The sequence below is a fragment of the Pollicipes pollicipes genome, unplaced genomic scaffold, assembly GCF_011947565.3.
Source record: "Pollicipes pollicipes isolate AB1234 unplaced genomic scaffold, Ppol_2.1 Scaffold_4295;HRSCAF=5057_pilon_pilon_pilon, whole genome shotgun sequence".
Taxonomy (NCBI): Eukaryota; Metazoa; Arthropoda; class Thecostraca; order Pollicipedomorpha; family Pollicipedidae; genus Pollicipes; species Pollicipes pollicipes.
This window is the reverse complement of record NW_023596461.1, coordinates 41,528,952-41,594,375: the sequence shown is the minus strand read 5'-3', so window position 1 is coordinate 41,594,375 and position 65,424 is coordinate 41,528,952. Positions and strand designations below refer to the sequence as shown.

At 52.9% G+C, this 65,424-nt stretch overlaps 2 protein-coding genes across 2 annotated transcripts; both read right to left on the bottom strand.

Annotated features, from left to right (window-relative positions):
- Positions 1-9,768: 9,768 nt before the first annotated feature.
- Positions 9,769-15,394, bottom strand: LOC119097554 (MFS-type transporter SLC18B1-like). The gene is made up of 3 exons (XM_037220587.1): positions 15,385-15,394; positions 15,109-15,217; positions 9,769-10,999 (listed from the first exon to the last, which is right to left on the bottom strand). The coding sequence occupies exons 1-3, from the start codon at positions 15,392-15,394 to the stop codon at positions 9,769-9,771; spliced, it is 1,350 nt and encodes a 449-aa protein (XP_037076482.1).
- A 6,535-nt stretch (positions 15,395-21,929) lies between these two features.
- On the bottom strand, positions 21,930-46,433 carry LOC119096607 (adhesion G protein-coupled receptor L4). The gene is made up of 16 exons (XM_037219508.1): positions 46,344-46,433; positions 45,171-45,369; positions 43,011-43,661; positions 42,242-42,463; positions 39,279-39,466; positions 38,180-38,363; positions 37,350-37,551; positions 33,133-33,255; positions 32,692-32,866; positions 31,746-31,870; positions 31,191-31,312; positions 27,590-27,656; positions 27,079-27,244; positions 26,572-26,699; positions 24,441-24,603; positions 21,930-22,964 (listed from the first exon to the last, which is right to left on the bottom strand). The coding sequence occupies exons 2-16, from the start codon at positions 45,329-45,331 to the stop codon at positions 22,855-22,857; spliced, it is 2,787 nt and encodes a 928-aa protein (XP_037075403.1). The 5' UTR covers positions 45,332-45,369; positions 46,344-46,433; the 3' UTR covers positions 21,930-22,854.
- Between the last annotated feature and the right edge of the window lie 18,991 nt (positions 46,434-65,424).

Here is a 65,424-nt window from a genome sequence, read left to right as displayed (position 1 = left end):
TTTGTAACAGTAAATCGCAACTGCCCACATTAAAATCCACTGCTTACTTTCGATGCTCGATTCCTTATGTCATTTAGTGACTGGAATACTCTCCTAAGAGGCCAGATATTGATGTGTGTTTTGGCATGCTAAAGAATGAGCAATGTTATCTGATGGATAAGTATTTTTCATGGTATCTGGCCTCACTTGAGTGGCTTAAAAAGTCAAAAGTCTTACAGATTAACTCAAAAATTAAGCATCGGAAACTATCCAGCATCAACCCAAAACTAGTTGCTCCAATATACGTCTTTTGTATAGCACGTAGCTCACATTATCAGTTTTGGCGCCGAAAAGGGGCAAGCCAGCCAGCATTTGTATAAGGTGTGATGACTTTGGTGCGCACTGTGTCGACCTATCGACAGCCCTGAAACGAAGTTGAGACGAGACGCCGGCGGGCCGCCATACTTATTCACGCCACCGAATGCATTTGCCATTGGTCTCAGCGTGGATGTGTCTACATGTGGTCGCTGCAGCATTTGTGCGTGACAGGTGTCCTGGAAAATGTATTACATCCTACGCTCACGCGTGACCATTCGTGACGTCTCGCTCCTGGCAGAACGACATCCATACGAAATGTTTCAAGTGAAATGCAATACATCATTTTATCCAATGTGATATTTCAGTGGTGACCAGATGGATTGAAACAACATATGGTAGAGTGCAGGCAAGCGGTATCGCCAGAACCATGCGTTGAACTCACACACACACACACACACACACACACACACACACACACACACGCACACGCACACAGCACACGCACACGCACACGCACACGCACACGCACACGCACACGCACACGCACACGCACACGCACACGCACACGCCCACGCACACGCACACGCACACGCACACACGCATATATATATATATATATATATATATATATATATATATATATATATATATATATAAACGTTTGTGAACTTAGAAAGCAGATCATTATTTTTACACACGCTTTTAAAAAATCAAAGTGAATTCAGCATTGATGATCTTTTATGTGCTCGCAATAAATCTGATGGCAGCTTTCGCTTCTGCTCAATTTTCGTTTAAAAGGGCACCAAAGCTCACGATAAAAGAAGATATAGATTGTTACATTGCATGGCCCGTTACAAGTAACATTCCCAACGTTTCATCCTTGTTAGACATAATTTGGAGTGACAATTTCAGACAGTCGATAAAAACGCGCATTTATGAGAAAACTTTAGTTTTAGAAATACGCAATCGTATTGACTTCGTCTAAAACTGCTTCTCTGGAAAATGTCTAATGAAGGACGAAGCGTTACAAATATACGTTATGACCAGTCATGCAACATGGCAATCTATATCTTCTTTTGTCATGAGTTTTGGCGCTATTTTCGACGACCATCGAAAAGAAGCGAAAGCCGTCATCAGTTTTATTGAGAAAACATAATAAAAAGGTAGTGAATGCTGTACGCTGTAGTTTTTCACAAATTACGGATTTACATTATATATATATATATTATATATAATATATATATATATATATGTGTGTGTGTGTGTGTGGTGTGGTGTGTGTGTGTGTGTGTGTGTGTGTGTGTGGTGTGTGTGTGTGTGTGTGTGTGTGTGTGTGTGTGTGTGTGTGTGGGTGTGTGTGTGTGGGTGTGTTGTGTGTTGTGTGTGTGTGTTTGTGTGGTGTTGTGTGTTGTGTGTGTGTGTGTGTGGTGTGTGTGTGTGTGTGTGTGTTGTGTGTGTGTGTGTGTGTTGTGTGTGGTGTGTGTGTGTGTGTTTGGTGGTGTGTGGGTGGGTGGTGTGTGTGTGTGTGTGTGTGTGTGGTGTGGTGTGTGTGTGTGTGGTGCGTGCGTGCGTGCGTGCGTGCGTGCGTGCGTGCGTGCGTGCGTGCGTGCGTGCGTGCGTGCGTGCGTGCGTGCGTGCGTGCGTGCGTGCGTTGCGTGCGTGCGTGCGTGCGTGCGTGCGGGCGTGCGTGCGTGCGTGCGTGCGTGCGTGCGTGCGTGCGTGCGTGCGTGCGTGCGTGCGTGCGTGCGTGCGGCGTGCGTGCGTGCGTGCTGCGTGCGGTGCGTGCTGGTGTGTGTGTGTGTGTGTGTGTTGTGTGTGTGTGTGGTGTGTGGTGTGTGTGTTGTGTGTGTGTGTGGTGTGTGTGTGTGTGTGTGTGGTGTGTGTGTGTGTGTGTGTGTGTGTGTGTGTGTGTGTGTGTGTGTGTGGTGTGTGTGTGTGTGTGTGTGTGGTGTGTGTGTTGTGTGTTGTGTGTGTGTTGTGTGTGGTGTGTGTGGTGTGTGTGGTGTGTGGTGTGTGTGTGTGTGTGTGTGTGTGTGTGGTTTTGTGGTGTGTGTGTGTGCGTGCGTGCGTGCGTGCGTGCGTGCGTGCGTGCGTGCGTGCGTGCGTGCGTGCGTGCGTGCGTGCGTGCGTGCGTGCGTGCGTGCGTGCGTGCGTGCGTGCGTGCGGCGTGCGTGCGTGCGTGCGTGCGTGCGGCTGCGTGCGTGCGTGCGTTCTGCGTGCGTGCGTGGTGCGTGCGTGTGTTGCGTTGTGCGTGTGCGTGCGTGCGTGTGCGTGCTGGTGTGCGTGTGTGCGTGCGTCGTGGTGTGTGTGTGTGTGTGTGGTGTGTGGTTGTGTGTGTGTTGGTGTGTGTGTGGTGTGTGTGGGTGTGTGTGTGTTGTGTGGGTGTGTGTGTGATGTGTGTGTGTGTTGTGTGTGGTGGGTGTGTGTGGGTGTGTGTGTGTGTGGGTGTGTTGTGTTTGTGTGTGGTGTGTGTGTTGGTGGTGGTGTTTGGGTGTGTGTGTGTGTGTGTGTGGTGTGTGTGTGGTGTGTGTCGTGTGGTGTTGTGTGTGTGTGTGTGTGTGTGTGTGTGTGTGTTTGTGTGTGGTGTGTGTTGTGTTGGTGTATGCAAAAGTTGCAGATGACAGCATATTTTTGCAATGTCTTCTTCAAATTCTCGATGTTATAAACACGCTCTCTTAGGTGGCACGATGAGATGCATTAAATCTCCAAGTGCTTGTAACGTTTCGTCCGACATAGGACATCACTAGGCAACTACGAGTAGGTACAGTATTCAAATAGCACTGTGTAGTTGTTTGGTCATCATAATGCTCGTTTAAGTCATAATGGGTCACAAATTCGGTAAAGGTCGATCGCAGGTGCATTCGCAATGAGCCGATCACGGTGGTTCGAGTAAAATAAGTAACGGTAGTAATGGGTAACGCGTTCAAGATCCCTAAAGGAGCCATCAGCAAGGAAAACCATTCCATTCTTGCTGCAGGAGTGAAACAGTAAAAAAGGCTGTTGTTTTTTGTCACACAACAAATTTCGTGCGTCTGCGGTGCGCTACATTACGTGGAAATCTGTGCGCCCCGTTGCGAATTGCGCATGCGCCCTTGTTTTATCTGTCTGGAAGGTGATGTCACTCGACCGTATCTGCTTTCGGCCGAAACCAGGGGTAACTAAATATCGTGTTTTTCTTTTCAATTCGCTGGCATTTCGTCGGCACAAATTGAGGTCGGCACTACTTCTTTGAAAGTACTTATGTAAGCAACATCTCATGGAATGCATATGGGATCTAGATTGAGCCCCATACCAACGTCAGGCAACCGGATATGTAAAATCATGTACCACTGACACACAGATGAAATCTGAAAATGTAACGTGGCCAAACTAAACATAGGCACAGAGTACACCTACATGGCATCTAGCGTGGGCTGGTTGGGCCATGCTGGCATGTTCGACGATGTTAATGGAACGCTGTTTCAAGATTTCAGGCTATTTAGCGTCGTGGCTTTCCACGACAGTGGAACCGCAGGACAGGTGTTGACAACATGAGGTATAATCCGCACCCTTGCGACTTTGGGCCGAGCAAGTGAACTACGGTGTCCCTCAAAAGGCCTCAATCCACTATACTTCAAGTGTGCCTACCTCATTGATCGGGCGCGTGCCAGCAAACCTCACACGACAAAGAAGCTGGAGGCCCCGATCGTCCGGAAATGGGCCGTGCTACAGCCAAGATGGTGGACAACACCATCACCCGCCTGGAGGAGGTCTGCCTGCCCATGATCATGCCGCAAGCGGGCATCTAGAGCACCGTCTTCAGGGAACTTCTGAGAGACGCTTTGAAGACTGATGGACAACGTTGTTGATAATTGTGCCACACCATGTCATCAGTGGCCAAGTGCTACTCAGATGTTGAATGTGTGATGTTTATGTCAAGAAGCTTATAGGACAAATATGAATACACACCATTTGTTGATGCCCTCCACAAGGTACGCCATTTTTGCGTTGCTCGTCAAGGGGGCTCGAAACTATAATTTCGCAGAAATAGCCATGTCAGCCGAGATATGAATCACTTAGAAAAGTCATTTGAAAGCAGAAATTACCTGAGACAACCAGCTTTACGATATGAACGGGACACCACTTATCCATTTGCGTACGTTTATACCAATTGGCACGCTGTAAGAGGCCACGTTCGAGTTAATTCTCTACCAAAGGTTAAGTCAAAGCCCGAAAACAACTCGCAGTCAAATCCGGGTAACATCGTTTTTTAGTCCCAGCCCCATTACTTCAATATGGCAACAGACATGACAAAGGTTGGTTTATGTCTGATGTGCTGTATCTTAAGGGATATGATCGTCACATATTGTAGGCTTACACTCATTCCAATTAGGCCTAATCTTCATTTAACCTCTAGCCGTACGTGACCTCGGTTTTAATGAGCACTGGAATGGCTATGGAAGTGTGGCCACGTGCGGGCAGTCTTTGCGACGTTGCGGTGACCAATGCGCAATCGTACATCAGCGAACCCAAACTAATTGTTTCAATAAATCAAGCCAACCCAAGCCGATAAAAGCGCGACTTGCCCAATCCACACGACTTAATAGGTATGCACGGCGATATTTACCTTTTCATAACAAAGTGAAACTGCGTTATTTACATGTAATGCGCTTTTAAATGAACCTTTTGTCCATGGTGGATTCTTCAATGAAATCAAAACTTGTCCAAGTGCAGGCCGCCAGAATCGTGAGTACTCTCTAAAGTCCCGGTGCATTGAGATTGAGCCGGGTAAGAGCTCCAGTTTTTTTGGAAAGTACGAAGCTAAGTGCAACTCATCCGTGAAATGAGACAATTTGGTTGAGTCCGAGTATCGAAAGGAGTAGTCTGGACTCGTTTGCAAGTGCGACTGGACTCGAACTCAACTCCGACAATTTCAAATTTTAAATAAATAGAAACCTGTCATTTGTAGCAAATGTGATATTCTGCTGCTTTGCCCGCAACAATTCACTGAGGAATGATTTGCAAAGCATTGTCGTAACATAAGCCTACAGCTGTGTTACAGATATGCAGTTCTCACTTGGTTTCTGTGCGAGCTCTTTGTCCCACTTCAAAAGCAAGAATCACTGCATATAGCACATTGTCAGTGGCCTTATTCCGTAACTGCCGCGGGATGAATGAATGGCTGTTAGGCTTGGTGATGACATGTATTCTAACATATTCATCCGCAGAGTGTATTCGGTTCGTTCCATATGTGTATCGATAAAAGTCGAACCATTTCGAATCCGCGTGGTGACCATTTCGAACAGGATTTCAGCTTTAATAGACATGCAAATTAATTCAATATGGCACAGATTGCGGCCCAGAATTGTAATAATTCGATCGGCCCTCCCTGATTTTTCTTACTGTTGGAAGTTTTTCTTCTCCATTTCTGAATACGGGAAGGAGCCAATTTGTCCTAAGCCTCTTACAGGTGTGTTGGCCATGCAAAGTAGTGTCTTCAAAAGAGGATGTGCGAGCGGCAATCAAGTTTCACATGCTGCTCAAGAGTCTCACTACCAATTTTCACCGTTATTGCAAGTTCGCAAGGCCTCGGAGGCAAGCTCCCTGGGCGGTAAGCAGCCACTTCCTCCCCTCCCCCGTCACCGCTGTGTTTCGCCTCGGGTCGGCTGCCCTGGGCGGTAAGCAGCCACTTCCTCCCCTCTCCCCGGTTACCGCTGTGTTTCACCTCGGGTAGACCGCCCTGGGCGGTAAGCAGCCACTCCCTCCCCTCCCCCGTCACCGCTGTGTTTCGCCTCGGGTCGACTCTTTCTGAGTGCCATTCACCTGGCACAGAAGCATTATTTAAGCAGCCTTGAAACGCGTTGTTGAGTTATGCACAGCTATATTTAGTTATTTTACATTGGCCGTATTATTTGCCGAGTTGAAGAGGCTAAAGACGTCCTTAAAACATTTCTCAATCCAGTAGCAAGCTGCTATTGGGTCGCCAGTTCGATACTTTGGGCGACGTGATTGCTTTCGGTTTGGGGGTGTAGGGTCTTCTCGAGGCGCTGATAACAAAACCATAGCTTTTGGACATTTCATATTTGGAATCAATACCGTACCAAGAAGACTACGGGCAAAGGAGCACCAGAAACGTCTGTATGGAAACTATTCGTGGGATAAAGTTCGGATGCCTTAAGTTTGTCAGGAAACTTAAGAAGGGTGTAGTGAAGTCAAAAGTTTGTAATATGAAAAGGCTTGTATAGGATGGAGTCCGCACGGTAAAATGTTCGTCGGAAAAAATCGCGAAGAAAATGCGTGCCCCGTGCGAAATATCATGTTTGCACACCCAGATTCGTCAGGGACAAAAGTCGCATGACCAAAACATGGACTTGAATGACAAAAACATGACAAAAACAAAAACTTCGCATGACAAAAACTTCGTATGTTGATGTGCAATGTAAGTTCAAACGTACAGGGACTGCAGTTGACATAGCTATGCCTGGGTCCGGCACATTTTGGCCTCCAGCGTGCGTGAAAATGCAAATTGGGCAATAATTCAGCATGGATTGGATATGGATGCAGTAGCATTGGATGCAGCAGCCTTGGATGCAATAGCAGGCAATAATTCGGTATGCATTGAAAGCGTATCGGTGGGAGCGCCAGTTTCAAGTATCACTCAATGATTGAAACTCTCAGACGTCTGTAATATCGGCATACAACCGACTACGATGCCCACAGCGGGGCAGGATGCCGGGGTCTCGGTATGGCCTCTGCCTATACGACCCTCCCGGCCGGCGGGAGGTCACGCGGTAACAACGTCTGCACCCGGCAGTAAACAGCCTGAGGATATGAACACACATAGGCATTTGAACGGTGCGGCGAGGTGATCTAGGCTGGGGCGGTAAGCGGAACTGGCTGGGGCGGACAACACGGTTAAAAAGCTGGGGCCGATGACTGGGGTTGAGTCTAATGGCTTTATGCGCTGCCGTTACGGTTGCGTGAGCGGCGTCAGAGCGGCCCATTTGTGCAGGCCAATATTTGATTTTTGCTGTTGTCAAGTTTGATAGCTGTAGCTGATCGTTTTTCTTTAGTTTTGAATCAAAGATTAATCAGATTTAAAAAAGCAGCCAATAACATCAATACAAATGACTTGTAAATTGCAATTCAGCCTTCAGGAATTTGGCACAAAATGATTGGATCAAGATGCAAACTGAACTTTGTAGAACCTTTGATCGCGGTACAGCCTACCTAAACAGTGTTCAATAGTAAGCCGCAATTTACTGACAGCTGGTGCGCAGCCAGAGCCTTGGAAAAGGGGCCGAGAAGGCCCAGGATTGGCAACGGACTACTTCATGCGGAAAGCCATAGCCACGCATAAGCCACGCATAGCTTGGTTACAAACCCCCGTGATGCCGACTTTTTGTTACAAGAAGTCTTCAGTGGTCCTCAAACAGCCAGGTGCATCTGTCTGTCACATATGGCTGCATCATCTACACGGCGAAGTCCAATTGTTTGTACATAGGCTTTGCGCTGGGGTGATGTGCCGAGATGGGAAAAGGACTCAGCGTCACTAGAATGCCTTCGTCATGATGCGAAGAGCGTAAGATAAAATGAAGAGCGTAAAAGTCCAGCGACAGCTGGGATAATTGCGGTGTGGCGGTAAGCTTTTTTACTTAAATTGGAACCTTTTGAATGGATGGATTTCTGGGATCAGGGCTCACGCTAAGCAGCGCTTGTTGTGTGAGCCCTGACCCTTACCATCCGATCGCGCAATTCCAGTAAAACGGCAGAATTTGGCGGCGAAGTTCAGTGTACTGCAATGTTCGGCACGGTACGTGCATTAGGGTGCGTTAAACTTTCGCCATCTTAAAAAGTAAGCTTATTACATTGCATAGACCGCAAGACCATTTAAATCTTGGACAAGTCGTATGGCAAATGTCCCTGCGCCCATGCCGGCGGAAGCCAGCAGGATGTGGGGAGTAGGACTGAAGACAGCAATCAAAACAATTTATGTCGGAGACATGCCGGCACATGAAAAAAAGACGTGAACGCTCTGACCCGAGCCTGCACCCGCGGGAGTCACTGCTCGGCATTTCCCCTCGCATATGGACACATTATAAATCGCATTCCTGATCTTCACAGCCACCGCGTTTCAGTCATCCACGCCGTTTCTCGATGTGACGGGGTCCGCAGCTGGACCTCCGGCCGTGACAGCCCCTTGGGCAGGAGTAAAGGCAACACTGACCCTGATAATCTCCGGTCGTGACAGCCCTTTGGGCAGGAGTAAAGGCGACACTGACCCTGATAATCTCCGGCCGTGACAACACTTTGGGCAGGAGTAAAGGCAACACTGACCCTGATAATCTCCGGCCGTGACAGCACTTTGGGCAGGAGTAAAGGCGACACTGACCCTGATAATCTCCGGCCGTGACAACACTTTGGGCAGGAGTAAAGGCAACACTGACCCTGATAATCTCCGGCCGTGACAGTACTCCGGGCAGGGGTAAAGGCAACACTGACCCTGATAATCTCCGGCCGTGACAGTACTCCGGGCAGGGGTAAAGGCAACACTGACCCTGATAATCTCCTGCCGTGACAGCACTTTGGGCAGGGGCAAAGGCAACACTGACCTTGATAATCTCTGGCCGTGAGAGCACTTTGGGCAGGAGTAAAGGCAACACTGACCCTGATAATCTCCGGCCGTGACAGCACTTTGGACAGGAGTAAAGGCGACACTGACCCTGATAATCTCCGGCCGTGACAGTACTCCGGGCAGGAGTAAAGGTAAAACTGACCCTGATAATCTCCGGCCGTGACAGTACTCCGGGCAGGGGTAAAGGCAACACTGACCCTGATAATCTCCGGCCGTGACAGTACTCCGAGCAGGGGTAAAGGCAACACTGACCCTGATAATCTCCGGCCGTAACAGCACTCCGGGCAGGAGTAAAGGCGACACTGAACCTGATAATCTCCGGCCGTGACAGCACTCCGGGCAGGAGTAAAGGCGACACTGACCCTGATAATCTCCGGCCGTGACAGCACTTTGGGCAGGAGTAAAGACAACACTGACCCTGATAGTCTCCGGCCGTAACAGCACTTTGGGCAGGAGTAAAGGCAACACCGACCCTGATAATCTCTGGCCGTAACAGCACTTTGGGCAGGAGTAAAGGCGACACTGACCCTGATAATCTCCGGCCGTAACAGCACTTTGGGCAGGAGTAAAGGCGACACATACCCTGATAATCTCCGGCCGTGACAGCACTTTGGGCAGGAGTAAAGACAACACTGACCCTGATAATCTCCGGCCGTGACAGCACTCCGGGCAGGGGTAAAGGCAACACTGACCCTGATAACACTCCGGACAGGGAAACAGGCGATGCGATATATCCTTGGTCAGAGCGGACATTCGATTGTTCGTAAATGTGACACGAAGCTTTCGGCTCAGAAGTCAGTCACCTCTCATTTCTCTCTCAGAGAGAATGTTGCACGATGTTCGGGACCATTCAGGCTTTACTCGGCTCCATCGGGCGTGGCGGCCGAGCTGCTGGAGGAGCGCGACTCGAGGTGTACCCTGAACGCCTGGGTACCCGACGCCGCGGCCACCAGCAGCGTCCAACCGGCCAGCACCGTCGCCAGCACCGGAAAGCTGGTCACATCGAAGATCATGCCACCCACAGTGGATCCCATCACATTACCTACGGAGAACACCGTCCAAAATACGCTGGACACAAACAACTGTGTCACAACAGTATCTCCGAGTCCGCTTGTCAGACAGGTCTTTAAGATCCTGCTGAAGAGCGGGATGAAAGCCCCGCGCTGCGAGATCTCCTTGATGGTCCAGCCGACTCCGAGCAGCCACCAGGAGGGCCGCAGACCGTACGGTAGCGGCGACGGCGCCAGCAGCAGGAGCCCGAGCGCCGCGCCCACTATGCACGGTGTCGTCAGTGCATGGGTGTTATGCACGGAGTCGTGCGCGCGCCCCCAGACCGCGCTGAAGGGGATGCAAGCGCAGGCGACCGCCAGGAAGTAGAGCCTCAGCTGCGCGGGTGTGACGCTGATTGCAACAACCACGTACGGCTCGATGCTTAGGTCGATGGCCGTCCAGCTGATGGAGACGGTCAGCAGCATCACGCAGCACAGCCGGACCTCGGCGGAGCCGGCGAACACCCGCAGCGTAGGCCAGGGGCAGGCGTGGGTCCGCCGCACCGGCTTGCCCACAGACGGCATGAGCAGCGCCGTGAGTCCGGCGCACGTCAGCATCAGCACGCCAAGCACGTAGAACGGCAGCCCATAGCCGCCCAGCTGGTACAGGCCGCCGCCGATGGCCGGACCGAGCGAGATGCCGACGCCCGTCATCGTCTCAGTGATGCCGACGGCCGTGTTGGTGCGCTCCAGGAACTTGTTGGCGACGACGGTGAGCGCGGCCGTGTTGAGCGCGCTGATCGCCACCGCCTCCACCACGCGCGTCACGAAGCAGGCGGCGATGAAGGCGCGTGTGCTGTCGATCAGTGGCAGCACGCCGGAGGCCACGGTCGAGACACCGGCCAGCACCAGTCCAAGGCTGTAGCTGCGGCTGGCTCCGACGCGAGGTACCAGGCGGCCCGTCAGCGGGTACACCACCAGCTGTGCCAGCGCGAAGCAGCTGAACACAGCGTCTGTCACCGTCTGCGAGACGCCGCGCCGGCGCGCCCCCAGCGGGAAGAACGGGATCATCAGGGCTACCGGACAGCCGCCCATCAGACTGCCGGCGCACAGGCAGGCCAGCAGCACTTTCTGCTGGCGATTGAACGACAGGGGCGAGCCGGCGGCGTCGGCCGGCCCGGCGTCCCGCGGCCGCTCGCGTTTTGCGCGCGCCTCGCAGTCGCTACCGGGGACGCCGCCCAGCAAGCTGGTCTGCTCGCTCACGCCATGCTCGAGTCGAGTCCAGTCCTGCTGCCGGTGCCGCCTCGCCTCTCGCGCGCGTCGCGTGAACGACGAAGTGACGCCCGTCAGCTGGCGCGCGGCGGCGTTCTGACCAGCCGCAGCCGCCAGAGGCGGAGGCAGCGACACCGTCGGTTGGTCCGGCTCCGACAGGAACCGCTCGCCGCGGCGCCGGACGCCGCACGCGGTGGCGTCCTGACCGACCGCGGCCGCCACGGGCGGAGGCGGTGACACCACCGGTTGGTCCGGCTCCGACAAGAGCCGCCCGCCGCGGCGCCGGACGCCGCACGCGGTGGCGTCCTGACCGACCGCGGCCGCCACGGGCGGAGGCAGCGACACCGTCGGTTGATATGGCTCCGACAAGAGCTGCCCGCCGCGGCGCCGGACGCCGCACGCGGTGGCGTCCTGACCGACAGCGGCCGCCAGGGGCGGAGGCGGTGTCACTGCCGGTTGGTCCGGCTCCGACAAGAGCCGCCCGCCACGGCGCCGGACGCCGCACGCGGTGGCGTCCTGACCGACCGCGGCCGCCAGGGGCGGAGGCGGTGACACCGCCGGTCGGTCCGGCTCCGACAGGAACCGCCCGCCGCGGCGCCGGACGCCGCACGCGGCAGTGGATGATGGCTGTGTGTGTGGCTCAGCATTGCGACCATCGCCGCTGCGACCGACGCGGTGCCAGGAGCTGAGCTCATCCGCGCCCCGGCCACGCCCTTACCTGCGGCTTTAGCCTGCCGAACGGCGCCGCACGCCAGGGTTCTGACCGGTGAAAGCCGTGTTGTGTCATTTTGCTTTCTTGTTTCTGCGAATTTATTCCACAACAGATGAAATGTCGCAAGAATTTTAGGATGTGGCGGCGAGTGAGAACAGTGAGGCATTTCGAGGACGATGTGCATTATTCGGCTGACATCGAGGTGGCGAATGGTAAACCGTTCCGGCCGCAAAAGCCTACGCCCCCTCCCCCCCCCTCCCCTACTAAAATGTGCTTGGTGCCTTGTCACTGAGTAATCTCAAGGCCCAAGTCTATTGTAGGCTTCGACGGTTTTTTGGGAATAACTACGGATTAGACGTGGTTAGTCAATTTCCGAATTCATCCCTCACAGCCTGGCTCGCTTGGCATGGCAAAACTCCGCGGTGTGACTAGTGTCTATGAACGTTTGCATACGCGCCTTTTACAAGTGAACTTTATCCGTTCCGAACCCTTGTGTGCGTACAATAGGTCGACTGCGTATGCACTTTACTCATATGAGCTTGTTCCAAACGATCTTTTATCCCAACGAAATTTGCTGAATACGAATATTTTGCATCGGTAATTCATACCATACGAACATTTGCTTCTGACCTTTTGCGTGAAAACAAGCTGCGTACTTGCTTCTACTTACATTTGTGCACGGGTAACTGTGTACATACTTCAAGCACTCGTACCCACGCATACAAAATTGTGTCCTTAACCTATGTTGAACCGTTCGGAACGTAGCTACCTAACAGCCCCCTGGAAAAAAATAAGATTGCTCGTTGGTTACCTGCTGCATCCTATGGCCGAAGTCTGTAGCCGGTTTCAGATTTTTTTGAACGCAATTTTGTAAAATTTTGTAGCATACACATTGACACATTAGGCATCATAAGCCGATTTGTGACGCTCTCTACTACGCTGTGGGTTTGTTTGAAGTGACAATACTGCTTACATGAACGCCAAGGCTCGTGTACCATTCCTCTCCTAGCCGGCTTTGCAGGTAGCAAGGGTATAGTCATGCAGGGATGCAGTGAGCGATCCCACAAATACTTGGCAATCCGGTCAACTCTGGCACTGATCTGAACATTCGGAGGGCAGTTGCCCCTAACATATACTGGACATGTCGCATGACATGCACTAGGCATGTCACTGTACACAAGCGCCTTATCGGCCCGCCCCGGTGCGACCTGTGTTCAGTGTCGCCGTGATCTGCTCTCCTAGACTGTGCATTTAACCTTTAGGTGACCAGCTGGGAGAGGAGGATCAGCTCGGGTCATTAGAGATGGCGCTCCTGCTGGTAATCTCGGAGAGTGGCACCCAGCCTGTAGATGAAGCAGGTGTGTCTACTGACCTGGCCTGCCCCTTCGCAGTGGCACTGATCGTCGTCGTCATTGGTGCCTTGTGACGCATTCAACAGCTGGGGCTTCATGGTGTCGCCCGCTTCTCACCCTGCCAGGAACAGCGGGTGCCGTGGGGAATCGAACCCCGTGCCTCGGGATCCCAGGCGCGCGCACAATGTCACTGCCAGATCCGTACAGGCTGGACTACAGAATAGGTTTAACGCAGAGTGGGTGCTGCGCCGAGTGCAAGTCTGCCTAATACCCTGTAAAGCCAATTTTCGTAAACGCTTAGTGCACATGCAGTATGGCTACTCGTTTCCCCGCACACGGTGACATCGTTCAACGGCATTCATTTTAGCTTCATATGATTGCATTGAAGTGTACTTGTCGAGCTACCAAACTCTCAGCCTACGCCTGGCCCCACAAAAGCAAGCCTAACCCTCGCCAACGAGCGCTTTTCTCCCCCCCCCCCACGGAATGGGGGTTCCGTAGGTCAAGTTATTATATTAGTGCCATTGTACACCAAATGAATTATCTGTCACAGATTAAACGACGCTGGTAGGTTAGAAATAATGAATTTAGCCCTCCTACATATTCTTTATACACAAAGTTCACCGAATGTCTGCGTCGAAGGCGCGAAATCAGAGATCATATTTGAAATTAGAGATTTGACACCAGAGTTCCGGCGAGCATACATTGTTGTGAAGATCCCACTCCTCAGAGGAGTAACTACGGTCCAGCAGACGGTATTCGCGGACAGCTTCTCTACGTGCCGGGTAATCTCATGACGCGGTCGCGCTCGCAGACGTCGGTCCTTTGGCCAACTGTCACCGCACCGTTACGGACGAGTGCGACACCAGTCTGGAGGCCTCCACGCCTGCGTCACCACACTGGGCTTTGGGCGCGATAGGACCACGCGGCCGAAGCACCCGAAGGACCCTATTACTACTGTTACCGCTACAATGGGCTTAAAATCTGACCTGGAGGTTGTTTCCAGCCTCATGAAAATTAGTTGATATAGGTAAGCAATGTAAGAAGGCTCAAAATGGTCAGACGCTGTTCAAGGGCCAGTTCTCACAAGCTGACGTTTGGCATATAAATGCATGGTATTCACCATTGGGTTCGAGTCTCGTAGCAAGCTGCATGTTGGGTGCTTCATTTAAGCCAAGGCGGATATGTTAGACACCAGTCGGACGCAGCAGGCCCTTGCGAGATTACCAACATCAAGCTGAGCGTCATAACCTCAACTACTTGATCTGCAGCAGACTCATTCAAACGACTGCAGCCACTTTGTTTTTAGTGGACTATCACATGGAATTAACAGTGCAACGACCACACAGCCAACTCATCGGCAAGCGTAGAATTGTGTCTCAGCTGTTTTGAGGGCCTCTGGTGTCTTTGGATACAATGCGATTAACTCAGGCACTTATGCATTTCCCGATCTCACCGATTTACACTGGCGAGAACGAAAACTGGAACCTGCATTTGTGTATGCATTGATCGCTCTCGCTTTGCGCCAGTCGGATGACATTTTTGCCGACAAATGAGTGGTACTGTCTATTTCATCGTCATATTTACAATACTTGCAGAGAGCCTTTTGGCAATTAGCAGTACAGCGGCGATCACGAATAGGCCTTTACGATACTGAGAAATGGCCTGCATGCCGAAGATGCAGCTGATTCACGTTTGCTTCCGGATTTTGGACCGTAGAAGCGTCTGTGCGGAGCACGTCGGAGCATCCTGCCCGAGTGGAGAACTTCAGAACACCCTGCCTGTGTGGAGAATTTCGAAACACCCTATCTGCTTAGCGTTTTGACGAAGGCAGCCTGCGTCCAACTTGAGCCCAAAGCGGCAGAGTCGCACCATCGCGTAGTTTCCACCAGGTCAGCAGACAGGTCGATGCGGTCGCGCGGTGTCTGCAGAGCTGTCAGGTCAGCATGCAGGTCGGTGATGTCGCGCGGTGCCTGCAGACCTGTCAGGTCAGCAGACAGGTCAGTGCTGTCGCGCGGTGCCTGCAGACCTGTCAGGTCAGCATGCAGGTGAGTGCTGTCGCGTGGTGCCTGCAGACCCGCCAGATCAGCACGCCGGTCGGTGTTGTCGCATGGCGTCGGCAAACCTGCGAGGTCACCAGGCGCTGACCTGGCCGCATGCTACCGGCCGGCTCAGAGTGGCCCGGGCTGCTGACATTGACGTCACTCGTCTCTCGCTGTTGCCGCGGACTGTGACTGGTATCGTCTTACGCGGTCGCCGTGGACTGTGACTGGTATCATCCCCCGCTGATGCCGCGGACTGTGACTGGTATCGTCTCCCGCTGTTGCCGTGGACTGTGACTGGTACCGTCCCCCGTGGTTGCCGCGGACTGTGACTGGCATCGTTCCCCGTGGTTGCCACGGTTTGTGACTGGTATCGTCTTACGCGGTCGCCGTGGACTGTGACTGGTATCGTCTTCCGCGGTTGCCGTGGACTGTGACTGGAATCGTCCCTCGCTGTTGCCGTGGACTGTGACTGGCATCGTCCCCCGTGGTTGCCGCGGACTGTGACTGGCATCGTCCCCCGTGGTTGCTGCGGTTTGTGACTGGTATCGTCTTACGCGGTCGCCGTGGACTGTGACTGGTATCGTCTTCCGCGGTTGCCGTGGACTGTGACTGGAATCGTCCCTCGCTATTGCCGTGGACTGTGACTGGCATCGTCCCCCGTGGTTGCCGCGGACTGTGACTTGTATCGTCCCTCGCTGTTGCCGTGAACTGTGACTGGTATCTTCCCCCGTGGTTGCCGCGGACTGTGACTGGTATCGTCCCCCGCTGTTGCCGTGGACTGTGACTGGTATCTTCCCTCGCTGTTGCCGCGGACTGTGAGTGGTATCGTCCATTGGTTTCGCAATCATTCTAAACTGCTAGGCCTTGCGTGACCGGTGCTGTGACGAGTGTGCGACAGCTTAGGTCGCGTCACGGAGCGTCGACAGTCAGGGAGTCCCACGTTTGATTTCCTGAGGGCGGTCGTGACCCGGCGGCCGACTCCCGGCGGAAACTAGAAGCACTACAGCGAGATAGTGTGATCTTTTAGAGCCAGGCGGGAATTTAGAGCGAGGCGCGAATTCGAATCCAGATCTGATCCCGCGCCAGGGTCTCCTCTCAAGGCTATCGTCAACTAGGTGACAGTAGGCACATATGCGACCGAAGAAGCGCATCGAGAAATTCGGAGGACTGGTTGGATGAGCGGAAACAGAAACAGAAACAATAGTGCAGCTGGGTCAGAATTTGATACTACGAATGACTGATGATGCAGCCTGATATGATGCTGTTTGATGTTTGATGCCTGATGATGCCTGATGATGCCTGATGATTATGCCCAGCCTGATGATGTTTGATTCCCGATGAGCTACTGGAGCACATGTGTGATTGCGTCAAGGTTGATCCATGGCTGAGTGTTTCCTCTCACCGTAGAAAACAGATAGCGAGACATGGAATCGGCTGATCGCGCGCTCCGTAACAAGAGAATATACAAGAAAGAGAAAATACAAGAAAAGAGAGCGTGCGGAGACTGAAAGTGAATGCGACCATGAAGACAGAAGAGATGCTCAGAATATGCATTGTTGGCTACATTGGGTGCCGTCGGAACTCAAACGTTGGGTCTCTTCATACTCCACGCAGGCTTTTTGACGAGTTTGGCTTATAAAGGTATAATGATATATCGTGTGTGCTGAAATTGGAAGCTTTCCTACAGCAGGCAAGCAATTGCGTGATGCTTAATGTTTGCTTACTGCTACCAATGATAACTTAACAGAGACATCAACACCAAAATGGGAACACATCTTGAGTCTTGATTTACAAGTCTTTGTAGAAATGCACTCAATTGATTTTAACGTCAGTGCCTGAAGTACGTCACACTTCATTTTGAAATACATATACAATATTTTCAGCTGATGTAAACAGCAGGAACATTGCCGAAAATATGGCCCATAACGATATCGACGATGCAGCAAAACACTCAAATGGTGTCTCATGTCTAGCTGGTTGAAATGAAACCAATCAACTGTCTAAAAGTCTAAAGTTTCTTTTAAAGCCTACATTCGCAGCAAAACGAAATTTAGGATGGCATGGTGGCGAAATTTACCAAAAAAAAAAGATTGGAAGCCGTACAGGACACGCCACCTTGTGATTCGCCTGTGGCAGTCGTGCGCTTGATTGCGGGTCACGATGATTATCGTCTATCTAGTACTTGTTTGCCTACCAATAGTCATGTCGTCATCAAAAACCGCCATCTCCTTGACCAAGGGCATACAATCCACACCTCCGTATCGAATTTCCCTGAATTCCAGTTCCAGAAGGAGTGCATTAGCTGTGCTGAACATAAACATGATAGCGATGTGTACTTAACTGGGAACTTGCTAGACATGGCCGCCCATGTGCCGTCCGGCCGAAGGCGGTTTTGGCCCGGCTATTTTGGTTTCAATGAGTTATGCCATCCTCTGCATAACAAGGCATTTGGGCGATGTCATCTTGGATATTGCGGTTTATGGAGTACCTTTTACGCCAAACGGGGCTGTTTTGCTGTTCAATGACGGCGCATAAGCTTAGACTATCCCAAGGATAAGGCGGTAAGTGCGACCCGCTTCCATGTTCGGAGCAAGCGATCAGACTGTTCAGAGTGCGCTGTAACGCCATGTTCGGAGCAGGCCATCAGACTGTTCAGAGTGCGCCGTAACACCATTTGGTCTATCCCCATTCGGTATATCACCACCAAACATGATAAACGTTATAGCCATCCCATCCAGAACGTCATGCACGCTCCAAAATAACCTCAAAATAGTCGTCCTCCAAACAGATCGACAGACATTACGTGAGCAGAGATCCGACGAACTGTCCTCCCCTCGATTTCCTTTAACATAACTGCAATTATAGTACGTCTGAGACAACGAGGGCATCTCTGGGCTTTTCGCGGGGAATTGAAAACTGTGACCTCTAGAGGTCACCGAAGACGACATTGTTGTCCGACGTTGGCACCTATAAGGTATCATGCTGGATAAGCAGAGTGAAGTGACATGCTGAAACTGATCTAAGGCTATTTGAAAGGAATTTGCACTTAAACTACATCGAGGTTCTACTGCGAAAAAGTGTGCTAAACAAATCAGGGCTGGGATGACGTTAGGTTGCGTGATGACCTTTCACAAACGAGCATATATGACACCTTTCCAGACAGCCGTTATCCTTATGACATTGTACATCGAATGACACTTCAAAAGATACACTCATAGATGTTTGAAACTGATCAATTTCTGGTCAAATGTATCAAACAGCTTACATATTCCACTGGTTGATAAATATCCCACACATCAATAATCCACGTATCAATGTCCCACTTATCAGTACCCCACATAACGTTATGCCACATGCCAATATCCCATATCAGACAACATTCTAATTAATATCCCACATATCCCATCGAAGACTTACAGCTGTGGAACATCCAGGATAGCGTGTGCGTTTTCGCCTTACTGCAGAGAAATGGCAAACTGAAATGGAAATTTGCATCGACATCACATGTACTGTTGAGAGGTGTCATCTTACTTGCTTGCGCAAGGTCACCATGTGCAAAGTCACCATGCGCATGCCTGACATATCGCCGGTCCCTCTGGTTCGGCTAGCATACACAACCTGAAATCTTCGGTGTAGTTTGTGCGCAGCAGCCCAGCTGCATCATGTCAGTTTACTCTGCTTATTCAGCCAGATGTGCTACAATTAGCAGTATCGGGGATGATGTCCTATAATTGGAATGATATGGGACATCGTTGGTATTTCCCGTGACGTCCGGATCTGCCACGGCTTTCGATGCCCCGCGGATTATCCGGTGACATCCGGAGCTGACACAGCCTTTCATGCCCCGCGGATTATCCGGTGACATTCGGAGCTGACACAGCTTTTCATGCCCCGCGGATTATCCGGTGACATCCGGAGCTGACACGGCTTTTCATGCCCCGCGGATTATCCGGTGACATCCGGAGCTGACACAGCTTTTCATGCCCCGCGGATTATCCGGTGACATCCGGAGCTGCCACGGCTTTTGATGCCCCGCGGATTATCCGGTGACATCCGGAGCTGACACGGCTTTCGATGCTCCGCGGATTATCGGATAGCCTGTATCAATTATCATGTTTGTCGGTATCTAACGGTTTACCGCTTTACAACGGGGGCGTTTGGTGCGCAATAAAACACGTTTGCGTAACGTACCAAGACACCTTGATCTCTCGACGGCGCAAGTTTTGTTGAAATCGAAGGAGTTACTAGCGGGCAAGAAGAGGGTGTGTTTTGACAGTTGGTGGGGAGACGCCTTTCGGGTGTCTAAGGGGAAACATGGCGCGCAGAGTTCACGGGCCAAGGGGTCATGATGATGGGCCTTGAAAAGATAGCGCAAAGCTCGCGCAACGATGAGTATACTTTTCCGACATACGGGGACGGCCAATCGATGCAAAACAGATAATTTTTCACCTCCCTTTTTAATCCCAGTTTTGTGCGAAACGAGATTAGAAGCTAACTGGGAGTCATGCAATGTCCGAAAGTTTGAGAGGAAACATTTCATCGCAGAAATGTCTTCTGACAGATGCGTGTATTATGACATACGAGATAAATTAACGTGGAGCTTATAGACAACTAAAACTATTTAAGCCGTTTGCTTTGAATAGGACAGAAGTCACTATTTATCTAGTTACATCCGCAGACAAATGGCGCCCCTTTAAACTCACTTGGCCCTCCCCTTCCCCCATTTTCAAATGTGCCTACATGATGTAATATGGTGGAAGTCTGCATCGAACGCAGTTGCCCCTTACCCTTAGGCTTTATCAAATTGAATATCTTACTAATGTTTTTGCGTAGTTTTAGTGCACGATGTGCAATTTTACGTGACCGAGCCCAAAATAACTCGGACTCGGGCCCACCGAAATCAGCCGAGCATGAACGCACCTTCTTACCAAGAAAAGCTTATGCGTTGGGTATAACTCACACACGTACCAACATATCTATGGGTACACCGGTGTACAAAATATACATCCACACCAAATCGAAAGTATATCTATCACAGTTAAATGCACGAGTTTTGCTACAATAATTTGCTATTCAGTGGCGACTGCATCTGAAATGAAAATCAAAGTAAAGACCGAGTCACAGGCTGCTGGAATAGTAGAATTCAGATAAAGACCGAGTCAGAGCAAAGACCGAATCACAGGTTGCTGGAATAGTAGAATTCAGGTAAAGACCGAGTAAGAGTAAAGACCGAATCACAGGTTGCTGGAATAGTAGAATTCAGGTTAAGACCGAGTCAGAGTAAAAACCGAATTACAGGTTTCTGGAATAGTGTAGTTCAGGTAAAGACCGAGTCAGAGTGAAGCCCGAGTCACAGGTTGCTGGAAAAGTAGAATTCAGGTAAAGACCGAGTCAGAGTAAAGACCGAGTCACAGTTTGCTGGAATAGTAGAATTCAGGTAAAGACCGAGTCAGGGTAAAGACCGAGTCAGTTTGCTGGAATATTAGAATTCAGGTAAAGACGGAGTCAGAGTAAAGTCTGGGTCACAGGTTGCTAGAAAAGTAGAATTCAGGTAAAGACCGAGTCAGAGTAAAGTCCGAGTCACAGTTTGCTGGAATGGTAGAATTTGCGTGCGAATCGCGGGTTCGGTACCCGTTGCCCAGTTTGACCCACTCATTGAGGTTGAAATTATCCTTGAAGATACAAATCGTCCGACCAGTGTCCATAACAGAAGTCCTTGCAGCTTCTGACTGTACCGCTACACGGTTTTAGCACTGTCAGTAGGAATTAACGTGATTTTGTAACGGCTGTGCTGTAGTGATTTCAAGATATCTGCATAAAGTCGCCCATCGGCTGGAGGTTTTCTGCAGTACCACAGCGCCACCGCAATTCCGCCTTTTTTGCTTGATTAGCACGGGAACGTGATATTGGCAAGGTTCTAAAAGTTGACGGATTTTTATCAAAAACAGCAAGCGAGCCCAGGACTGTGCGGTCAAGAGTGAAGCGAGGAAATAGCGGGCAGTTGGGCCCGGTCTGGTATGTCACGCGCTAGAGGTCAAGTTGTGCGAACTAGGGCCGGGAGAACTACGTAGTCGTGTAGCTCAGTTCGCTGGGTTTGCAGTCCTCTGTCTACCTGAAGGTCTGGAAAGTCTGCCTTTTTACAATGCCCTGGTCAGTTACTCTCAGTCAGCACAAACGTTTTTATTATTATTTTTGTCTATTTGTACCGGATATCAGACGTCACTGATTCCATGTACATGCATCTTGACACGACCTGCATGATGCCATTCAAATCTCTCATCACCAAGCTCGTTTCACCACGCTGGAGGTGGCTCATTGATGACTGGAAATTCTCAATTCCCACTAACAGAAGCTAGACCAGCACATTTCCGACAAAAACATCTGAAATTTCCGAAAAGGCCGAAAAATTCCTCCAACAATCCCGAAGCCAACAATACGACAAATGTAGAGACATCAGTCAGATTATGGATATTCCGGGGCCAATTGTCACTAGAAGTGTTTTCCAACTCAGGCGTACTTGTTTTGCAAGAGATGTGTCATGTTCAGACGATTTTAGTCATGAAAGTTCAATCAAATTCGCGAAAGAATTGATGATGTTCTTAAACGCTTCACACAATCATGCCTCTGCAAAAATGTCCTTACTTGTAGCGTTTACCTTATCTTTATTTGCTCTTTTGGTAAGCGCAGACCCACACATGTACACGAATGGAGTGCCCAGGCGATGGAACAACAGCTCTGTTCCTGTTTTACGTACATTTACAGCCATACACATACGCAAAGAAGCAAGCAACAGCAAATCACAAAGCCTGTTCATTTCAAGCTACGCTGAATGCTTGCACGATTGAACAATATGCGCCCTACACAGAGTACCCCTGGCGCTCTTCCTGGTAGCCGTTTCCTGCGATGGCAGCGGGCCTCTTATTCTGTTAGTGCTGGACTGTCTATCTGGCGAGCTGCCGCGAGGGGTTAAGGCCCCTTTGAAACCCTTGGCACGAAGCAGCTCGCAGCATTTTCCAGTCATGTCTTGTAAAAATACACTTACTACCTGACACGTTCGGACTTACGCTAACTTATCACTTAATACTGTCTAAACGGTCTATCGCGAGTCGCGGTCATTTGAAGTTGTACCATAGCAAATACAAAGTACTTTAAGTTCACGTGCGCCCTAAAATATCAGCGATAAGGAGTTGCGCAGTACTCACAAAGAAGTACAAATGGTCTGCCCATAAATTTGGCGTGAATTACTTGTTGGTGTCCTTGTGGTCGGTGGCGTTGGCATAGCATCTAAAAGGGCGTCTTAGGACATAGCCATCACTTCTAATGAATTTCTTTTTTTGAAACGGCATATCCGTCTAAAGCAGAATACCATGACTTACGCGTGGCCGAATCGATTGTACTATTCGTCGTCTCTTCCGTGCGTCTTCGGAAAAATGTCCGGTCCGGTCATTTCCGATGAGGTCAAAGTGAGACCGTCTGCCATGAACCTCTTTCGCCAAACACCATGGTTGAGGCGCGTCATCACGCGCATGTCATACATGATCGTCCTGCGTCGACACGACTCGGCGTCGGTGACTCAGGCACTGACACCATTGGACTCGACTCGCCGCAGCTTATCCTGGCTGGTCATCCCGGACGAGAGGCTCTCATCATCGATTCGTCGCACCGAGTATTTCTTGTTGCCCGCTGCGGAGGTGAGAGATAGGTGTCAGCTTACGGTCGGGCTGCAGAGCAGCCTGACACACGGGGTCAGACTGCGGCGCAGTAAACACACCAAGTCAGGCTGTAGCGGGACATGACACACGAGGTCAGACTCCAGCGGAACATGACACACGTCAGACTGTAGCGGACCGTGACACACGAGGTCAGACTGTAGCGGAGCGTGACACACGAAGTCAGGTTATTGGCTACACGCGGCCTGACACACGATGTCGGGCCACATAACAGTCTGGCGTACGAGTCCAGACTGGAGCACCGCCTGACAGACCGGACCAGACCCTGGGACGGGCTGAGCCCACCAAATGTCCAACGCTGAGGACCATGCCGCCCAACGAGCGGTAAGCTAATGCACAAACACTGCTCATACGCCTTGCCTTATCCGTGAGAAGTGCGGTAGACAGCGGTAGGTAGACATTTTGGAACAAATGCATCTGTACGGCGCAGTGCATGGCGCTGCCTCTACACACCTACAGAACCCTTGAGATCATATAGCTGGTGTTGCTCCACTAAATATCACGGCTTGAGGGTGTGGCGCGCACGTTGGTTCACGTGTGTCGCCAGGAGCCCACGCCCCACTACGTCCTATCTGAGACTCACCATGTGTCTCAGGGGTCCACCACTCACCGCTCCTTGGTGAGAGGAGCATTACACACCACATGCCAACGAGTTAGGATGCCTAGCGCGTGCTCGGAAACCTATCAGTAACGAATAGTGCCAATGTCCACTGGTTAGCGTCCGTCCAGCACCCACCACTCGACACGCGTCCCCCGACACCCAACACTCACCACGCGTCCCTCCAGCAGCTACCACTCGACACGCGTCCCCCGACACCCAACACTTGCCACGCGTCCCTCCAGCAGCCACCACTCGACACGCGTCCCCCGACACCCAACACTTGCCACGCGTCCCTCCAGCAGCTACCACTCGACACGCGTCCCCCGACACCCAACACTTGCCACGCGTCCCTCCAGCAGCCACCACTCGACACGCGTCCCCCGACACCCAACACTCACCACGCGTCCCTCCAGCAGCTACCACTCGACACGCGTCCCCCATCACCCAACACTCACCACGCGTCCCTCCAGCAGCAACCACTCGACACGCGTCCCCCAACACCCAACACTCGCCACGCGTCCCTCCAGCAGCCACCGCTCACTACGCGTCCCTCCAGCAGCCACCGCTCACCACGCGTCCCTCCAGCAGCCACCACTCGACACGCGTCCCCCGACACCCAACACTCACCACGCGTCCCTCCAGCAGCTACCACTTGACACGCGTCCCTCAACACCCAACATTCACCACGCGTCCCTCCAGCAGCCACCACTCGCCACGCGTCCCTCCAGCAGCCACCACTCACCACGCGTCCTTCCAGCAGCCACCACTTGACACGCGTCCCCCAACACCCAACACTCGCCACGCGTCCCTCCAGCAGCCACCGCTCACCTCGCTGCAGCAACCGGGTCAGCCGGGTCTTCTGCTTGACGGATGACTGGTGGTCCGAGTCGCCGTCGGTGGTCTCACCGGTGACCGGCTCGCGGGACGTCCGGCCGGTGGTGGTGGCCCCCGTGGCGATCCTCGGATCCCGCCTCGACAGTCCCGCGCGCCTCTGCGGGTGGAGGCCGCACCACCGGTCAACAGGGCCCGGTGGCCGGTGACGTCTGAGACGCATCTCACTGTACGCTCAAACTCGTCGCAGACGCTGATGTTGAGCGGCGCTTGGAGACAGTGACTTTTCGCTGCGAAAGTTTCCCCGCAATGAGCTCAGAGTTCTGGTGCTGAGTTGTCGACTTCCAATATACCTGGAGATATTGGTTAAACGACGTCACAGTGTAAACATAGGTTATATCGACGATACTCGGTGACTCAAGCGAGGCCTATAACCACGAGATGCTGACCCCGTGATCTCGAGCCCAGCTTGAAACGTTGAGCACTGTCAATTTAACCAGTGCTTGTGCAGAAGCACTGCTGAATGAGTAATTCCGGCATACTGAAAATCAATAACTCAGCATAAGAATTCTGAACACATAATGCCAAAAACCGGGAGCTACAGGCCTTCCTTTCCCATATCAAGCTCCACCGCTTGCCTCACTGACATTCCCAGGAGGAAAGTCGTCGCCCGTGTTTGAACGGCGAGATTGGTGTGAAGTCTGTGGATTCGAGAATCTCGCCGGGCTACCTCTTACGCCACTTAAGGTTTGGCGTCACCACAGTTATTGGGCATCCGCGTGGGTAACGTCGCGTGGATCACGTGTGTGCACCAGGTGCCGGTCCCAATGATTAGTGCGGACGCGGCTTAACATCTAGTCGCTAATGATTTGCTGATTTACTGTTGATGCTGACTAGTTGCATCAACAACCCAATTTATTTTATGCACAGACGGCTACCTCGGTTCACTTCAATGAATGACCCACACAGACCGCGCTGATCCAGCAATAATGCCACTGAAAGGACACTTTTCTCACAAGATTTCACGCTGATTTCATTTCACTTTCAGATTTACTTTTGCTTCATACAGCAAAACCATAAATCCACGCAGTTTTGAGCCATATGGCGTACATGTGTGGAACGGAAATCCCTAACGTTCATTCATTTTGCAATGGGCAAACCATCCTCAGAATGATATGTTAAAAAATTGGCTTATTCTACGCACACACATTCATGCGGAGTGAATAAACAATGCGCCAGCTCGCGTTTTAACGTTATGATATTGGCCCCTGTCGGCGGGGGCGCACTTTATATATTTCAGCGGGGAGGCCTGAACCCTTCCAATGCTGACCTGAGCCCCCCAATGCTCCTTTGAGCTCCGCCTCCAATGCATATGGGTAAGCAGGGAATGCTGGGCCAAACTAATGTAGAACTTAACTTTTAGGATGCTAGGTAGTAGTAACCTAAGCGTACCGCTACTAGCATCATGCTAATTGTTTACTAAATAGTATCTTGTAGGTACCTAGTGTGCTTTGTCATGCTAACTTCTTCATATACTAAACCAGTCCGCAAGTGTTTGACAAGTGTTTTAAATCATCACACCTGAATTAGGATAAAGAACAATTAACTGCAATAAACGGTAGTGTCTTGAAGTAAAGGGAGGGCCAGAGAAAAGAAAACGCATCTTTTCTCCAGCAGCGGCAAGTGTATTTGTAGCATAATCGTGGCTGTGGTGGTTATCCAGCGCGATCAGCAACAGTGGTAGCCATCAGTGATCCCTCACTAAGAGTCACTAGATTTTTGTGTGAGTTGCATCCCATTCTTAGCGTTTCATAAAAAAGGAAGCTCATATTAACTAGAAATGGAAAGTCATTCCTTCGCAGCAAAGCAATTTTCAAGTTATGAAATATTAAATAAAGTTAGTTTTCAATTTTAACATCGAGGACGTAACTTAAAGTATCCGGGAAAAAATCAGGTTCTGGGGATAGGCTGGTGCTATGATCTAGGCCGTCCATGTGTGTTGGGTTGCATGTTATCCTGGCACCGGGTCAAGTGACCCGTCAGGTCAGCTGAAGGGCCATCAGCTGACCTTGTCAGCAGAGGAAGAAAAGGAGATTGGAATGGTTAACCATGTGGGATGCTTTCTCACCGTTGTCTTCCACATGAACCGGGTAGCTTCTGTCCGGTTCTTTTCATTGAGAACTACGTGAAACAGGAATATAAAGAAGCCTTGCAGGGAGTTCAGTAATGCAAAGACGACTGAGAAGAACAGGAGTCCTGCGAAAAAAAGCATGAATCGTCGATGATGGGTGGGAGGCTTTGGAAAGCCATTCCTTTCCTCCTAGGGATGATATTCACTCTGTGCACGGCTGTGTGTATCAACTCCTTTCAATCACAGGTGATTATTCTGCAATGATGTTTGATGTGGAATACGATAGCGCCATATACATTAATCTTTCTTGGTTCTGGCACCTCGCAATGACATGGCAGCCAATATGCTACAGTAATGCTATGCGGCCTACGAGCAAGTTGAGAGAACGACAGCGCGGATGGCCTAACTGACATTGACGCAGCTGGCCTAACGAGGCATTGACGCATCTGGCCTAATGACGCATTGACGCGCATTACGCGCTCATGAAAACGCAAAAATGCGCACCGTTTGAGAAATACAGGAACCCGAAAAGCCAGGTAGTTCCGAGAATGGCCACCAGGGAGGCGGAGCCCTTGATCCAAGTGGACACCTGGCGTGTGTCCTTATTAGAGCGGGCTGCAGTGGCACGCGCGGTCACCCTCAGAGCCAGCACCAGCACTAGGATGTTCACCTGCGACAGGAAACAAACGGTTACACTCAGGGACATGTCTAACAATCATGGTCATGGTCATGGTCATGGTCATGGTCATGGTCATGGTCATGGTCATGGTCATGGTCATGGTCATGGTCATGGTCATGGTCATGGTCATGGCCATGGTCATGGTCATAGTCGGTCATGGTCAGCTGACAGAGCAGATCCACCACCATGTCCACCAGTCACAGAAACCGTACGGGTGCTGTCGACGAAGGTGATCAACAGTGCTGACGGGTCTATGCAGGAGCGTTTATTTTATGTCTACTCTCCTCGCATACGCCACGAGAAACTCATAGGTACGCGTGAAGTTCAAGATCATACCAGAATCACTAGCAGCAGGGGGCCGGCGAAGGCCCAAATCAGTCCGTTCTCTGTGCTCAGCCAGCAACTGGAACAAAAGGAGCCGCTTATAACGCTCACCGCATTCGTCTGTATGTCACAATCACGTTTCACGCTGACCTCAACATTAGCAGCTGTTTGCGAAGTGTGCCCATGGTTGCCATTCACAGTGACTAAGTAATAGCTGCGGCTCATACCGAAGAATACCTCACAAGTACGCCGTGTAAGTTGAACCACGAGTGTCGCTTTGTATTCTTTTGGGTGGACCACTACCCCGCTCAATGTTCGATTTGACCTCCCAACGATAAGTCCCCCCCCAACCTTCTGTAGCCTAAGCACTAGCAGGACATCCAAATTGGGAACTCAAAATTATATCAATTTAAAGAGGGTTTCCGCTTATTGCATCACTGGTAAAAGGAACAAGGAAAGTGTTAACTCCGATGTCATGTCAGGTCGAGTGCTGCTGCTTGAGCCAGCAACACTTTTGAAGCTGCACGTTCGTGCTATGTTGACTTGAGTGTTCTTTGTTTTTCCTGCGCGCTGCATGTTTTTACTTACAGGATTATTATGTCTGTTTGACTCTAGCATAGTGTCGTGCTATTGTCCGAGCATTTTGGTATTATTCAGCAATGCTTCATGTTCTACAAACTGCAGCGAGTTGCATTATTTTGTCATTGCGTTTTACTGGAAATTGAAAACGAACCGATCGAATCGGTCGAAGAAACCGGTCGACACCCAAAAACGTGGCCAAGTCATAGCCGTCCACGTTTGGAAGAATCTCGAAATGCGCCGACCTTCACTTTTACGTGAAAATCTGGTGGAAGAGTTACACACCCTGGGACGTCCTGGAACAATGAGGGCCTCTATTTCGGGCACAGACAGCCAACACCGGGTAGTCGGCTCCGTGTCTGTTTGAACCCTGGGAGCCCATTTTCCAAGCAGGAATAAGGCCGGGACCCGCGATATGCGTTGGTCGGGAGTTCGAGACCGCTGGAACGATGAGGGTCCATGTGTCGGCCAGAAGCCGATGGTGCCTAACAGAGGGTTCTGTATCGGCAAGGAGCCCCGAGCAGGCCAGTGGGAAATTTGCTGAACGGGGACGCGGACGGGGCCCCGAATACCAGAGCGTATCTCACGTTGGTCGGGGTCTTCTGAAAATGAAATAAGATATGAGCACTTATAATGGCAGTCCTCATTGAAGAAATGAAGATGCATTGTATCAGTCAGGACCCCAGTACCGAACGGGACCAGTACCTCCAGGACCAGTACCTCCAGGACCAGTACCTCCACTCCATTTCAGCCAGAGGTCCATTAAGTTAAAGTAGAGTGTCTGTGTAAATTATCTTACTATCTGTGGCGACAACGCGTTTTGTTGCGTCAATGAGGGCTCTGGTGCCGATACGGGGCCAAATATTCGGGTCAGGGGGCCTTCGGCGTCAGGCAAGCGACCAATGTACGATTGATCCCTCGCAGGGCTTCCGTACTTAGCCTACTTAGAAGTACTTCCTAGCCTTAGAAGTACTTCCGTACTTCCGTACCAGCCGACTCCACCCCTGTATCGCGAGCATGGCAGCTGGTTGGCACCTCGCGCTGTGACGGAATGACCCTTTAATCCCTGACCGGAAAATAGAACCCCCCACCCCCCACCCCCCTGCAGTGTTCCATCCACTGGGCCCCTTGCCCTGGAATAGGTAAGGGGCTTTTTTAGTGCTCACTGGGCCGGATCGGAGTGAGGCCAAAAAGGAAAAAGGCGAACACAAACGCGTACGTCTGTCCTTGTCCAGAGCCTACTTGTGAAACAAATTACATAAAAAGGTTTGATTATGCGTGTTCGTAATCTTAGGAACAGGGACACTGGTGACCGGGGTTACAGTTTCATCAAACCAAACGGCGTTGGCCGCTGCAGCGGGGGTGGTGGGCGCCTGGCGGGTGACAACAGCCGTTGTGAAAGATTCTTCGAAAACGGCTGTAACCGCTTCAAAATCAGGATCAGCGTACATTTCAGCATTCAGTTCTGATATTTTCCCCTGAACAGGGTCAAACCATGAAAATGGCGATTCTATCTATACTTGTCTAGTTCCATTAACAAAGACCAGCACCGGCTCGCAGCCACAGTGAGTCATAATCCGTTCCCCCTATAAATCTAAAATGAACAGGTGAAACATACTTCCGTATTGCCTGTTAAACGTGCAAACTGACATCCTATAGCGTTCAAAGGTACTTCTTTTAAAAACTGTATCGTTTTTGTCCGTCCTCTGGCCGCCATCTCGTGTAAACGGCGGGTCAACGCCGTGGGCCCACGGAGGCTGCAACGCCGATCGTTGGATTTTGTTCAAGGACTTGCGAGCCCACAAGGTCAAAACTATCATGTAAATCTCCCACTACTCGGCCACTGATGAAGGCTAACAATCGCAGACTAGCATGTGCTGGCCTTGTCAATGCAACTTTATGATCCTATTTCGATTTCCCATCTACGTCCACTATCAGCTACGTTCACAAAAACTGTACAACCCAGAAAAGTTCGGCGCAGTCCGTCAGTGCTGTTGGCTTAGAAAACGTTCACTGAACCATCGCGTAATGAATAGCTCCGACCGTTTATTTTTTACAGTCGCTTAGCGCCTAGTTTCTTTCGTTTATTGACTTCAGAATGCAAAAAATTGACCTTACTGCTGCTTTCGGTTTCTGTTTCAGTTTAAGACAAATATTGAAACTTAACGGAAAAAATCGTGTCACTTGAAATTAAGGGAGTCAATCCGTTTTTGAGCTGGGGAGACTTTCACAAGGAGGAGACATTCGTCAGCGATGTATCCCTATTCCCCCAACTTACCAAGACTCTTGGCTGCGCCTCTACGGGGGCGAGCTTATTAAGCATCAGGTATGTGTACATATTTATAATCGTATGCCCATTCGGTGCCAGGTGAAGCAGCAGCATCGTCACAACAGATCTGTGCTGCTTATGACATTGCCATGGTGGGCGTTTCAGTTGTCACACGTTCAAACTGAGGCAGGTAAGGGTCGGTTTCCCTTGAGAGAGGCTCAGCAGCTTGGAACAATGTCCCACGGAAGTGCATCTGGCTCGCAATGCACTTTTTTAGTGAGGGGAAAAGGCATTCTTAACAGGAGGGTATTTTTCTAAGCTTGTTTGGGGAAGGTTAAGGACGTTCTGAAAGGATTCGTAGAGAAGTGCTAATGCTTTGTTTTACATTAACTGAAATACACATGTTTTAGTGATTTAATTCTGGTGTCGAGAACCTGCGTGCAAACGGGTTGTGACAGCCACATATATTGTGGACGCTGTATTCTTGTAGTTACCTCAACAAATACAACACAAATTACCTAAGCACATGGTGGAAAATTATAGGCAGATTTCACTCGTCAGTGAGCTAAAACGAGTGATATAACCGTTCCGTTTTGCTGGCTTGAGAAGATGAGCGCTGCCCCATCGGGCATCCTGACAAGATGCCCGATGTGGGCAGCTAACTGTGGGATGTCTCTTCGTCCCTTCCCCATTGCGAGCACCGACACCGAGCCTGTATCTAGTTGTCAATATCCTTGTCTCGACGAAAAACAGCGTCCGACTCACGCCATGTCCGTGCCGTAGCCAACGCCCTTGGTTGAGGCGACAGAGATTGTGACGATCAAGGCGGGGACGCCGTATCCCAGACCGTAAAAGTAGCGCATATACGATCGTCCCGAGTCGAAGACCTGCAGCAGGGTGACGGTGTAGTTAGCACATACAGCGCGGAATACCAATCACTGCCATCCGACCGAAAGTAGGGAAACGTCATTCTCTGCTCCTTTTTGCTTTAACTACGGGCTTTTGCCAAACAATGTAAGGCGGTGGAAAAACTATTGTTCGAATCTCATGCCAAATCGTTGGAAGTCGGGTTAAAGTTGGTGTAGGTCGGTTTTAAGGTCGGGTTAGTGGACATGCAGCAGAACAGGCAATGGATATTAGCGCAAGACGATGACCTATATCTGCATGCCAATACAAAGATGACTTCGGGGATTATTTATCCACCGACGAGACAAGCTGACAAAGTTACTTGATATCTCGCACAGGCCAGTCCAGTTAGCGCCTGTCTTTGATAGGCAGGAAACGGACGGAAGAGACTGCGCCCACGAGGCGCCCACCTACCTTGTAAAGCAGCAAGTATATCTGAACGCCTTCGATGCACATCCAAGCAAATGCAGCGAGGAAAAAGAAATGCAGAAGCCCAGCAACAATCGCACATCCCACGGCATTTCCGTGCGGTTCCAAACCTGCGAACAGGTTTGCGTATCTTAAGTAAAGCAGGGCAGAACAGCAATGACATATCAACCGGCCAAACGTGTCAAACGGTGGCAATACGCAGACATGTGCTTGATGTAAACACGCCATGAAACATTTCAATCTTGGTGGTCACAGGACGCAGAGAGCATATAACTGGCTTGGACTCTTGGCAACAGGCAGAAACAGTTTTACATGGAGCCGACGTACGTTTGATTGTCATGGGAGGGAGTTGAAAAACCGTTGGTGTTCCGAGCCGCTTTCCAGTGCACTGGGTGGGTGGGGTCTGCAGAAATATTTGACTTAAAAACATGAGGAGCATCCTAATGACCGTTCAAAACAGAGCCCCACTTCTGCGCAGCGGTAGCCAGGATATCGCCAGGGTAAGGCCAAATCGGGGTCTACTGGGTACTCTTAGCCAAAGTAGCTTCACTTCGTAGCTATAACGGCCGTTTTTAGGACGCTTTTAGGCTCGGGATTTCATGCTGATGCTTTGAGGGTTTATTCGCAATGTTTTAGAAGACTAGAAGATCAACAGGCGTCTTAAGCTGCACAAAGAGTGCTGAGCCTTCGGTTCCAGAGGAGCTCCCTCCACCTTCACCTGGAAGAGAGCATGGCTACGCCCTCGGCTACGCCACTGTCTCTGCATAGCATAACAACTGTTATCTCCTTCATGAAACAGCATTCCTGGGGCCTTGACGGTTATATTATTTCCTGATACTCTCAGGACACCAACTCCGTTAATTGGTCGCCCTTGGATCACAAGACCGCCCCTGCCCGCGGTTCTGTCGTGGCATCGGCTCACGTCGCTCACCCGCGAGCAGGATGAGCTCGGCGGCAAACAGGCAGAGGCAGAGGTTGCGGTGTACCGAGGTGCGGTCGCTGCGCAGGGCCGAGACGGCGCTGAAGATCACTATGCAGAGCGCAAGGCAGATGAGACTGATGACGCAGCCCACGTTCGTCAGCCAGCTCAGCGCCAGGTCCAGGCCCTGCCGCGGTGCGAGGCGTCAGCGCCGCTTGCCTCTGGGGTGCGGGGACTGCGATGATATCGGTCACCTGGTAGGCACGCTGTGCGGCCATCTCCGCTCGACCAGCAGGAGGTGGCGACATGTGACCTGTGTGTTCGTAGTGACAGTGCTAGGCTGCGGGGACAGGTCCTGGTGCCCTGTGCCTCCAAGATGTTTTTGACCACCGCGACCCCGACCGCCACCGCGAATGCGACCGAAGGTCGGGGCCAGGCTAGCAGCCCACCCACCGAGCCGGGCACGATGACCCCATTGATGTCCATCAGGGTGGCGAAGCTGGTCAGGTGGTTGCAGCTGCACTCAATGAAGTCATCAGACACTTGGCTAACGTAACAGCCCTCCGTTGACCAATCCTGCCAACAGAGGGTGTTAGAAGGCTTTCGAGCTCGTCAGCGGTGTGCCCCGTTGGAAACTGGCCAAGTCCATGCTCGCGCGGGCTGCTCGCGGCATTGACTCCGTGGGGGCCCATCGCTGGCCCAACAGGTGTAGTTCTTTTTTAACACAAAACGCAACACAACTGGATATCCCTGGACTTCCAGATGGGCAAGAACAGTTGGACAAGAACTTTCATGAAGGTCATTACACGGTCTAGGGGCCCCATGCTGTTTCTAGGAGGCTTACATGCCCACTTTTAGAATCATTTTCAGAGTAAAGGAGCATTCCACGTTGCCCTTTATTTCTTTGCATTTGATCGAAGGGCCCTGCGCTGTTGTTGGGCCTTTCCTGGTAGCGTTCCGGCGTACTCTTGTCCATCACGGGCCCTTCCACGAATTCTTTCCATTCGCCAGAAAGGCTCTGTGGGCTATAGCCGGGGACCCATATATTAACCTGCCGGGGTATTCTGGGTTGCTTAGGGGTCCTTTACGTGGGTCTCAGTTAGCCTACCGGCACGGTTGCGATATGCTCATGGGCCTCTTCATTGGTCTAGGGCGCTTCCAATTATCTATCACTTGCTTGGGGCCCTGCACTCTTATCGGGAACAAATCTGATGGCCTGCTTGGACGCACCAGTCGTTCGGGGACCCTTCACACTGGGTCTTCGGTACTTCTTTTCTTAATGGGGGCCCTGCGCTTCGGGGGGCCTATCTGATAACCTGTTCGGGCTCATTCAATCGTTCGGGGCCCTCTTCATTGGACCTTGGGCACGTGCCATTTGAATGGGGCCCTGCGCACTTGCCGGGGCCCCCTCTGTTCGCCCGCTCGGTCATACTGGATTGCTCGGGGGCCCTGCCATTGGTTCATGGTATTTGAATTTAGGGCTCTCTGCTCCTATTGGGGTCATCTAATAACCCATTCGGGTACATTCCATCTTTTGGGAGCCCTCCGCACCGGGTTTGGGATATTTCTTATTTCAACGGGGCCTTACGCCCCCGTCGGGGTCCCTTCTGATAAGATGTTCGGGCCCATTCGATCGTGGATGACCTCTACATGTGGTTTTGGGTACTTACTTTTTTAATGGAGAGCGCTCCGCGCTTTTCGGGGGTCCTATCTGTTAACCTGCTCTGGCGCACTCAATTTTTCGGGGCCCTCTACGTCGTGTCTGCCGCGAGTATTATCTACTGCGTGGCTGCCGCGTGGGTATTTCATATTTGAACGCAGGCCGCGCGCTCCTGCCGGGGCCCCGTCTGCTAACCTGCTTGGGCACACTCGAATATCCGGGAGCTCAGCATAAAGTGCTAGTGTTATAGTGTTTTGGGCACTTCTCATCTGAGCGGAGGGGTCCCCGACTACGTACTTGTCGGGGACCCCATCTATTCGCTGCTTCGGCCAAACTGAATTGTCTGGGGGCCTGCACATTGGGTCTTGGTGTTGGGTCTTGGTGGTGAGGCCATTCACATGAGGTTTTCGGTGCTTCCCATTCGAATGGAGGGCCCTAAGCTCCTGTTGGGAGCCCTATTTGTTAACCCGCTCGGACACACTCGATCATTCGGGGGCGCTCTTCATTGGGTTTTGGGTACTTCATGTTTGAATGGAGGGTCCTAAGTTCTTGGTGGGGGCCCTATATGTTAACCTGCTCTGACACAATGGATCATTTGGGGGTAGTCTGCATTGGGTCTTGAATAATTCCTATTTGAACGGGGGGGCACGCTTTTTTGGGAACCTTATCTGTTAGCCTGCTCGGCACACCCAATCATTCGGGGACCCTCTACATTGGGCCTTGGGTACTTCCCATTTGAATGGAGGGCTCTACGCCCTTGATGAGGTCCTTATATGTTAACCTGCTCGGGCGCACTCGATCGTTCAGAGCCCTACGCATTGTGTCGTGAGTTGTTTTTGTTTTTTGTTTTTTGAATGGATGGCCCAATGTTCTTGGCGGGCCCCATATATTAAGCTGGTCGACCCGGTAGCGTATGCAGAGGGGGAGTGGAGGGGAGGCACGGGACCATGCCCCATATACCATGCCGAGGGAACCTAAAGGCTCCGAAGGGGCCCATAAACGGCCGGGCGGACGCAGTTTTCTCACAACAAAATTGGAAGCCTTTGAGCCTACAGGCGACCAAGAACAATTGCTAGCAAAAGTGAAGAGTTCATAAGCAGACCAAGCTCATTTTTTGTTGATTGAGAAAGTGCTGCTCGGGGGAAATTTTGGTGCCCATTTCGCTGTCTAGAGCCATTGTGCTGTTCGTTTCCTGGCCCTATATGTCCACTTGTCGGGTCAATCTGATCGCTAAGGAGCTTTCCACGTTACCCTTGCTGTCTTTGCATTTTCTCGTAGGGCCCAATGTGCGGTTGGGACGCTATCTGCCTCTATGCCTGAGCACTGTTGATCGATCAGGTTTTCCTCCGCGGATTCTCTCCACTCGCTCGAAAGGCTCTTTACGTTTTTTTTCCAGACCCCAAACGCCAGGGTATACTTAGTTGCTCAGGGGGCCCTCATTTGAGTCTCGGGCTCTTCCCACTTACTTTGGAGGGTCCTTGTGCAGCTAGGGCTTTTATAAGGTAAGGCACGGAGACACTTGACGCTCAGGGGCCACCTACTTTGATCGAGGCCTCTCTCCCTTTGGTCTCATTTGCGGAGGACTCTTCACTCCTGTCGAGGTTTGTGATGTTAACTCGCCCGCGCACTCTTGGTCGCACAGGTGTTTTAATTTATGGTCTTGGATAATTATCCTTCGCTCGGAGGGTTCTGTACTCTGACCGGGGCTTTATAGGTCAGCCTGGCGAGGCATTACCGGTCGTTCATGGGCCCACCACGTTGGTCTTGGGTTCTTTTCGCTTGGTCTGCGGACCGTATATTTGTTGACGGGAGCCACTTTGTTGGCCTCCTACGGCACCCACTGATCGCTCAGGTTTCGTCCCTATTGGCCTTGGTGCCTTCACCTCAGAGTAGCGGTCGAATAGGCGCCGATGAGTTTTTACGCGCAATTGGCGAACGTAATTTTTCATCCCGTCGGCGTCGTACGTGTCATTTTCATTAGGTATTGAGTGCGTGACACTTGTTATGCTAGTGCATCATGTTCTTAACATATTTCGAATGCTAGGATATGTTGCACTTCTTTAGAACAGAGGTAAAATTCTGCACTAGTCATCAGTCATCAACTGACCACATCACCCAGTCGGCTGGCCGTAAAAACGTAAGCTAGAAATGAAGTCCATACTTGGTTTTGATGGTTGTTAGCAGCTAACTCAAGTTTATTTTGCCTGTTGTTCTGAAACACTTTGCCTCAGAGCCACAGCATATAACATGATCTGTAGGAAGTGGGTGAGCTCTATGTGTATGCATGCGTAACACGCCTGGCTTTTTAAGGCCGTGCACAGTAGAATGGGTTTCTGTATTTATGAAATAAATGAATAAGTAAATGCATACATACATACGTACCTATATATATGTATATATATATATATATATATATATATATATATATATATATATATATCTATCTCTCTCTATCTCTCCTCTTCTCTCTCTCTCTCTCTCTCTCTCTCTCTCTCTCTCTCTCTCTCTCTCTCTCTCTCTCTCCTCTCTCTCTCTCTCCTCTCTCTCTCTCCTCTCTCGCTCCTCTCTCTCTCTCCTCTCTCTCTCTCTCTCTCTCGTCTCTCTCTCTCTCTCTCTGCCTTCTCATCCTCTCTCCTCTCGTCTCTTTTTTGGGAGGAGGAAGCCCCAAACTCCAGGGGGCCCCACGATGTTGCGTGCCCCTCCCTTGACGAAATCCTGGATCTAACCCTGGGTTTGCCTTGGTTCCTTAAACAATCATTTCAGCTAGGTACCGTATATGATTATTCGGCTATCCGCTAGTCACATGCCAAGGCCCAGGGTACCGTCTATAAGAATGAAAACAAAATAGTTGTCTTGTTCGCCACATCCTTGAGTCGCATCAGTTCGCATCAGTTAAGCCTGACGAGGAAGTAAGGTCCTTTCACGCCGGCCCCCTGGCTGCGTCACTGAGCGCACCAGCGCCGGAGAGACGGTGACGTTGTCGACGAGTCGCATCCGACCCGCGACGTACCTGGACGGAGTCGTTCCAGAACGCGCATTGCACGTTCGAAATGCTGTACTCGCGGGCCGAGAGGCGGGTCGCGAAGTGTAGCGTCACGTTGGAGGTCTCGAACATCACGGACGTGTTTCCGATGAAGCGCTCCCCGCTGGCGCTGGCGCTGATTAGCGGGGAGTTCACGAACGACGAGTACGGATAGTCGCCGTCAGTGAGACTGGAAATGGAAGGGCCGTTCCGCTGAGGCAACCGGCATCTGTCTCGTTTTCTGCACGTTTGCAGTTGTAGACGCATGAGTTGCTCATGGCTGGTATAAGAAGTGCAAGGTGGAACCTCCAGTCCTGGTGTATCTACACAATTATTTCTGTCATTGAATGGATCAGTTCAGCAGTAGGCTTGTTATACATCGATTAAGCTATCTGGATCGGTACCTGCCGAAGGATTCGGGTGGTGTGGTAAAGGTATGCAGAACAATCTCTGCTTACGATCCACTCTCAGGAACACTCCTGTCGGCTGTAACATTCCGTGCGAAAACTGAAATGGCATTTCAGGCCGTGTTCACCTTGCTTCTCCCTGGCTGAATAACATAAATTTACCGAGTTCGATCATTCCAGGCGGGGAGCAAGCAACGCACACTCACATTGTGCACTCTCACACAACTGGTGGTCGAGATCCCAAGCCCAATGCCCCGCACTCCACACATGCTGACAAGGACAGCCGACAGCGACAGCCATCAAAATGTGCGACGCGAAACACAACCAGCCCGATGGCGAGAAAGCAGACACACGGCCAGCAGCGCCGCAGTCGCCGCCGCACCTTCTCGGCGCGCGGACCGGCGTCCTGACCTGCACTTCTGACCCCTGAGTAGGCAGTCCATGTTGCCGTACTCGACGAACACGAGGCTGGTGCGCTGTTCCTCGTCCTGGAAGCGGGCCACCTCGGCGGGCAGGGTCACCGACGAGCCCTGCCGCGTCCGGTACTGGAGCTGACTCGCCAGCGTGTCGTTGGTGAAGCGGCCTGCTCGCAGCCCTGCGGCGGGAAGAAGGGGGACAGGGTTTGAAGAGTCGCGAGGGATCTGAGACCGGTGTGTCGTGAGGAGAGGAAAAGGGACGGGTTGTGACGACAGGGATCACCGTCATGTATGAAGTGTGTGACGAGGTTACGTCTCGTTTAGACTTTTGGGCGAGAGTGGTGTCCATTTTTGGATACCCGCTCTCGGACACGAGCCATGTCGGCGGAGGAAACGGGGGGTAAGGATTGCTGACCGCGCTGGACACTGCACTGATTGTCGCCCTGAGGGGCAAGCTGTCGCCAGCCAGACAGTCAGAGTCTTACTCTCAGCGTAGCCGATATGGACCTCCATCTCGACACGAAAGCTGGGAGTTGGACGATGTCAGGACCGGATGCGGCTTCTCACAAGCATCAGGCGGTGGATTTTTGGTATGCAGCTTCAGTCACGCGAGCCTCTGAATGGCTTTCTAGCTAGTGAGTCTTCGCCAATTGTTTGGAATGCGTCCCTGCTCGTGGATGATGTTGAAATGTGCGCATTTGGTCCCTACGGTGACAGTGATAGCCGCGGACGACGGGGCAGACATTGTCCAGACTGTGAATTGGTGAGAGATGAACGAGTGAACGAGCAAGAGGGTGGGCAGAGAGAGAGAGGAGAGAGAAGAGAGAGAGAGATAGGAGGAGAAGAGAGAGAGAATAGGAGAGAGAGAGAGAGAAGAGGAGAAGAAGAGAGAGAGAGAGAGAGAGAGAGAGAGAGAGAGAGAGAGAGAGAGAGAGAGAGAGAGAGAGAGAGAGAGAGAGAGAGAGAGAGGAGAGATTTTATCTAGGCTGACAGAAAATGAAAGCGAGTCATTAATGAGAAGCCACTGTTCCTAAAGCAGCCTTGCTCCTTCCACTTGCACGCACATGGAAGTCGCGTGCCGTCCTACTACTCACGTATCTCAGAGTGGTCGGTGAAGTTTTTTCCTTCGTTTTGCAGATACCCAGCCAGCAGGTACGCCGACTGCTCGACGTTGTACTGCAGCAGGGTGGACGTGCCTCTCCTCTTCCGCGGCGGCATGCTGAACCAGGAGGCGTCTCCCTTCGTCAGCTGGCTCACGAGATACGTCACGTTTCGCACATACCTGCGAACGGACGAAAAGGACGCGCTGACACCATTGTCAGGGCTGAAAGCCTGTACCACAGCTGACGGTAGACCTGGCCAACACCGGCTGGATGGTCTGGCGATGGGCCTGCCGAGCCGTCGGAGGCCAGCGATCATTAGCCATCTTCAATACTCCCAGCCGAAATAATTTTGGATAAGGCGTACCAAACATTATGCCTTATCCGCCGACTGGTGCCCCTGTCATATCACTTGTTGGCGCGACGAGCACCACGGCGGGGTGGCAAGACTTTCTGTGCCATACCGCCGCGATCTCGCCGCTGTCACTGCCTCGTGCGCCGAACCCGCGGTGCGTCGCCTCAGATGGGCGTGATAGCGCCGGGCCCGGCCGCGTGCGCCGCGCTGTCAGTTCGGTCGCGATGCGTCCCTGGCTGCGCAAGAGCTCGGCGGCGGAGTGGCAGCAGCCCGATGGCGCAGCAGCCGCAGCAGCGCAGGACCGGGACCGCCGACGCACTCGTCGCGCTCGACCCGCGCGCATTCGGCTTCACCAGCGGCTTCCGCGCGTATCCGGTGCACCGCGACTGGTACCCGCTCGGCCACGTGAGCGGCCGCACCGAGCTGGAGGGCGCCGGCGGCCTGTGGCGCGTGCACGACCGGCTCTACGACCTGACCGAGTTCGCGGCCGCGCATCCGGGCGGCGCCTGGTGGATCCGCGCCACGCGCGGCCTCGACATCACCGAGCTGTTCGAGAGCTCGCACCTGTCGGGGAGACCAGAACGTCTGCTGCAGCAGTTCTACGCGCGCGATGCCGAGGGACCGCGCAACTCACCCTACACGTTTCACCCGGACGGCTTCTACCGAACCCTGAAACGGCGTGTGGCTGGGCAGCTTGGCGCCGCCGGCGGTCGCACCGGCCCCACCTGGCGCACGCACGCGCTCATGGACGGCCTGACGGTGGCGAGCGTGGCGGCCGCCTGGCTGGCGGCGGCTCGTGATTCGCTGGCGCTGTCCCTGTTCGCCGGCTTCGTGTTGCACCTGGTAGCGGCCTGCGCGCACAACTACTTCCACCAGCGCGACTCGCTGCGCATGTTCCTGGGGGCACTGGCGCCGGGGCCGACCGTGGCCGAGCTGCGTGCCGCCCACGTGCTGGCGCACCACCCTTTCCCCAACACCGTGTTCGATCCGGAGGTGTTCTACTTCTCGCCGCTGCTGCGTCTGTTGAGCGAGCGCGACAAGCCCTGGACGCATCGTTGGCTGAGCGGCGCCATCGCGCTGCTGTTGGCGCTGCTTCTGGCGCCGCTGTTTGTGCTGACCAAGCCGCTAACCGTGGCGCTGGGCCTGCAGCCGTTGGCGCCGGAGTCGGCGCTGATCTACCTCTGGCTGCCGCTGCTGCACGCAGCGGCCGGCAGCGCCAGCGTCGCCCTGCGCACCTGGCTGGTGATGTGCGCGGCCTCTGGCTTCTGCACGCTCACCGTGATGCTCGCCTCGACGCACCACCATCCGGACGACTTCCACGACGGCGACGCGCCGCGCCGCGACCGCGACTGGGGCCTCCACCAACTGGACGCCACCAACGACCGGCCCGAGTACGTGGGCAGCCTGGTGCTCACTGCCGTCACATTCGGCGATCACGTGCTGCACCACCTCTTCCCCACGCTGGACGTCAGCAGACTGCACGCGCTCTACCCGACCCTGCTGCGCACGTGCCGCGAGTTCGACGTCGACCTGCGGCTGTACAGCCAGCTGGAGATGCTGTCGGCGGCCCTGCGGCAGATGTGCCGCACGCAGCCGAGCGCGCGCGGCCCCGAACGCCATTGGTTTGGCCGGAGCGCCGGGCTTGCCGGCGACGAGGACCCCAACGGTGACGACATCGCCAGCAGCGGCGCGAAATGTGCTTGAAGGCGTTTGCTGCTCCGTTGCCAAACACGCATGAACCGATGGGTAAGCTTGTTCTAAAGGAATAGGCTGGGCAAACTTAGAATAAGTGCAAACATAGTGATCGATTCGACATGGTCGATGCGTTCGACACGCCCATAAAGCCACGTAGGACATTACTGGCGATTCAGACACCCCACCGATTCAATGTTTTCGCAAGGCCTTGAAGATGAAGTTGGCAGCCGGGTTAATACTAGGGGTACATTTGACACATTTGGGAAATGACATCGGCTTGGCGGCTACTTTTGAGGGCCATACCCGGTCAACTGACGTCTCCCCGCATGCGTAAAACCTAATAATACTGCCAGCAGGTTTTTGGTTTGAAAAACCTTAAGCTCATTCGTAGGTCTCTGCAGTTGGCTGTATATGCGGGCCATTTTATATATTCGCCAGTCGCCTGACGTGACACATAACGTCTCAGAAAGTGAATCTGAAAATTCGGCATGTCTTGCCAACAACTCTGCGTAAAATTTTTATCAGCAAGTCCGAAGCACCAAACATCTCGAATTTTCTGCCGACAATGCAGTGGCTCTGTAAATGTCTCAAACGTGTCGGCCCGTTTTTAACCCTGCAGTGTTTGTGAAGCCTCCCAGCGACTTGAATGTTCCAGATCCGTTCCCATCAATGCATCGCCATGCAATGTGACGGACGCGCTCAGTACATAGAGTCGGCTGCCGACCATTGATCGTCCGTTTCATGCATCCTGAACGACCAGGCGTCCCTGAACGACCAAGCGTCGTGCTATCTCGAGCGATTTCAACTTCTGCCGCGCGGGCGACGCGAGCGACAAGAGTGCCGCACGTGTCCGCGGCACACGCGACGCGTCTGCCTGTCCACTCCCCCGTCCGGATATCATGCATACCCGTCAGCCACGTCCACGTGGTCGGAAGCGTTCCGCAGCTGCGTCCGCTGCGTCTCCACCATCAGCGGCAACAGCTGCACCGAACCTATGACGTCGCCGGACGACAGCGTCGTCCGCGAACAGTTAGTGGCCAGCTCCTGTACGATCAGCGATACCGACTGGTTGCCCTCCTTCAGGCGGTTAGCCACGTCGTCCGTGTCGATCGTGGAGGACGTGCATTGCCTGCAGGGAGGGGGGAGGGGATTGCGTCAGCCGGCCGACGTTTGTCATCACGAGCGAGAGAATTGGGTCAAAACGTCGGCATGCGAGAATTTCTGGCACGACTGCTACATGTGTCAGATGAGGTATGGGCAAGGGGAAGAGGAACCGAGCGGGCTGACGGGCTAGGGAACGCAGAGGTACCTCCATGGTGTTGGTGTAGCGTTTGAGCACGTGAAGCACAAGAGGCTCAGGTCCTGGATCCATTGGATCCCGGATCCGTGCGGCATCATGACATATCACATAGATTTTTCCTAGACACCGGCAATCTCTGCATGTCAGCCAGGTGCAGCGGTGCAGTGGTGAGCGTCAGCGGTCGTGTAGGTACTCTGCCAAGCACCTTTGTGCGAGCACATTTCAGTATTCACGAAGCTACGGGCCGTACCAACCACGTACAAATCAAGTATCTACCGCGAGCACGCATCGAATCACGAGCCAGTCTTCTGTGACCCGAGCGAACGGATATAAGCAACACGCGTGCTCCATGGCAGCGTCGCCAGCGTCGGCTCACGTGAGGTCCGGGTAGGGGGCGCTCCAGCGTCCGTCCAGGCCGCAGGTATAGGTGGCGGAGCCTTTGAAGGTGGCGCCGCAGGGCAGCACGGCGGTGCGGCCGGCCGCCGTGACTGGGAAGCTGAGTCCGTAGTCGGGGAAGCTGGCAGCCGGACACGGATGCAATGACGCCGGCACCTCGCCCTTCGGCCAGGGTGGCAGCGCGCACAATGTCCGCAGCTCGCCCTGGCACTGCGCCATGGCGCCGCCAGGCAGCAGGCACCGGTCGCGGTTCGGCAGGTACCACTCGCGCCGCAGGTCCAGCACGGGACGCGGCTCGGTGGCGTTGCCGGCCAGCCAGAGTCCGTGGACATCGGCCTCGGCCTGCGTCAGCGCCCACGTGGCGAAGTCAGCGTCGTTGTCGACGAGGTGCATCATGTCGCCGCCCAACTGGCGGCACAGCAGCAACTGGTCCTCCCAGCGGCCGGACGCGTCCGTCGTCAGATAGCAGGTGTTGTGCGGCGCATACCAGGAGCTGTTGAAGGCGCACTGACTGACGTCGGACTCGGTGCGGTAGCGGATGCGCAGCGCTGCAGTCACGCCCGCACACGCCTCTGGGTCGTAGGCGGCGATGAAGGTGGCGCTGGGGAAGCACGTCTCCTTGCCCTGACACCTGGCGGATGACGCTGGTCAGCGACTGCGCGACGCCGCTGGCACCGGTGCCTCACATGACGTACATCATCGCGAAGAAATGACCACGCCACAGCCGCCTTCCCTTCGGTGATTGTTTCTATGGGCGTTGTGTCACATGGTGCCCGCCTAAGTAAATTATTCCAAGGCACAAAAGTGTGCAACTGCTGTCGTGGCAATTAGGGCAACCGTTTAAGCGAGGAACAGCAGAAAGCAGATTTCCGACCGCGCAATCATCGGTGGAGGTTGGATGAGCAACTAGGCGGTAGTCAATGGCAAGGTCGTTTCGCATATTTGGTACGTAGGCGTGAAACGGCCCTTGTAGCCGACATGCAGTCATTACCAAAACAATAACTGCAATCATTATCATCGCACATATATGGTGAGCAAAATCTACACATTTGCAATAAATGTTTCTCACGTTTAAAGGTATTGCATCACGGCAGCCAGTGGTAATACGTAAGACAGTGACGAACTAATATCGCATCTATTTACAATAGTACTGTGACGCCGCTTTCACCACTGAGCGGAAACAAAGGATCACAAAATTACTGACGAGCAAAGGAATGTAACACACAGCCCACGAAGCCCACCGAAAAACGTTTTTCTCCTAAAACAGCTATTTTGCCCTAGGCAGATTGGTCTTGCAGCTGGGCTAAAGGTCAGGTGACGTCAGAGTCCAGGGAGTACCATGTCGAGCATTGCGGCACGTTCAACTTTCGCCACCAAATTCTACTGTTGACCTAGAATTGCGCGATCGTGTGGTAGGGGTCAGGGCCCGCACAACAAGCGCTGCTTAGCGTGAGCTCTTATCCCATAAATCCATACATCGAAAGGTTCGGATTAAAACCAAAAAAAGCTCAGGACAGTTTTCAACCCCGCAGAAGAGGAAGATTTTCCTACCACCAGCCAGCGGAAGAGCATCTTTCAGTTCTTCACCAGAGTGGTGGAGGATCTTTCAGCCACCTGGCGGAGGACACTCTCACCACTTCCTGCCATAGTAGAGGATCCTCTCACCACTTTTTGAAATATTGGAGGACTCTCTCGCCACTTTATGCAGTAGTGGAGGACTTTCTCAACACCCAACGTGTTTACGGACGACCCTCCCATCACCCACAGAAGCGCATGCTCCTGTCAAACGTAACAGCGGACAGTGATCCTCTCCGCTACCGTGGTGAGTGCACGATCTTTTCACCACTCACAAATGGTGACAAATATTCTCAACTCTCGCCAACAGCGAATGCTCCTTTCGTCAGTCAGCAGCACCATAAGATTCTCTCATCGCTCACTAGTAGCGGAGGAAGCTTTCACCGCTCACTAGTAGCGGAGGACGCTCTTACCGCTCATCAGTAGCAGAGAGAGCTCTCACCGCTCACCAGTAGCGGAAGATGCTCTCAGCGCTCACCAGTAGCAGAGAAAGCTTTCACCGCTCACCGGTAGTGGAGGACATTTTCACTGCTCACCAGTAGTGGAGGGTACTCTCAGCGCTCACCAGTAGCGGAGGATCGACTCGCTGGTGTACACCAGACAGCCGGGAGAGCCGTCAGGCAGCGGGACGTCCGGTCTGTAGCAGGGGAGCAGCTTGCTGTCCAGCGGCATTCGGCCGAAGAATGCAAAGTCGAAGATCAGATGGCTGTGCTGCTTGCCGATCATGGCTTCATCACAGAAGGAATACTCGTGACCTGTATCGTCTGCGGCCAGCGACAGAGCACCATCAAGCATCGTTGGCGTGGAGAGAACATCATTTGTCATTAAGAACGGCATCACAGTGCCATTATGTCAACAAGTTTTCACCTGGACGTTGTCTTAAGCACCATCTATGAGGTGTTTTACAAGGAACCTTTCGGCGGGATGTTTCAGAACATTTGCAAAATGCTTCGAAAAATCGCGTAGTAATATGCGGAGTGCTAGCGAATTTGAAACGAGCATTCCAGCAATAGCGTTCACTTCAGTAACGCAGCTGACATGCTTGAAACAATATTTGCCTGGTTAGGACCCCTCTGATACATCTAAAGGTATGAATGTCTGTTTTCCATTTTTGAAAGTTGTACTACACCTTGGGCAAATTTGTCTGTGAACGCGTCTGTGGTCATTTTGGGTGGGCAAGACGTGTCAGCTTGGAGTCAGCAGAGCATACCCGGAACTGCATTCAAAAACTTCGGCATCATTACACAAAATTACCAAACATCTCCGACGAAAGCAAAGTTGCGTACTTTTCAGATTTTTCCTGCGCCTTCTCGTCACCAACCGGTTGCTTCTCAGTCGCCATTAATGTGCAAAGTTTTGGCGGTCAAGCTCCAATTAGATGCCCTTGGCAGAAGCCCGTCATGATCCTATTAATCAAGATGAGATGAAGCCAGCGAAGAAAAGTATGTCATTGTGATGGTAATCCCTGTACCCCAAAACTGAGGCCATTGGTTTGAAGACAACGCCACAGAAAAAGCAGACGGTTTGTAAATGAAAGGCGCTGCGGGAGTGAAATGAAGTTGCGAAACAAAACTTACCACCCGTGTGACTTAGAAAATGTGTTTTTGCGGTGACAGTCCAACTCTCGCCAGCATGCGTGCACACTCCAAACCGCATGTTCGCCGTGTATTTAAAAGCGTGGATATTGTAACGAAGAGTGCATTTTGGATAAATGCCTTGGAAGCACCGGTGAACGCACCTGAGACCTGATCGCAGGTACTTTCGCCAAAGCCGTCCGGACAGCGACAGGTCTGGCCCCACTGGAGCTGAGCGAACCAAGGCGGCGGTGGCGGCGGCGGTGGCGGTGGTGGCGCGGCGCGGCGGGCCCGGCCCGGCATCCACTCGCAGAGGCTGCGGTGCCGCTCGCCGCAAGGCCGCAGCTCCAGGAGGCCGCTGTCAGCGGCGAGCGCCACGCAGCGCTGGCCCAGTGGCGGCCGCACCGCGCCTGCCGCGTCCACCCAGAGGAACCAGCGCGTGTGCGGCGGCGGCGGCCAGAGGTGGCGCGCCAGTCGGGGCGCGTCGGCTGCCGCCACCGGCGCCAGCCGCCCGCCGTGCCGCCGGCACTGGCGCCGGCCGGCCGCCTCGCCCCGCCAGTCGGCCGTCGGCAGCAGGCAGCGGCCGCGGCTGTGCTGGAACGGCGCCGGGCAGTCCGGCGTGGCGGCCGACGGCGGCGCCTCCGTGTCCGGCTGCAGCAGCCTCCGCGGGAGCTCTGGCGCCGCCGGCGGCTGCAAGGCGCCGCCGGCCGACACCAGCGACGTTGTCATCTCGTAGCACGTGCCGCTCTGACACGGGTTTGTCTGGCAGAGGACGGGATTGTCCAGGCCGACGGCATCTGGTGACAGACGGCGATGCTCGTGAAGGCTGCAGTACATAAACATGCATTGCATATATGTATGTAATGTACGTAGTGCTGCAGTTGGAGCGGCTGTGCTCAGTTATGTCAACAGTTGTTTAGTTACCTCCAGTAACATGCTTGGAGATCGGTATTAAAATAATTTTACGGGCCAGGCCAGCGCGGCATTAACCAGTATAAAATTAAAAAATGAGCACAGGACTATCACAAATACCCGGATGTCTTTCGCACATTTCGGACTATTTCACTGTTCTAATAGTGTGCATAGATTACAAACCTATCTGGAACAGCCCTCACATGACAAGCCTATCTGTGAATGCCGAACGTGTTTGCAACATAGTTCGGAGTCGATGCCCCTCAAACAACCTCAGCCGCTTGCAACCTCTGATCAACCTGCCAACTGATCAATGGTTCGATTTCTCTGATGGAGATCACTTCCAGTGCGATCGAATGCCGTTTGCCACTTGACCTTGTCAAACTATTGGTGTTCGATGGGTTAATGTCAAGGTGAGGGGGCTTGTACGTGCACTGGGCTGCTGGTCGGTGTGAGAGCGCGGGCCGCCGTTTGGCACGTGCATGGAGATCCGTGTCGTCACATAAATATGGTGGTGTTACCAACGTAGGCGCTGTTATGAGGGAGCGTGCAGACTCAAAACAACATTTAAAGTGGTGCATGACATTTGTTTGCTTGAGCATGGCTGTGTTGCTTGGGATATTGTTCTTCAGAATCAAACAGGCACTTCTTGGTGTTTTGTAACTGATGTTCGATTGCTGGAATTCTAGACAGACTCAGCACGTGCCGCTCCGCTTGTCAGTTTCATAGAGTGCAGCGTATCGTCGACATGTTCACATCCCCTCACCACGTGTGGTGTTGGAGAGCTAGCGAACTGGCTGGTGTCGCAATCGGGAATGCAGTCTGTCTGCTATCGGTTTTGGCGCTTTTGTAAACAGGTGTTGCGAAAGCGAGCGATGTGTGACAATCGGCACGAGAAAGCTGACTGAGCTCGCTCAAATGAGATCAGGTATTTCGGAAAGGCTGGTGTGAGGATGGCTCTGCGCCTTTCCAGAGTTCAACATCTGAATGTTGAAAACGGGAGGCACGATCTTCAGGTGTATTGTACGCAATTGCAATCGTGTGCCGTGTTTAATGCATAGCAATACATGCAAAACTGGCAAAACGATAAGATTCGCTCGGGACCGCTGATGGGTCTGTTGCTCTGAAGTTGTACTCAATGATACAGCGGAGTACCGTCTCGTCCGCTGGCTGTTGTGCCGTTGAAGGATGGCATCGTATTCTTGTTGGGATTCAAGGGGCATCGTGTCCTAGAAGGGTTGGTAACTGTCCTCTAGCGCTGCCAGCTTGGGGTCTTTAGATGTTTGGAGGCAGCAGCTTCAGGTTTTCATGCCCGGCTGCGAAGGGATAGTTATTAGTGACGGGCACCTGCGTTGCTCTTTTGGGTTTTCGTTTGGCTAGAGCCCATGCTGAGCGATTATCCACTGCTCAGCGGCGCCTGCCTCGGTGGACGCCTGTCTCAGGACGCCTGCCTCGGTGGACGCCTGCCTCAGGACGCCTGCCTCAGTGGACGCCTGCCTCAGGACGCCTGCCTCAGTGGACGCCTGCCTCAGCGGCGCCTGCCTCAGTGGACGCCTGCCTCAGCGGCGCCTGCCTCAGTGGACGCCTGCCTCAGCGGCGCCTGCCTCGGTGGACGCCTGCCCCAGGACGTCTGCCTCAGTGGACGCCTGCCTCAGGACGCCTGCCTCAGTGGACGCCTGCCCCAGGACGCCTGCCTCAGTGGACGCCTGCCTCAGGACGCCTGCCTCAGTGGACGCCTGCCCCAGGACGCCTGCCTCAGTGGCGCCTGCCTCAGGACGCCTGCCTCAGTGGCGCCTGCTTCAGGACGCCTGCCTCAGGACGCCTGCCTCAGCGGCGCCTGCCTCAGGACGCCTGCCTCAGGACGCCTGCCTCAGCGGCGCCTGCCTCAGGACGCCTGCCTCAGCGGCGCCTGCCTCAGGACGCCTGCCTCAGCGGCGCCTGCCTCAGGACGCCTGCCTCAGGACGCCTGCCTCAGTGGCGCCTGCCCCAGGACGCCTGCCTCAGTGGCGCCTGCCTCAGGACGCCTGCCTCAGTGGCGCCTGCCTCAGGACGCCTGCCTCAGTGGACGCCTGCCCCAGGACGCCTGCCTCAGTGGACGCCTGCCCCAGGACGCCTGCCTCGGTGACGCTGGCTGCATGTTTCGCATGCTTCTCACTTATTAGCTCCTGGGCAACAACATGACGTCACCGGTCCGTATTGACCTGTGCAAGGTGAAAAGGTTACGGTTTTGCCACGTTCCAATGTCACATGTGCTTTCGTTTCGAAGCATTGGGGATCTCACCGGCTTAAGGGAAAATACACAAGCCCTAACATAATTCATTGCTAATGGAGCAATTTTCACTAAACACCAGCTTATGTAGGAGGCTGTCTCTTGTTGTGCTCTTTGCACGACTCTATTATTCCCCTGTATCTCTAACTTCCACAGCTGAGCAAAATGGCGGCCTAGTACAAATCCCAGAATGCCTGATAGCATCGATAACTAATCACGGCCATCGCTCCTAACAGCTTCCAATTACCGCCCACACGTATCTGGCCGATTACACCTCCATTGGCATAGACTGGGGGGGGGGGGGGGGCAATCAAAGCGTCAGATTGGAATCTGTGGTTACAACCTGACATGACAATGACATTTTGGACAGAAAACGGCGAAGTCGTAGATTGCACAGGTAAAGAGATGCAGGGGAGAATATTCTCTTTGAACTGCGGAACATGTCCCCTGTCCCCTAATGGTTACATCCTTGCACGCTGCAGCCTAAGAATTCGGAGGGGCAACTAGTATGTTAGTTGGTCCCCCAGAAAGTTTATCCACCTATGCCACCTCGTTCCGCTGAAGTACGCGTTGGGCCGGTCGCCGTGATCATGCCTCCCTCTCGTGACCGTGCACCCCTCTCTAGACCGTGTATTCCTCTCGTGACCGTGCGCCCCTCTCGTTACCGTGCTCCCCTCTCGTGACCGTGCGCCCTTCTCGTGACCGTGCGCCCCTCTCGTGACCGTGCGCCCCTCTCGTGGCCGTGCGCCCTTCTCGTGACCGTGCGCCCCTCTCGTGACCGTGCGCCCCTCTCGTGACCGTGCGCCCTTCTCGTGACCGTGCGCCCCTCTCGTGACCGTGCGCCACTCTCGTGATCGTGCGCCCCTCTCGTGACCGTGCGCCCCTCTCGTGACCGTGCGCCCTTCTCGTGACCGTGCGCCCCTCTCGTGACCGTGCGCCCCTCTCGTGACCGTGTGCCCTTCTCGTGACCGTGCGCCCCTCTCGTGACCGTGCGCCCCTCTCGTGACCGTGCGCCCCTCTCGTGACCATGCGCCCCTCTCGTGACCGTGCGCCCCTCTCGTGACCGTGCCTCCGTCTCGGCGGGCGAGTGCGGGGTGTCGGCAGCCTTCAGATGCCGCGTTTCTCGTGTGTTGGCAGCCGTGATTGCTGCTATCGGCGCGCCCAGCAATCGCCAGCACTGCCGGCGTCCGCAGACAAGGCGTATCGCGGACGCGGCAGATAGCGGAGTACTCATGACGACTGGGGATCGATAGCTGGCCAGTGCCACCGGTCACTGCGAGCTCGAGACGCAGGCTCTCACGTGACAGTCTCGGCAGCTGGGCCGCAGTCGAGCTAGGGCTGCTCGTTCTCGCCAACGTCTTCGACACCATCCGGCGCGGCGGACGGAAGTGAAGCCACAGAGCTGTACTCGCAGACAGCTGTGTCGGCACCTAGACTGAGGTGCCGACACTGTGCCTAATGCCCCATCACATTGCCAGACCCAAAGACGCGCACCGCTGACACCCAGCCTGCGTGGCTCATGTAGGGCTGATCCAGAGGCTCTTGGACATCAGTCTCTTCGTGGACTGTGGCTGAGCCAGAGCAGGCACACATGTGGACTGGCAAAGGCAAAGGCACAGGCAAAGTGGGCTGCATAAGACCCATAGAAACCTGAAGTCTCTTGATAGGTGCCATCTTCATAGACGGTAGGCGGATCATCCAGGGGAAGTTGACTGTCTGCCGGGACCTGCAACTTTCAGACGCCTTATAGGAAAAAAAAAACTTGTGAATGTCTCTTCAAATCGTGAAGAAGGCCGGGCAAGTTAAAAGCTTTCTCACAGTAGAAAAGTTACTTCCCGGGATGCTCTCCGTCTATGCACTCACAGATGTAATGACAGCTAGACATCTAGTTAAACACCAGTTCGGGAAACAGCCTTGTTAAATCATAACATTCGAGAAACTATATAGCCTCCAATCATGTTACCGACGGGGGCAAGCACAATTCTACTTTGAAACAGCTACAAACCGGGCATTAGACGTTGCGATGGGATTGATATTGGGTGCCGCTCGATAAAACAGTGTGTGTCTTTCCGCTATGTTAACGGCCGTGGTTGGACGGTGTGTGGTTTTCCTACACATATCATGGGCAACGAGGACGATAAACCCGGCTTACGGTTTCCTTAACCCATATGACTAACGCTCAATATGCACGGGCAGTGACTCACCGCAAAGCTCTGGTTCGCATGCCTTGCATTAAAAACGCTTGGACAGCGACTCATCATACGGATGTGTTTGTTTCATGTCATCTTTATACAGTGAACATTGGTACTTTATCACGTTACCAGCCAAACCACTGTCAGGCTGTTGCAAGCGACATCAGGCTGGCTTTGCTGATCGTGCCCAGCCTGTCCGAGCGGTGGCGACGCGCTCACATTACCGTGCTGCTCTGCACCGGCACTAGGGGGAGGACATCATCCCAGACACACGCGATCGGTGACGTATGCTGTCAACAAGCCGGCATCAGCGTGCCAGGACGCTGACGCAACGGCGGACGAGTGATGCGCCCGATGCAGCGATTGGTGAGTGCTGCTCCTCTCCGCCGACCAGCGCCCTGTCCTTGTCGACCGAGGGCGGCCCTGCACGGCGACATGATCGGACGCGCTCGCCGTCTGCCTTCTACGTTGATTAATTATTGGAGTTCTCGGACGCATCGACTGCTGGGGTCATGTTGCGCCCATAACGACGACCTTATCTAATAAGGGGTGGGGTGTATATGTAGGTTTAAAGTCAATGTCCTTTAGAAACGAAAATAGCTGTTTCGATTCCAGAAAGTTGTGTCACCCTATATATTGCAAGGTCTCAGAAGCAAATTGTGGTACCCAAAGTGTCGCAGTCGTTCCCCCGCAGTGTTGACACGAGTTCAGCACGTGGTGTGCTTAAGATGTGCATCACATCGATGATAGGAAGGCCTACCGGTCGAGCTCAGCAGATAGCTGGGGGTCTCCCTCGTAAGGTGAATGCGCAGTCTGCTGACAATCACTTCCTCTCTCCGCACCTTGCGGAAGCAACACGGCTTAAGTCCCTAACCGAGACCGTATTGCTTTGAGTTTGTTAGCCGTCTCATCCCAGGAGCGCTGCCATAAGCCGTACAGGAGGGCCTTTATTGCCGGGTGAAAGTCTCTGGCAAGGATCGGCAGAGAGCTTGTGCGTGACGCCTGGGCTGTCCGCTTCGCCGCGTCGTCAGTGGGCTCGTCCCAGCAATGCCAACGTGGCCAGGAACTCAACACAATGTAGCTTGTTTCCTGTCCGATCGAAGTCCGTCAGACGGCTTCAAGCGCCCTGTATGACGGAGCGTGGCGGGCAAAATGCCCGTCATGAACGGGCATTTTGGAGCCAAAAGGCCGTTCAAAAAGTCAGTTAAAATGAGCTGCAGGGTGTCTTCATCAGCTTCGATGAGACTGAGCGCCTGGGTGATGGCTATCAGTTCTGATGTAAAAGCCAACGAGTGTGCTGGGAGCGGAGAGGCTCGTGCGACAGTACCGCTGACAAATGCGCACCCCACAACGCTGGCGGCTTTAGATCCATCTGTATATGTGAGCGTGTAGCCCTCATATAACTCCAAAACGCTCTATCGTCTTAGGCCTGAAGAAATCTGGTATGACATCACTCTCCTTAGTTTGTGAGATCGGTGCCACGGGGTCCGTCACGGGGGACCTGAAGTATCAGGGAGGCACGGACAGATGGCTCACCGGCTTCACTTCGGGGGAGGGGGGGTAGTTCCACTCCCCTCCAACAGAATCTGCATCCGGACCCACTTGTGGGATAGTCTGCCGCGGTAGCCCACCACGCAGCAGACTCAGTGCACGCCGTGAGAAACTGCAGTATACCTGAGGTGCGACGGAAACTACCGCAGCTTGATTGTGTAACGCGTTCCTAGCAGTTTCCTCTGCAGTGACAGGAGCGGCTCGTGCGTTTCTGCCATGAGGCTAACAGCTGGTGACGTGCGGAATGTTCCAGTGGTTATGCGAAGGGCTGCGTTATGAATTAGTAAAAGGAGACCGCGCGAAACACGGACATCCAACGACGTCGCTTTTCAATTTTGATGCAAAGCGGCGGAATCTAAGGTTGAGAGTCTCGTCGCTGAAGTAATTCGAGACCGCGCAATGACGCTGTGCTGCCAGGCACACGACCGCGAGGTGATCGCGTACTTCGTTCCCACGGCAGTGCATGAACCCTATGATCCCACGCATTGTAACAATCAGGGGGAATACCGAGGAAAATTAATGCAGCAAAGCCGTTGTACCTCTTGCCATCATGCCGCGCTATATTGGCGGCGAACTCGATGGTAGTTGGTATGGGCGTTGCCATCCTGCAATGCCGCACGTTCCAACCATGGTTGTGACGAGGAGTCTTTTTCCAAAGCGGGACTTGCTGTCAGGAGCGTAGCTTCGCAAAGTGAGCGAGGAGGGAGGGGAGTTGAGCAGTGAGAAACGACACAACCTTCCCGGAAAATCTGTCCACGAACGAGGCTCTCCACGGATTTGGTTTTCTTCACAAAGTTAGAGATGGGGGCGGGAGCCCACGTTTGCTGGAGCACCCTCCCACCTGAACAGAAAACTACACCCAGCTTGGTGTAGATCACACGCACGAAGCTGCGCAAGCCGTTCACAGCGTCGCACGTTGAGCTGCCACGTCGCTCTCTGTTCAGTAGTGAGTAAACAGCTCCCACGCGGCCCGCACACAAGCCTCCATTGAAGGCGGCCCTTCGTTACACGTGATCGGAGCCAACAGATGGCGTTGACGTGAGGGTAGTGAGAAGCCGTTTCGATTTATTGATGCCACAGGAAAGCAGGATCTGAGATGAAATATGACAGCGTGGAAGATAAGAACAAGTGTTACGAAGAAGGCGTGTTACATCACCAGGCCGCTGGACATGCAGCTTACACGGGAGATTAGGTCCGGCAAGCTCATCGGAGACCGCGGGCAGGGGCTGTCCATAAATTACGTAATATGTTTTTTGTAAATTTTGACCCTGTCCTGTTCAAGTGTTGATTACGTTGGGCGAGACCTATCTTGGTTGGTGTTATTTTTCAAATCGGCATAATTTGTAACCCGATCAGGGCGTAGCGCTACGCTGTCCTGCTCCCCTCATTATGCTCAGGTTATGTATGCTTCATCGAAGACCACTCCCCGTCTATGCGTAACGCGATTTATGGACGACCATTATCTTATCTGAGTTGCAATCCCCGACGGCCTTGTCCTGCATGATAAAGCGAATGCGCTCAATGGTTTGTTCAAACAGTGCAAAAGTTCAGACAGTCTAAATTATGGTTGGTGAAGGCTGATAGAATACAACAAACTATAGTTCATGTTATAGCCGATGACGAACTATAGCTGATGACCGCCATAACGGTCATGAACAGATCAAGCAATCTTGGGGGTATAAACGCGCCCGGAACTTAGGAGCTTCTTTAAAGAATGATGACATGTTTTAAAATAGCATTCACTGAGCCATGACATAGACAAGCTCTCGTGCGCACGGGTTTACCAACCTCGTAAGGACCCTGTTACAAATAAAATGCCCACCACGCGTCACATGTTGTCTGGGATGGGATATCGGGAATACGAACATATGGGTGTCGTTTCGATACGGGAGAAATGTGGCCAGCTCCGTGACAGGGATCGTCGGCAGGAGGGATCAGGCCCCCTCCCCCTACCAGACGGCTTCAATTGTTTCTCACGTGTCGCGTCTTGTTCTGGATAGAAATGAGTCATAACCATTTATTTACTGCCACGAACCTGGGATTTTCCACACATCCAAAGTAATCTCGTCCCAAGGTATTGATAAATTTCTCCATTCGTCAGGTCACCAGCCCCATACAACGTTGGTCGTTCACCTCGCAGCTAAAAACACGCTAGCGCTCAACCTCGGCTTGTGTTTTCCGACGTCTGCTAGCTGGCCAGGACACAGTGATATGTATTACGAGCTGGCTGTTCACGCCCACCCCAATGGACCCACGGTCATCACTCCGCAGCGGAGCGGCCAACCGCAGCGGACCAGAGCGCTTGCTACCTCAGGCAAATCATCTCATACTCCCACAACCACACAGAACCTGCTGTGGCTCCGCTGCGCCGATCGCCTGGCCCGCAGCGTCGCCCGACAGCGGGGAGGGGGGGGGGGGGGTGGCGCCCGTCCGGCGACGCGCGCGAGGTCAGTACCGGCGCGGCGGCGTGTTTGCGGAGGCGACACGAGGCAGCCGCGCGCACGATAGCTCCTCCGCTGATTGCCGTCGTTATGGTTGACGTCACTGGCTCACAGATCAGCGGCCGCGCATGGCTCGAGATGGCCACCGACGGCGCCACTAACGGCAGCCGCCGGTCCGGGCCCGGGGGCGTCACTTCCGGCGGACCGCTGGCTGGAGCTGGGCGGCACTGCGCGATGCGCATCCCCGTGGGTGGCTTGAAGCACCGCGCTTGAGATGCGCAATGCTGATTCTGATTTGTGTGAGCAAGTTGGATGAAGACCATCGCTTTTTTTTTCTTTTAATGCGATAATGGCGTTGAGACTTGGTGCTTTAAGTCGGGTCTTTCTCGGCCGGCCTGTTGGAATGTGTTGGTGGACGACGAAGGAAACCTTCTCAGCGCTGTTGGTCGCGTCAGTATCGGTTTATACGTCAGCTCTTGGTGACGTGACCAATATCGGCCAGCGCGCTGTGTTTACAGGTGGCAGCGTTACATGTCCATTTGGGCATCTCAGCGAGCTGCAAATACACTAGGCCATAAGCACGACCCATGTATATAACTTTAGCTGAGCCGCGAGCCAGGCGGATGTTTGACATCCAATTATGCTTCTTTGTTGGGGGTACGATTCATGCCTCGAGTTTTCTGAACATTCCACTTGGCACATTTTCTGGCTGTATAAAACTGAGCGCTCGACCTCAGCGGAAAAGCTCGGCCATGTTTGAACAAGGCAAGACTGCGTGTGTGTGTGTGTGTGTGTGTGTGTGTGTGTGTGTGTGTGTGTGTGTGTGTGTGTGTGTGTGTGGGTGTGTGTGTGTGTGTGTGTGTGTGTGTGTGTGTGTGTGTGTGTGTGTGTGTGTGTGTGTGTGTGTGTGTGTGTGTGTGTGTGTGGTGTGTGTGTGTGTGTGTGTGTGTGTGTGTGTCTACCGCTTGCTCTGCGCTGCGGGTCATGGTGCAGGTCTTTCGGCCGCACCGCGCCCGAGCCGCAGTCGGTCGCGGAGGTCACCTTTTTGCCGCCGCCCTGACCGTTTTTGGACCCGAGTCTGTCGGTCGGCCCCGGTCACCCGGCTGCGATAGACAACTCTGAGCGCTGGACAGGCGTTCTGCTCACTGCAGCTGAGTCAGATGCCAACGTAAACATAACAGTTTGGCGCGGGTGGCTGCAGTAGGCATGGCTGAGAGTGAGCGCGGGAAGCGCAAACACTGGGATCCAGAGCAATCACTAGCCGCGATACTCGACACCCGTCACTTTGCAAACACCAGACCAAACACCGTGAACAGTGGCGGCGCGGGGTAAGGTCATGACGTCACGTGCAGCCTCAACCGCAGCCAGGTCATCCATCACACCTCTGCATCAGCGCCGGATGTCTGAGTTGACAACAGCCCGCTCAGGCCACCACCGCCACGGCCCGCGGTGCGCCCGGTGGAAGTGGTGCATCAGGCGAACGACAACGGCGACCACGCTGGATCTCTGGATCACCCCACCCACGCAACGGCGACCACGCTGGATCTCTGGATCACCCCACCCACGCAACGGCGACCACGCTGGATCTCTGGATCACCCCACCCACGCAACGGCGACCACGCTGGATCTCTGAATCACCCCACCCACGCAACGGCGATCACGCTGGATCTCTGGGGCCGCCAGCTGCACCAGACGGGGTGCCGGAGGACTGGCCCGGGTCAGATGGCGGCCCGTGAGCTCCGGACACGACGGCGGGAACGGCAGAGAGACACTGTCGCCTCTCACTCGTACTAACTGAGTGCAGGAGACCGACTAGCAGGTGAAAGGAATGGGCCCAGCAAAAAAGCTTTCAAACTTTTTCGGAGGTCACGGGAGTGTGTTGTCAAAACCCTTATTAAACCCTTCGATATGCAAAATCCTTGTTAAAAAATGTCGACACAAATGCGAGCATTGTTTTGTTTTGGCGATGTCGTATCGTTATCGTCAACAACACTCTCGTAATGTTACTTCTAGGTCAGGCGGCTTGAGTCTACCCGTCGGGTGCGGAATAAATAACAACTCTTCAGACCTGAAGGCATGCGTCACACGCCCAACTAACACGTAAAATGTCATGATAACGTTTGGCCGCCAATCTGGTCTGGAGGAGAAATACTGAACTCGTAATCCAGTGACACTGCATAACTCGTACGAGATATGGTGCGAGTGCCAGAGGGGCGCATTGTTTGGCCTGACTGACTTGGGAAGTTCAGCTGGCAGCTGGTCAGCGAGAGGTAGCCCAGGCCAGGGACGGCCGTGTCGCTGTATGGGACCGCCCGATGCACGTAAACCTCTATGCAATCCAGGCTGACGAAATGATGGATGTCAAACATCCGTTGAACTGGGCGGCACATCCTGGATGTGGTAGGGAACATGCAGGATTTCGCAGTGGGCGGGGGATGCTCAATTCAGTATTCTCGACTGAAAACCCTATCGTATCGCGCGAAATATCTTGTATCGCATTCAGCATCCCAATCTTGATCCACTTATTTATGCGTGCATACCGTGTTTTTTATTGTCGACATGTGTCCGCATGCATAGTATGGCATCTTAAATGTGCTGACGGGGAGGAGCATTTAACCGGTGCTCGATCACCTTTGAATACGCCTCTTTGTTGTTTGTTTCAGAACACACGCAACGGGATTTGCTTAGCAGGTACCCTAAACCCAATGCCAGCATCGCAAACAGCATTGCCAACATCACTCCAACATCACTTACTGGAGTGATGTTGGCCGTTGACTTTGCGCGATACGCGGACACCACACACGCATTAGATTGACTTACTGCGAACAATAAACGGCGTTAGCTGTCATGAAGGGTAGGCTTTCCCAGGTGCCTCAACAGGCTCCTGAGGTCGGAGACGTATCGAGGGGATGTTTCCGACGCTTTGTGGCTACCCGTGGCGCCGTGTCCTACTTCCTTCAAGCGGCGACGCCAGCTTCAGGGACACGGCTAATGGCGTGGAGTGATGGGGTCCAAGGTCGAACTGAGGGTGGGCTCCTGCAGGACAACCCCCTTCTAAGAATAGCACCGGAGGCGGACATTGCTATCGCAAACATGTACCTCCATTCATCGGTATCTCTGTGATGACGCAGAAGCTCGGTGGTCGCTGCAGGTGGCCGGACATCTCTGCGGACGGCTACTCGGACTTCGCCAAACCGAATCTAAAAGTTTGCTGACCTATTTCTACTATTTACTGGATGTCTGATTGTCCTGTTGGTAGCCCACCAGAAGATGCCTGTTGCCAAATCTTAGTCCTAACGTGTATTAAAGAAACAACAAATGAGTGGCGCGTATTTAGCCCTTTCAGTGGCGTGAAGTGTGCAAAATCCTGTAACGCAGGCAAAAAATCCCTTGTTGATAAAGTTGTTGCAACAAATAAAACCGTGTTGTCTGAAATACGCCGGCCCTTCCAGTGGGAGCAGCTGAAAAAGAAATAACTCCTGCCAAAAAGAACCCTACATCATGAATCAGCAAGGAGTGTCATACATTTCCTCATAAACGCTCCCGGTCAACCCGCTTGGGCTCCGGCGAAGCCCGACAATCTCACGATTTTGTGTTTGAAATGACAGTAATTATACCCATGATAGTCTGTTTGCGGTCAATTCTTTGAAACCTATCGGATAAGCTACACGCATAACAACGTGCGCAGTGCTGGCCAAGAAGAGTTACTCTGAAGCGTATAAAACTGGTGACACGCACATAGTTTTTCCTCCCGCATATAGAGCTTGTCACGTGGGTTAGTATGATTTCACGATCAACCAGCAGTGCAGTCCCCGCGGTGCCCGCGCTTCCTGCCGAGGTGAAAGGCGGGTGGTGCCATACAGCCTCAGCAGCTGGGGGCGTCGTAAAGCCCCGATGACACACACACACACACGCGATCAGCGGTGTTGGATCCTTGTCCTGCCTGACCTGGCTCAGGCTAATGACCTTTTGTGACTTGGACTAGAAGGGGTTCATTTATGCCGCAGATGACTCGATATCGCAAACATTGAAGAGCCTGGGGCTTGGGCAAGTGTTGCTCCGTACCCGATTTTCAATCAGGTTTAAGGAGTAGATTCTGAAGCCAAGACACACACACACACACATACACACACACACACACACACACACACACACACACACACACACACACACACACACACACACACACACACACACACACACACACACACACACACACACACACACACACACACACACACACACACACACACACACACACACACACACACACACACACACACCACACACACACACACACACACACACCACACACACACCACACATATATATATATATATATATATATATATATATATATATATATATATACAATATATATATATATACATATATATACATATATATACATATAATATATGCATATATATATATATATATATATATACACATATACATGTAACAGAAATTGTTTGGTGTGAGGCGTGGAGATAGGTACTTCGGGTACCTGTCGGTTAATGTCGCATTGCGTCGGTCAAGCTCGTTTCGAGTGTTTTGGTTGGTTTTGGCTGGATTTGGTGGGTTCAGCTTGTTTAGGCTAGGCTGCTTATGCTTTCGCTGCGGCACAAAATTTCGTAAGGGCTTTCGATGCATGTTTGTATTTCACAAATAATCTTCCACCGCTGACAACATACGATATCGGATCGTGTTATGATCAAATTCAGGGCTGCGTAGCTTAGGTGCAAGTTTCCCATCGTGCAATAATTATTCTTTGTGATCTCAAGCCCAGACAGCGAGCCATAAAACAGTCTCTGCCTGTTGTGATTCCGTAGGAAGCTGATGAGCTCGGCCTCAAGACTTAAGTGTTCAGATCCCACGCTGAGACTTGAGCCCAGACTCTGACCTGACTCAGCACGACAGTGCCACACACCTCGGAGTCTGGAGTCTGCTCAGACTCAGAGCTCGAAGATGGGAACGGGCCGCGCACTTGACCTCAGCTTGCGGGTCTCGGTGCCCACTTCACAATGCGCATCAATAAACCGCGGGACGCGAGGCACTCCCGTGCTTAAAATTCCGATATGCCTTGACTCACTATCTCACCCCTCTCAATTACGCAGGTACTGAGCCATTGGCATCACGTGCCCCGTAATTCTGGGTTTCCCAGCGCAGGGTAGGGTGTTGCCTCACTCAGTAGCGCGGGCAGGGGAAGGCACAGGGAAGACGTGCCTACCCCCTTACGTTCCGAGGGCTCCTTGGGTCCCTCGAAACCTACGATTAAGCGCCGATTTTCAGGCCAAAGGGCCTAAGAGGCCGACCGAGGGTCGCATTCAGGGGAACGGCCCGCAGGACTGAGTACATCAATGCCATCTATAGGGCCCTGCGCGCTGATCAGGGGCCGCTGAGTCGGCAAGGGTCTCTATGTCGGTCAGACACCATCAATCACGCACAGTCGGCTCTCTTTCAGCATGGGCCTGGGAGCCCATTTCCCAAGCAGACAAAGCAGGAGCCAGCGATTTACATTGTTCAGGGTCCCAGCGTCTGTCGGGGGCCCACAGCGCCTAACAGGGGCCCTGTGATGGTAAGGGCCCCGAGTCGGCCAAAGGTAGCGTTCGAGGAGGCCCGAAGAGCCTGGAGGGCCCACCGGTATAGACGATCAAGGGCGCGATTGGAGGGCTGAAGGGCACGAAGTGCTGGTCAGGTCTCTTCCAGGGGCTCCAGCCTGTACGGGCGGGTCCTCAAACGAATCAGAGGGCCCTTTGCGCCGATCTCTCTGTCCCCGGGCCCCCTGAGTCGACATGGGCTCACATGCCGGTCCCGCACCATCACTACTGCACAGTCAGCTCCGTGTCGATAGCGGTTTGAGCGCCCACTTCCCAATCAGCCGTGAAGTCAGGGTCAGCGATTTGCGCTGGTCGAGTCCCTGTATTTGTCAGCAGCCTGCGTGCCTAACAGAGGGTCCTGTGTTCGCAAGCGGCCTCAGCCGACCAAGGGCAGTGTCCGATGAGGACCAGAGAGGGGACCCAGACAGCCCACCGGAACCGACGATCAAGGGCTTGATTGGAGAGAGCATAAGAGCCCGAAGGGCTGGCTGCAGGCCACACAAAGAATCGTGACACGTATGTTCGTGACCCAAAATATCAGTCATAGGTACTCTGGCACCGTTTGATGAGCCTCCGAGACAATTCAGGTGTCTCAGTTTAGCCCGAGACCGCGGGCACCAAATAGTTGGGTCACTGTCAGTTTAAACCCTGTGGGCCAATGTCCCAAGCAAAAGCAAGGTCAGGGGTCACGATTTTCATGGGTTTGGATCCCTGAAACAATATTTGGGGCCACTGCGCCGGTCAGCGGTCACAATGTGTAACAAGGGTCGTGTGGCAGAAAGGAACCCGAGTCGGCCACGGACGGTGTTTGAGGGGGCCCGAAGAGGGGCCTAAGGGATCTCGTACCAAAGACCAAAGATCAAAGACCTGGTTGAAAGACTGAACGACCCAAAGGGCTGGGTATAGGTCACATTTAGTACCCCGTCCGTAGGGCCGTGATCTCAAATGCCAGTTAGAGTCTCTTGCACCGATTGGGGATCCCTGAGACAGAATGTTTCTCTATTTCGGCCAGAGGTCACCAACGCCGAATAGTCGGTTACGTGTCGATCTGAACTCTTGAGGTTCATCTTCCAAGCAGGAACAAGGCCGGACCCGCGATTTGCACTGGTCGGGGCCCATGCAACAATGCGAGGCTCCTGTATCGGCCGGGGCCCAGTGTCTAACAGGGTGTGTTGTGTCAATAAGGGACCTCGAGTCGATCAGGGAAACATTTCCTCAACAGGGACGGGGACGGGACGCGGAATGACAGAAGATTTCTTGCGTTGGTCGGGCCCTCTTATAATGAAAGAAAACATAAAGCTGATGATGAGTGTCCACATTCAGGCAATGGAGGGATCCTGTGCCAGTCAGGGCCTCCAGCACCGAACGGCGGGCCCCTAGCTCAATTCCAGCATGGGCCCGTTGAGCCGAACTGGAGTTTATGTGCCAATTATTGGACCACCTGCGGCGATCAGGAATGTCGTTGCGCCAATGAGGGTTCCTGCGTTGATCCGGGGACAACTGCGCAGGTCGGAAGGCCTTCCGCGTCAGGAAGGGACCAATGTGATATGACGTATCCCTCTAAGGGCCTCCGGCTCGACCAGGGGATCCCGCCCGTGTCGCCAGAATGACAGCCGGAAGACACCCTGCGGTGGAACGAAATGGCCCTTTCGCTCCTTGCCGGTGACAATAATGTGCCGCCTAGTGTTCTAGTCAACAGACCCCCCCTGCCCGGAAAGAAATAAGGGGTTTCATTAGTGTTGAAAGAGTGGGTCGAGACCAGTTTAAAAACGAGCAAGGCCATCCCATGTGTGCCTGAGAGCATTCATTCTTTTGTAGAATCAATTAGTGGAACAAATTATATCGAAAGGTTTGAGCCTACGCGCATGAAGTCTCGGGGCAAAGACAGCGTTGCTCCGGCTTGCGGTTTCCCTAAAACCGAAAGGCGTTGGCCATTGCAAGTAACGTCACACGCCCTACGCGGAGCCGTCCGTCATGAAACAATGGTTCCGACTGTCTTTAAAAGTTTATTCGCACCGTTCAAAAGTAAGACCGGGCGTATCTTTTTTACAGCTTTGAGGTTGAACTACAACTTCGGGCCACAAAGCCTCTGACCAAACGACAACTTAATGCCTCAAATCTGTCCATGCCATGCAAGACTTCGTGTGTAACAGCGAAAAGAGCGATACAGGTCAATTGATGTCCCATATGATGATATAGGCCAATTGATGGATCATGCTAGTCTGCGCTACAAAGGCTTTGGTGCTGAAGGAAAGACGTGGGCTGTTGGTGAACGAGCTTTTCCACAATTTTGCACTTGAATGGAACCAGTGTAACGGATCTTAAGTTCGATGCCGCATCCGAGTCGTTCTTTTCATGAAGGAGTATTACAACATCATTTTTCCAGCCAGAGGGCACGATTTACGAGTCGATGCTGGTGTTCATAATGCGAAGTAAGGTTCGGCCGATGACACTGAAGCTGAGTTCCAGGCTGTTAAGTGACATGTCACCTTCCAAGCTCGATGCTTTGTTTGGCAGTGTAAAGAAGACCCGCTAACGCTGGCCAAGTGCGACATGCACGATATTGATTGAGCGCAATTTAACAAGGGAGACGAACGTTCAGTTTTTCGCGTCCCGATTGATGGAAGCCGGTGATGACCTTTTCTCGGGTCTCGTTGGACGTGGAGAAGGCATTCAGCTCGTCCAGTGTGAAATTCACAGGTTGAATGGGTGGGCCCGTTTGCTTACTAGTGCAGGCTATAGTTGGCGGTACAGCGTTGATGGAGGCGCGTCATTTATGCGCTGCATGATGACGATTTGAGAGTCCCTTCCAATGGCTCCTTTTATCGCAACGTTCAGCTGCTTATAGGCCGTAAAATCAGCGCTGCTTTCGTGGCACCCCGGCGTAAGCTCACTTAGCTCCAGTGTCTCGTCACTGACAGGAGGCGGCGATGGGCTGCGCACGCGGAAATGACGTACAGAGGCGTGTCTGTCCAAAACGCGGCTCATTTCAATGGAAAACCTTCGCCTTCGCCGCTCGCACGCTTCGCCACGTCTGACAACTGTCCCCCAGCCCGTACCTACCGCGTACATCAGCCATGAAGCGCTCAGTGTTTAAGCACATCAATTGGGTCCTGTTCGGGGAGTGGGTCTGACTCGGGTGCGTGAAATGGCTTGATAGTATTTTCATAATTTGAAATAAATGATGAAACAAGTTTTGAGTCACTGGACGCAGCAGTCTGACATTTTCAGCGGCCATGTTTTCCACATTTGTATATCTCCTCAAGAAGTGTGGGAATCCTAAACCTCCAAGATCGCGAACGAGGAGCTCTTTGGCGAGTTCATGACGTCTACTCCTGTAGTCAGACGACCGAGATGGTACATTAGTCGAGACTTACGCCTTTTCACGGGGTGCATTGGTAGCTAAATCTTAACCGAGCACATGGTGATGCAGTTTTAGGAAGTGCAGTTAGATCAGATCATCCTTAACCAAGCTGGGTGAAATACACAAAAATAGAAAATCTTTGTCGGCATTATTTGTTTACTTCTCATGCAATGGTTTGACGGATCTCAAGTTCCATTACCATAAACTGATGAGGCCCGACAAGCGCCATCAAGCCTCGTTTATTTTGTTTGGCAAAGGTTGCGTCATGCTTAGTTATTGCGATAACAGGCTGGGGCCTGTGCAAAAGGACAGAGCTGTGTTTCCTCATTCGATATGAGAGTTGCACTCACTAATTGGTCACCATGCGTACATGATTCAATGTGCTAAGGACTATGCACTGCTGTTTTCCCCACAGTCAAAACCAGCATAGCTACTTCTGAGGAAAGTTAAGTTACTTAAGTCTTCTTCAGGTATTTAGATACCAAGGTTCAAAGGAAACCCGCATTGGCGTTTAATAAGGCTAAAGAGATGGTTTTACTCGGCCGTCTAAGGCTCCCTTCCAGATGACTGTAACATGTTTGTTCGAGGTAACAGGGGGTCTGCGAAACTCACCGGCTGATGAAAGGAAGGAGGGCGACTGGCCGTCATCGACAGGGGTTACGATATGACCTCTCTACTGAGGGGGGGGGGGGCTTTACTGAGCAGTTACCGTCTTTAATCCCGAGCAGTCAAACTTGGGGATGATACAGAACGCTTTTCAATTTGATATCCGCGATCACCTGGCATGGGTCCAATTCGTTGACATACTGCGAGTGTTCTATAGTGTTGAACAATACGCATTATCATAATCCCATCAGGCACATCTGCCATCTGATCGCCTTACGCGAAATCCCCTCAACAGTGTCACTGAGAGATC

Bases quoted from the DNA above. Each gene is read 5' to 3' on its own strand.
- LOC119097554 (XM_037220587.1), bottom strand. The intron at 11,000-15,108 runs GTGCGACTCTGC...GTGCGCCGGCAG, and splicing joins CTGGTGGAAACTACGCGATG to TCTGATGGGCGGCTGTCCGG.
- LOC119096607 (XM_037219508.1), bottom strand. From the start codon at position 45,331: ATGATCGGCAAGCAGCACAGCCATCTGATCTTCGACTTTGCATTCTTC. The intron at 43,662-45,170 runs GTGAGCGCTGAG...GTCATCCGCCAG, and splicing joins GAGTCGATCCTCCGCTACTG to GTGTCAGGGCAAGGAGACGT. The intron at 22,965-24,440 runs GTGAGCGGTGGC...TCACCTCCGCAG, and splicing joins GACCCGGTTGCTGCAGCGAG to CGGGCAACAAGAAATACTCG.